A 72,089-nucleotide genomic window follows, 5' to 3' on the forward strand; every position below is an offset into this window, starting at 1 on the left:
TACATTCTCGGCCATAATTGACGGCGAGAAATTAAAGTTATGCTTAGATTTAGTTAGAAAAATGTAGAGATCGAAAACCTTGATTTCCATCTCTTCTATTTAAAGTTGTGAGGATTAATAGCTTAAGATTTAGATGCGAGGTAATTAAAAACGAGATGATTTGTAAGTGTTCTTCATTAATTCTTTTTATTTCACATTTACTTTTATGCGGACCTTTTTTGTCTATATGTAGACTCGATAACATGTCGATATCTATATTCTTGATCATAATGATGAAACGTTTATTATAAAAATTGTGCATCTTATTGTTGCTCATTTAATTTAAATTTTTATAATTTATATCCATTAATTGTGCGGGATTTTTAGGACAATATTTGAACACTTTTCACATGGTCCTCATAGGTGATATTTACTTGATCAATGGATTTGTCGCTTTTTTTTTTTTTTTTATAAGCGAAAAAGAGAAATACGATCATAATTATTCAAGCTAAAAAGAAATTACAAAGCACGGAAATGCAAGCTAACCCAAAAAAAAGAAAAAAAAAACTCACTAAAAGGATACAAAGAAGATCCTTGAAAAGAAAGATTTAAAACACTTGAAGCAACATCTCACTAACTAAAATCATCCTCCGCCAATTTAAAACAAACACATTTTTTTTTGGAAAAAAAAAAAAAAGAACAGAAAACGTTCTGCAGCTTACACTTGAACTTCAAAGTAAGTTGACGAGGTTCGTAATTGTTTGATTGTTGGGAACCTTTATGAATCCAACGTGTGTAGAGTTGGGGAATTTAGTCAGAGTCTTCAAGTCATAAGCGATCCAACATTTCGAAGTCTCCTGGTGGTAAAAATATCCCAAACACTTGCAATCCGAAGTACATTTCTTGCCACAATCTTCCACTTTTGTTGTTGCTCCCCTTGTGTACTTGCTCATAAAATGATTAACTCCTTCAACCTTGTAATAATGAAAATCACTTGCCTTACAAGAAGTAACTTTCTTCGCCTCACACTCTTTAGTCCAGCCAAGCAGACCCTTTCCCATAGGGCAAGCAACACATTGATTGTCATCACACAGCCCAAATTTGCCACATCTCTCCGGCAGCTGACACTCAGAAATTTCCCAATCTGAATCCCTGTCGAAAAGTGTGAATGTCTTCTCCGTTGGACCCCAATCAACCCTTTCGTCGTAAGTGTAGATCCTGAGATTTCCATCCATTTCTAGCCGCAGCAACGATATTGTGCTGTTGTATCTTGGTCTAGCCAGCCGGACACCAGCGACTGAAGAATCCAGGGACAGATGATAAGCAAAAGCTTCTTCAGTTTCTGGTTCGGACGTGAATGTTATATTCTCTAAAGAGCCTTCTCGGACAGTAAACCATTCAGATGAAGTGAAGTAGAGAACAGGCCGTGGAGAGTTGCTGCTTTTGTAATACATTGCCAATCTCTTGGGTTCCATCAAAAAGCTGTAAGGGCCGTCGATGTTTTCTTTTTCCGAAGCTCGACTGACGAGCTTGGCGACCCCACCGGCACGAAGAGATTGACCCACCAAGAGAGTATCAGTTGGATAATCAAAACTCTGCCAAATAAACTTACCCTTTGAGTCATGAAGCACCATGTTGCCATTTGATAGCAACTTGAAACCGACAACACCTTTGTTGGCAGTGTTGGTTTGCCAAACGACAGTGCCATCCACTTCGGCCAAGACAAGATTTCCATCGGTTCCCAAAGAAAAGGTGGCGTTTTCGCGTACCGGTTTGCCGCGGTTGGCTTCCCAAACCCAACGGAAAAAGGGCTCCTGTCGAGTAAGACCCCAGCGGAGAGCAAGGGTGTAAGCATTGGGTGTTGTGTTATAAAAGCCAAGCTGGAATGGAGCATTGAAGATGCCCAACATTCTGTAATCTCCGCCGTATTCAACTATGAAATCCCCAAAGTCTCCTTCATTGACAAACTGAAAAGTTTCAGAAGGAGGAACTTGAGCATTAGCTATGGAGAAAACGAGTGGTAAGAAGGCGAAGAGGATGATTATTGCTGAAGAAGATGACATTTTTCTTGGCTAGGTGATGAATTTCGAGCTGAGGCAGGTCATTATTTATAATGGCTAAAGAGTGACAAGTTGCATGTTAAATTATTGGAACAGATCCTCTCCTGATCTAAGTTATACTGATTTTTTAAAGATTTTTTGTTATATATTTTTTAGTAGCAGTATATAGATAAGATTTAATTTTTTTATTTTTTTATTTATTAACAACCAATCAATAATTGAATAATTTACTCAGAAAATAATTAGATCACGAGAGAATCTTAATCCTAAATTATTGTACCACGTCTGTCAAACTAATTAAATTGCTTTGATTTGGATGAAAAAATATATAATAATTATTGTACTTACTTTCTTGGAGTAATAAATAATACGCACTAATTAATGTGCGTCATGTGCATGGGGTTAATTAATTTTATTTTTTTTAATATTAATATAATAGATTTTACACCACTGATTTTTGACTTTCTTTACCACATCCTGACTATTCTTATCGAAGTTTCAATATATATATATATATATATATTAATCGGATACCAATACTCATATCAACTATGAATATATATAGCATCCATCATCTCAACATAACAAATTATATTATATATCCTAATCAAACAACCTGTTGTATATATATTGAGTAAATAATAAATAAAAACAGCATCTTGGACGCAAACGTTATCTCATTGGTTAATGTGTTTTTCTGGCCAGAGGTGATTGTGTCCATTCTTGCACGTGCAACAGTACAAGGACGAAGTGAACAGTGAGAGCAGAGATAAGATATTAAGATTTCTTTATTTCTTTAAATAACATCTTATCAATGTTTTTATATTGAATAAATAAACAAATAAATAAAAACATTCTCTTAAGTTAAAGGTGAACATTATCTCATTGATTAAATTGTCTTTGTCTAGGCCCTTATGATTTGTCTTTCGACCTAAATAAAATAATCTAATTAGTCATTCTGACGGTGCTGGTTTTTCTTTTTTTTTTTTTAATACATTGGCAGTTTTATATTATTATAAAAACCTATTAAAACTTAAATTTATATTTTTTTAAAAATACGAGCACTTACCCTAAAGAAGGACCTACAGTCTAATATCCAATAGAATGAGATTTTCTTTTTTTTAATTTAGAATTGCCATAGATTGAAAGTTAGAATAGATAAGAATTAATGAACAATGAAAAACATGGATTTGAATTTAAAAAAAAAAAAGAAGTTTTAAGCATAACATAATTCTAATTTATGACAATGGTCTTCTACTTTTTAAAAAAATATATATATATATATATAATGAAAACTGAAAGTTAATTAGTGTCAAACTACCAGAACGTAACGTGAGGTGAATTTTTCTAATAATGTTATATAGGAAATTATACAAGTCCTTGATCAAAGTAATTTAGGTAGCGTTTGTTTTTTATTTAAAATTTAAATAAATTTAAATTTGATTAAAATTTGAATGGCTCTGAGTATAAATTTCTAAATAATATATTTATTTTTGAATATTTGAATATAAGTAACATCTTATTTACTTTACAAATAAAAATATTTTAAAATTTTTATTTAACAATTATGTCCCTGTAAGTCAAAACTAAAAAAGGGGATTAAGTTTTCTAGTTTAGAAAATAAGTATATTTAATAGAGATATTTTTAGAATTTAATATTTACATCTCATTCATACATTTTTCTATTTAAATAAAAATCACAAAAATTTATTTTTTCTATTCAAATGTAAATATCTAAAAATCAGACATAAATTACAAACAACAAACAATCAAATTTAGAAAAAGATCTAAAATTAATAAAATTTCAAATTTCAAATGTTTAACAAACAAGCTCTTACTCAAAAGATAATTTTAGAATTAAGATGCTTAAGACTTATATTATTTACTCCGAAGCAGCACTCAACAATATGAGATATTTTTTCAATCAACATATATATATTAGTAGTAAGACTAAATATTGATTAATAGAATAAGCTTGCAAGTTTTTGTTCATAGTGCGCTATTATTTAATTTATTGAGGATGAAGAATTAAAGTTGCTAATTTCCATATTATTATTCAATTGTTGTTCATAATGATAACATGTAGCCACATGTACGTGCCAATAAATTATTATTCAATTTTAACCATGAGATACCTTGCAGTTAGGCTTTAACTGCAATTGTAAATTGCATTTTAGTACTACACATATAATTTCTAATTTATGTATTATTTACAGATATCACAAGCATTTGAATTATCATAATGACAACATGCACCGACGTATTGATACGAATAAATTGTTGTTCAACTTCAACCATGATGTACCTTAAAGTTTTTTGCTTTAATACTGCAAATTGCATTTGAATGCTACATTTTTTCAAATTCATACTGTTGACTGGTATCAAGCATAAAAATCATCATGGTAACAACATGTACCATGTGTAGAGCTAATAAAATTTAACACGACCTGATTACCTGACACGAACACGACACGAATAAATAGGTATGGGTCGTTGAATTTAACACGATTATTAAATGGGTTACCTCCGGATCAAAACGATTGTTTTCCTGTCGGCTTAGGGTTAAAATTCTTGACTCATTTACTTGATCAATGACCCAATTATATTTTCTATTTTAAAATAATTTACAGGTTTTTTTTATCAAAATTCAAATATTAAAGATGATTTTCTTTTTTTTTTATTCTTTAAAGGATGAATATAAACACAATGTTTTATTTATAAAATTTTAAATACATTTAGAGTTTCAATAGTGTAAATGTGTAAAATATTGGTAGACATGTATATTTATAATATTTATATATAATATTGTTTACACACACACGCGCGCGCGCGCGCGCGCACACACACACACACACACACACACACACACACACACACACATATATATATATATATATATTGAGAAGATACATATATATAATTAAAACCTCAATTGTGTAAATGTGTAATATTTTGATAAATATGTATATTTTATAATATCGATAAATTATGTGTGTATATATATACGTATGTATGACAATGTGTAAATATTTAATGTAATTTTGTTTAATATATAGATATTAAGCGGGTTATTGGCTAACTCGATTATTTTTTTGTATCGGATTTGGATTTCAATATTTTGACATGATTATTAAATGGATCGAATTTGGGTCGACTTAAATTTAACATGACATAAAATTGACACGACACAAACACGATCCCATGACTCATTTTACCAATTGTGCATGCGAATAAATTATGAGTGCTAGCGACAGTGGCCCATGTGGGCGACTGTCTCAGTCGCTAGTTTTCCTTCTCACCACATGTTCTATTATTTTGATTTTTATATAATTTTAACATAATAAAATATTAATAACTTTAATTTTTATTTTAATATTATTATCTTTATGCTGAGAGAATTTACCTTAATATCCTCATCCTCTCTCTCTCTAAATTTTTTTCTTTTTTTCTCCTGGCCACTGCAACTTCTTCTTCAATTTCTTCATTAATTTCTTTTTTGGCCCGCATAAGTGAGGATAGTGATGGATGAATTAGCAGAAAGGATTTTTCATTAGGTTCACTAGAAATTTAATTCCCGGTTGGGTCAATCACCTTCTTTTAAAAAAATTAAATTTAAAAATATATATTTTAAAAAGTAAATAAGAAAATTACCTTAATCATGTAGATATGACGGTGTACATCCCAAAAAATACCATATCAGATTTTTTTTAAAACTTTTCAAACTTTCAAAAAAATAAAAATGAAAGAAAAGAAGTTGATCAAAAAAATTAACAAGAAGCTGTAGTGGAAACTTGAGAGAGGGAGAGGATGAGGATATTAAAGTTATTTTTTTCTGTATATAAATAATAATATCAAAATTAAATTAAATGTTATCAATATTTTATTATTGATTTAAAATTATACAGCAATCAAAATAATGAAACAGGTGGAGGGCAACTGATGCTAGCACTCCTCATAAATTATTATCCAACTTTAACAGTGAAATAGCCTACAGTTTTTGGCTATATAATACTGCAAATTGCATTTTAATACAATAAATAGGTTAGGTTTTTAATGTAAAGGACTTTGGGTGGATAGAAAAGGGCATCTTGTTGGATGTGATAAATGATTATTCAACTTAAAAAATTAGATTATGTTGTGGATTAGTAAGTCTATCCTATCCCCCACTTTAATTTTCTCATTGATGCATTTACTCCAATTGTGCTCTGCATATGTTATGGTCTTCTCTATCGCACCGCTTAATAGACTAATATTTTTTCAGATGTAAACATTTCGTTATTTTAGTTCTCAAATATTTACTTTGTATACTTCCACAGAGATCCATAATAGATTAATATTTTTTTTAAAAGAAATTAAAATAAGATGTATTGATATTTACAATAATAAGTCAACTGATATTTACAATAATTAAAAAAAATTGATTTCTTTTTTTTTTTAATTTCTTAAAATACAATTTATTCATATTTATTATCAAAAGTTTCCCAAATTCTCGGAACAAGAAAAATCTAATTCAAAGTTCAGATTATTTGGAAGAAAAATAATGTCCATGATTCAAACTATTTTGTTAACTTCCAAGTCAATGAAATCCTCGTACTTCTATCGTAAGATAAAAATCAAGCAAACTTTTCACTGGGCTCGAGATAATCCAAGAATGTAAATGAACATAATAAACAAATTAGAACGGAAGCTAGATATAAATTAATTATTCCTTTTTAACTTTATCTTTATCTTTACACCTATGCCATCTTGTAGTAGCATAAAATATTAAAAGCTAAGCAGCCTATATCCTTATAATGCTTATATTCACCAAAAGCTCAAGAAGGAAAAGAACCTCCACTTGATCCTTTAAGATAATACAGAGCTTGCCAATGAATCATAATTTTCAAAAGCTTTTGCAGTTCCTTTTTGAAGTCAAATTCCCAAGATTTTTTGTTGAGCCCATATTCAGAATTGATACCATGAAGATATAGATATCCAGAAAACACAAGCAAGCATTAAAATGCAGAGAAGAGCAACAATTGCTGTAGCTATACAAGCAATGTAACTCCTGCAAATTTTTTTAACCATATAAAATTTCTTATGTTAATTAACCTAGAATGTTTAATTTGAAGTGTTAACCGTTTGGAACAGAAAATATTTTTCCTATTCACTCCTATCAGTGGTGGGTGGCTGTTGTGACATAAAATTAAGCCGCTTGATTAAGCTTTTCAAAGAACATGTTAATGATAAAGTTTGTTATGTTGGATTGTTTAATCTAGCATTGTTGGATCCTTAATCCAACATTAGGTTTATATGTGAATAATTATGTATTACAGACTGTCATATAAAGTTAAACCCAATTAAAAGTAATCTATTAAGGTTTTTTTGTATTATGAACTTTAATGTATTTAAAAGGGTGTGGGCTTTTAATGTGAAGAGATCAAATAATATTTTAATTTTATGATGGGCAGAATTAAGAATATCTCATGACAATAGAAAAAAGTTGTTTATATATGTGGTCATAATCCCCAAGTACATGGATCTTTCAATTCTTTCTGACATCTCATCATCAAAGAGAGAGTGCAGAGAAACTTAAAGGATTCTCTAGGAGAACGCATAGATCTAAAAGACCAACCACACATCGCTAGAGAGTAATTCAACGTTATGAATTCAGGTACGCTTTCGTATAATTTACTATTGACTCTTAGTGATACAACATGCATGTTTCTAGGCAATTGATGGTTTGCACCAAAAGTTTTATTGTTTTAACAAATGGTATGTTGGGCATAATTTATATACATATTTTACCCTTAATTATATAATTGTTAATTATTTTTATTTGTTATTGAAGGAAATTCTTATAAAGAAGTTAATGGGTCTTACCTTTCCAAAATTATGCAGCGGAATAAACATGTGTTGGATCATGTCACTGGTCGGAAAGAAATCACGAACGAAAATCTTCCTCAAGTCACAGTATATATGCCTTTTACGGATTGTTCAAAGACCTTATTTTAATATTGATAAAGAAGAGAATAAGATGAATCTTCTCTGTATTTTGTTCACCCACAAACACACATTGCTTTTTTGAATGAATGGAAAAAATTTGTCTCTTTACAGCAACAGTTTTGGTGGCATATATCAACAACGGTTGGGAAGTTGAACACAAATAAACTTCCCTATCCCAAACGCATATGGTAACCAACAAGTGGTTACCATGTGTGGGTCGGGTTGGGTCGGCCCATCTTTGGCGCCCACCCGTCCAACATCTCCCACTCACACATGATGGGACAACATCGAAACAGCAGAGCAGTAAACAAAGAAATAATGAACAACCACATATCTCTAATCATACAGGAAAATATACCGTGTGACCATGAACATATCCAAAAACTCATTCGGGGAGTCAAAGACATGTCTCAATTACTAACTCAGGCAAGATATATCTCAATTGCAATTATATCCAAGAGAACTCAACATATGTTCATTGTATCCTAGATTTAATTTACTTTAATACTCAAGCATACTAAATCCCTTGGTATGTCAAAAATTGCTTAATCTCTTTACGTATTCACAATTGTAATATCACAAAAATATTAAACAATTGGTCAACCAGTGAATCACATAAAAGAAAAAATTTTAAATCTTCCCATCACACTCATATCTATCAATCTAAAATAGTCGTTTTCCTAGTCATGTTTCATAGACCGAATCATGTTAAGGTCATAGATAACATGCTAAAGTAGCATACACCAATCTAAAATCTCAAAAACATAGTTGATAGTCATAAGGATACCAGAATTGACTTATAGAAAGTCATATGGAACTTACACAATGAGGAAGAAGGGAGATTCTCTCATTTTCCATTTTGGTCACCAAGTATGCGTGGTATGATACATGCTTTACAGTGAATTTTCCATTTCAGGGCTTATGTCTCATTAATTCAATTCATTGTACATATTTTAATCCAATCGCTCTTCTACAGCGCCTGACCTGAGTTCTTAAAGTGAACACTCTCTTTTAGTGTCAAAATAAGATCTCACATTCGGCTTCAATCAGATCTCTATGATGGTGGGGTACATCATAGTCGGTTAACGAGAAAATATTGTACACGACCTCATCTTGACTCAAGTCAAGGTGACAAAATTTGTAGAATATTCTTTGTTCTTTGGCCCTTAGACAAAACATATTGTCTCATTATTCTATTTGTCTCATCTCAGCTTGCTCCCAGAGCAACTGAGGTGACCGCTCGTGTAAGAAAGTCGGTCATTGACTTAACGTCATACTCTCATATATGTGTAATTATGCCTTTCAAAATAATTCATGTAATAAAAATATTTACAAAATAAAAATATCTTTACCATCGAGATTATAATATATGTAGCCCCAACGATCTAGCATGAGAGGCGAATACATTCCTCGTTACAGCTTTTATAAGTGGATCAAATACCTGCTATATGTAGATATATATTGTATGGCTACTTCTTTCTTTGCCAAAATGTATCTTATAAAATTGTATTTAGTCTCAATGTGTTTTGACTTGTTGTGGTATTTGGCGTCCTTAGAGAATGAGATAGCAGCCTGACTATCACAATAGATAGTTACTAGACTAGTAGCGCAAATATTAATCTCTAAGTCCTCCACAAATCTCTTAAGCCACACAACTTCTTGCACTGCTGCGGAACATGCACTATATTCGGCTTCCATTGTCGATAAAGTTATGCATATTTGTTTCTTGCTACTCCATGTAATTACTCCTCTATTTAGTAAGAATGCAAATCCGGAAGTCGATTTGCACTCATCCAGATCGCCACCCCAGTCGACATCTGAATATCCAACAATCCGCAAACCACCTCATTGATAGAATAAAGAATAATATGCAGTGCCATTGAGATATGCCAAAATCTTCTTGATCGCACTCCAATACTTATGTCCAGGATTCGACTGGTATTTACTCACCCGTCTTACAACATAATTGATATCAGGCATTGTACTCATTATGGCATACATGAGATTTCCAATGGCATTTGTATAAGGAATTCTAGTCATTCTTTCCTTTTCTTGAGGAGTCTTGGGATACATATCGAGACTAAGAGATTGCCCTTTAGCTATTGGGGTATCCATTGACTTACAATCAGCCATATTGAATCTTTCAAGAGTCTTTTTAATGTAAGGTTCTTGTGACAGTGCCAGAAGTTTCCTTGAACGATCTTTGAAAATTTTGACTCCTAAGATATAAGCTATTTCGCCTATATTTTTTAGATCAAAATTTGAGTATAGTCAATCTTTAACAGTTTTGACAAACTCTTTACTATTCGCAGCTAACAGTATATCGTCCACATACAAAGACAATATCGCAAAATCATCTTTAGACCCCTCAACATATACACAATGGTCTTCCTCAACCATCCTAAAACCATAAGAAACTACGGTTTGATGAAATTTAAGGTTCCATTGTCTAGAAGATTGTTAACGCCATAGATAGATCTTTTGAACTTGTATACTTTGTGCTCTTGGCCTTTAACAACAAAACCTTGTGATTGTTCCATATAAATTTCTTCCTCTAGTTCTCCATTGAGAAATGCAATTTTTTACATCCATTTGATGTAAGTCAAGGTCTAGATGTGCAACGATAGCCAAGATTAATTGTATAGAATCAAACCTTACTACAGGAGAAAATGTCTCTTCATAGTCTACACCTCATGTTGGGTATAGCTGGGTTAAGACATATTTATAATTTTCAGCAGTCAGGACAATGAATAGATTTCTTTTCCAATCTATATAGTTCTCTCCAGTGAGTTTGTTTTGACTCAGAATAATAGTAAGTGGGCTCAGGGAAGACATTTTCTAAAAAATAAAACATCCATGCATAAATAATTTGAAATAATATTCACAATAAATGACAAAAATGCATAAAACCATAAATGCATTTTAATTTATTGTAACGATAATCTAGTTCCGCTTTGACAAGCTATCCGGTGGGGAAGTCATGTCTATACTTACTAGACCCAATTACCCATTGGATTATTTACTTTCATGTAGAGACATGATAAATAATTATCGTTATCCTTTTGGGCCTAAATTTGTTAACAGAGCTTCGTTGGGAAGGTTAATAACAAATTTTAGTTGAGTGTATAACCATTGTTTCAATCTAGATATTTTTCATTTCAATAGTCACCGTTGGGGTGAACAATCGATTGAAAAATATTTCAATTTTATCTTTGAAGAAGTTCATCAAATAAAATATCTAATATATATACCCTCCGAATGGAGCATCACCATATCATGAAGTCGAGGTATATATATAATTTTATTATTGAACTAACAATGGAGCCCGTGGGAAAATTATCTTAAATTTTCCCTCTCCCACTCAATATTTTAAAATTGGTTTTTCCCTTTTAAAACATACATATTGTTAATTGCATGCTTCCTATAATATTATCTAGATAATATCAAATATTATTAAGCATATGCAAATTTCAAACAATATAATGAAATTTATTATTAATGAATGACATGTATCATTATGCATAGAGTGGCACTACCTATTCTATATGACATGTTATCATGGCATGTTATCATTCAAAACATAACATATAGAAAAACAATTAAATAATCTTAATTCATGGCTTTCCTAATAATGAAAAATACATTAACCCTAAGCCTAATCTTCATTGGGCTTCTTTGTCAATGTCCATCTTCCATAATCTTGTCTTTGTTAATAGACTAGAAAAAATTAGGCTTTTAAATTTATAATTGGTCCAATTTTAATTTTGAAAAAAAAATAAATAAATAATTAAAAAAAAATTTTATTAAAATAAAACTTTTGGACCAAAAAATAAATTTAATGTGTTCAATTTTATCTATGCATTTTAATCCATTAAGCCCAAATTTAAATTGGGCCTAAAACTAGGATTCTTTAAGCCCAAAACTGTTTTTGGATTTAAACGCAAAAAATTAAAACATTTCTGCCCGAAAGAAAACTTATGAAACCATAAGGACCTCCATGATAAAAACCATGAAACCCTAAAATCATATTTTTCTTTCTTTCATCTTCCCCAGCCGACATCTCCACAAAGGGTAGCGACTGTTCACGCATCTCCGACGCTGATTTGCTGCCGCCGTCACACCGGAAAACATCAACCGACGCGCGCGCAACTGGAAGCCCTTACTCACGCTGCTGGTTGCACGCTGCAGCTGCTGGTCGCGTGCTCCAGCTGCCAGCCACTGCGCACACAGCGCGCTTGCCGCGCGCATGCGGCAACGGCTGGGCGTGCAGCGCGCGCTGCTGCCCACGTGGGCCGCGCGTGCTGCTGTTGCTCGTGGCTGCTGGCAGCATGCTTCTGAAATATCCGGCCTCCGTTTCCTCCGATCTGACATCCGTGATTATTTTCCGTTGATTTACAAATTTCCTAGGCCAATTTTTGGCTTACAAAAATTCTATAACAGAAAAAAAATCAAAAGGGAAACATGATGATAAAAAATCACCCCTCTTGTTACAGATCCAAAGAAAAATACAACGAAAAATCTAACCATGAATTAAGACAAACCAAAACATGCTTCATTCATATATTAAACAAATAATATATATCTGAATAAATTGTGCCACTCTAATACATAAATTTCAAGAATGATTTCATACGAAATTCTTATATATTAATATGAGATGGCTCTGATACCAATTGTTGGGGAATAATCAGGTTTTTAAATTTTTATAAAACCTTTTAAAGATCGCTCTCATATAATATATAAGAATTCATATTCTAGAAATCTTACCTTGAAAATCCGAGTTGGCTTTTTCCGCTGAAGTGATTTAGGCTCCTAGATCACGATCCGCCACCACCACTCCTGTTAGATCACGATCCGTCACCACCACGCTTGTTAGATCACGAACTGCCACCAATGATCTTCCAGGTTATGACTCAGGTTCGATCTGCACTTGACGTGTGGGCGCCTTTATCACTACCAAAGCAACTAGCACGAGAAAATTTTTCTCTCAACAATAGAGAGAAAAATCTTATTCTCTGATCTGTATAAAGTGGCTTCTCTTTTTCTTTTTAGAAAATAAGCCTTATATATCTCCCTTTAGTGAAAATCCTAGGCTCCAAATAATGCCCTAAATAAAACTCACGTTATTTTCTTTTTCAATAGGGGACCCACCTTGTAAAATAACATAAGGCCCCTTATACAAAAGCTAATTAAATGGAGCCTCCCACTAAATGATGTATTTAGGCTTTTGACCCAAATAGCTAGTTATCTTACTTATTAGTCCAGTAGTGGTGCAGTCAATTAAATGAGCTAACCCGGGGATCATTTGGGAACATACAATAGTGGCTACAATAATTAGGCCTGTAATTAAACTAGCCCAATTATTTAATTCCAAATCTACTCCACTAAAAGATTGGAACTGACTTCCATAATTGTATGCTCGAATAATAATTCGTCACAAGCCACATTGATTTCTTTATTGCACAATCCTTTGTACCACATCGTTAATTAAATTGATATCTCAACGGTCCAATCAATTTAATAACATCTTATTCCTTGATCCTTACTGGTTTTCTCTAATGATCATTTTCAACATACTAAATATGTTGACACACTCTGGCCAAAGAATTCTATGATCAAGTACCGAAAACCTATCAAGAGATGTGTTGTACAAATTCTATATTGTTAATCCATAACTCCAATACTCATAATTGCTCCCACCAAGATACCGGGTAATCTTGACCACAAGGATGTGTCGTGCCCATTGGTAACTCAAATGAAATAACAATCACAATCATGAAATTATAATTAACTCAAGATTAAGATTACAGTAAAATCAACGCCTATGAGATTTAATAAGTCTGACAGTTATTACAAAGTTAATTAAATCTCATATGTGATCCTGTTCAATGTAGTCGTACTACATCAATAAATTCATACATGATTAAGACAAATCATTCAATGAATTTATTACAGTCTATACCTAAATAAAGTGCCCAACTTTATTTATCAACTGCGAACTAAATTTATTTAATCATAAGATAACTTGTATTTATGTCTTCTGTGAATCCACATGGTGATCACATAAATACATATAATATGATTAAATGGACTTTAATACAAATATTAATGCAATTAAGATATTTGAATAAAATACCTCATTTATTTTATTAATCAGAAAAATTGTTTATTACAATTAAATAAACACATATGCTTTTAAAGAGCATATTTTCCCAACAGACATAACCACCAACTTTGTTATCTTGAATCTAATTACATGTGCTCGGATAACAAAAATATGTGGCCTGGAAGAAGAATCACGCCTCGATTAGCGTTTAATGAAAATATGATTAGGGTTTAACAAAACTATGATGAATGTAGAAATGGGTTCATAGAGTAAAAATTTTATTTTATTAACTATATTTTAATGTCCATAATTGTACTTTAATTTAGGGGTATTTTGATCAACAAAGATCATTTTTTAAAATAGGTTTACTAAGTAGTTTGGTGGGTTCAAATAACCCCACCCTAACCTCAATTTAAGCTAGTCATATTTTATTCTCTAATAGTGGCAATTTGAAAACAGTGGCTGGCTGGGTTTGTAATTTGAGGGTCAGGGACGGCGGCGGCTGGTTGGTATTGGGTGTGAGGGAATTTTAGGTTTAGGGTTTGTTTTGTAAATTAGGTTAATGAATTTTTAATTTCATCTGTAATTTTAAAACAAAAAATATAAGGAACTTTTTAATTTAAATTGAAATTAAAAATAATAAATCGGGCCAACTCCATGTTTTGTTGCTTTCTGTTAGATCGGGTTTAGGCAAGCCCAAAAAAGTATGCTAAATCCAGGCCCTAGCCCCGGCCTCTAGCCTAATTTGACTAATTACCCAATTTATTTTCAGTAGAAATGACAATTTTTACTTAAAACTCCATAGTATCTTATAGAAAAGATTGGAGCTTGGTCACGTGTTCGATTGGTGTTATGCTGGAGGTTCAACTTCAGGTGTGGTTGAATCAGAGTCTCGGATATGGCAAAGGCTAGTCCTACACACGGCAAAGGCCAAGATGTGGCCAGGTCATTGTCTAAGTGAAATCATGGCAAGGTCATAAGTTCAATGGGCGTTATGGCAGAGGTGTGGCCAAGTCACAGTCAACCAAACACAAGATGGCAAGTCTATTAGAACAAGATACCGACACAAATACCACTGGGTAAGGCAATGGGATACGATGCTACCGCCTTCCTAACTCTCGCGGATCCCGAGAGACTGAGGGAAATGGTGGATGTTTCGAGCTCGAATCAATTGTGCATATATCTGCTGCTTCCCGCAGGGGAAGGGGGTGGCGCTGGGAAGATTAAAAGATCATGTATCCCACGAAACAATATAATATTTCAGGATCTTTTCCTAATCTAATTTTCCTAACTTCTTGATAAAATCATGACACGTGACAACTATGATATTGTAGTGTTTGAATTCATTTATTTAAAAAATAAATCTAATAGCAAACAAGAATCCCAATTTTGCATTAAGAACTCCTCTTCTTGTATGCTCTTTTCAAACCTAGCTAGCAACTTTTCAACCCCATTGGGATAATTTTTACATTTATTCATCTGATAAATGTAAAAAGAGATATAATTTTACATTTTTTTTAATGGAAAAATCGATGTGATGAAAAAAAAAAGATAAAAAAAGGTGGAAAGTAATTATTTACAATAAGAGAAGCAAAAAATTATATATGTCTGTTACTACCTAATAAGGAGAAAATTTAATAAATAGATAACTCTCAACTATTGAATATCATAGACATCATGTGTCGTAGTCTAATTAAAAAATAAAAAATTAAATTAGGAAAAGAAAAAGAGCTAAGGAAAAGTAGATTAAGAGAGAATAAAATTATAAATATATGCCAGAACCACCTTTTATTCATCTGATCGTGTTATTGTACGTTCAAACAAGCTAGCACAAAAAATGAAAACTAATCGCTGATCGATTAGTCCCATATAAAAATAAAAAATAAAAATAAAAATCATTAATTTATTAGTTTATTAATAAACAAACAAGACAAGACAAGACAATAGCTTCCTCTCGTTTGATGGTATTTACTTGTTGGGAGCCTTTATGAATCCAACATGCGTAGAGTTTGGGAATTTAGTAAGAGTCTTCAAGTCATAAGCAATCCAACATCTCGATGTCTCTTGGTGGTAAAAATATCCCAAGCACTTGCAATCGGAAGTACATTTCCTGCCACAGTCTTCAACTTTAATGGCTGCTCCACTTGTATACTTACTCATATAATGATCGACCCCTTCAACCTTGTGATAATGAAAATCATTTGGCCTACAGGAAGTCACTTTCTTCGGCTCACAATCCTTGCTCCACCCAAGCAAACCCTTCTCCGTAGGGCAAGCAACGCATTGATTTTCATCACAGAGTCCAAATTTGCCGCATCTCTCAGGCAGCTGACACTCGTTCTCCCAAATTGAATCTCTGTCGAAGAGAGTGAACGTTACTTCCGTGGGCCCCCAATCAACCTTGTCGTAATAAGTGTAGATCTTGAGATTTCCATCAATTCCAAGCCGCAGAAACGATATTGTGCTGTCGTATTTTGGTCTAGCCAAAATGTTACCATTGGCTGAAGAATCCAGGGTTTGTACAAAAGCAACCGCTTCATCAGTTTCCGGGCGGGAGTTGAATGTTACATTCTGTAAAGAGACATCTCGGGCGTTAAACCAGTCATATGAAGTGAAGTAGAGAACGGGCTCGGGAGAGTTGCTGCTTTTGTAGTACATTGCTGCTCTTTTGGGCTCCATCACGAAGCTGTAAGGGCCGTCGACGTTTTCTTCAGCGGAGAGTCGGCTGACAAGCTTGGTGACCCCACCGACACGAAGGGATTGGCCCGCCAAGAGAGTATCAGTTGGATAATCAAAACTCTGCCAAATAAATTTACCCTTTGAGTCATAAAGCACCATGTTGCCATTTGAGAGCAACTTAAACCCTACAACACCTTTGTTGGCAGTGTTGGTTTGCCAGACAACGGTGCCGTCGGCTTCGGCCAAGACAAGATTCCCGTCGGTTCCCAAAGAGAAGGTGGCGTTTTCGCGAACCGGTTTGCCCCGGTTGGCTTCCCAAACCCAAAGGAAAAGCGGCTCGTTTCGTTGAAGACCCAAGCGGAGAGCAAGGGTGTAAGCATTTGGGGTTGTGTTGTAAAACGCAAGCTGGAATGGAGAGTTGAAGATGCTTAACATTCTGTAATTTGCGTCGTATTCATTAACGTATGGCCCGAACTCTCCTTCATTCACAAACTTAAATGTTTCAGAAGGAGGAACTTTAGCATTAGCTACGAAGAAAAGGAATGATGAGAGGAGGAACAAGGAGAATGATATTGCTGAGGAAGATGACATCTTCATGGCTTGGTGATGAATATCGAGCTGAGGCAGGTCGTTACTTATTTATAAGAGTAATGATACAGCCACAAACTCTTGTACAAACTTATTTTGTACAAACTGATGTGGCATGATAAGATTGGTTGAATTAAATATCACTTGGCTCACATGATTTGTTTTTATTAATTTATATTTTCATTCAACCAATGAATTAATGCCACGTCAGTTTGTACAAAATAAGTTTGTACAAGAGTTTGTGGCTGTATCATTACTCTATTTATAATGTCTAAAGAGAAACAAGTTGCATCTGTTACAATTTTGTTCCTCTTTCGTAAAAATCCTCGTCAAACTATGCTGCTTGCAGCTACACGGCTTTGCAAATGCAATGCAATGGCAGTCTCCGTCTAGCTGTTATCTATTGGACAAATTTTAGACTACATCAGAATTACTATATTCAATTAGAGTGCTGCTAGACATCTAGAAATGTGAGAGAAGCACGAAAGAATCTGTTTTCTTTATTATTTTTTTATTAATATTTTAATTTTTTTAATTAAAGAAGGGTGAGAGATTTTAGAAGTGAAACGGCAATACATGTTTCTCTCGCCCTTCTAGATACCAAACATTTTTCATTCAATTAATGGAAGAATGATATTTGTAATTTAATAAAATATAACTAATAATTTTATATATTTTTTAAATAAATACATATATATTATACATGTATTAATTAAATATAATATTTTTAATGTAATCTAAAATTTCTCAATCAATTAATACACGTGACTATTATTCTAACACCTGCCCCTTGATTCCCCATCATTAGCACCCTGCTTTGGAACCAAGCAAAATAACATTTTGCCTCATTTTCAAGAATTTATGTTGTATGCAGTAGATTGGCATCTTGATTCAAATCTTAGCTCATTGTTTTTTGAACAAATTTATTATTATTATTAATTTTTTTTAAAAAAAAATTAACTTAGCTCATTAATTGTAAACGAAGCTGAAAATGTCTTTTTTATAAAATAAAAGAAACGTTATGTAGTTGACCTCAATTATTCAGTGGCACCCCTTGACCATTGACCAAAACTAAAGTTGTCCAATGGGCGGAGCTACCAGAGCAGAGGTCATCAGGCACATGCGTGAGCCTGGCAGGGGCCGCATGCGGACCCGACTGGGCCTAGATTTTGACTTGTGGGTCATAAAATTATAACACGGTTTATTTGAACAAGTTTGTTTCAAAGTTTACAACTTAATCTTAATTGAATACTAAATTCTTTAAATAAATTTTAACAAAAAAATATATACTACAAAAATCTTTTAGGATGCGTTTAGCACACTGTATTATATCATTTAATGTAGATGTATTATATTATAATGTATTGTATTAACATTATATTATAATAATATTGTATAATGCTTGGTATTACATTATACTGTATTAATTTTACATTAATATTATTTAAATTTGTTATTAAATAATTATTTTATATTAATATTAATATATAAATATAATATTATATAATAATATAGTAAAATATAATATTCTCAAATAAAATAATATTATAATATATGTTTATATTTTATTTATATAATAAAATAAAAATATAATTAAAATACATTTGCCTCAATTGAGGAAAAATTTAACGCATCCTGAGGTTTCACAATGAGTTTCTAAATTTTGCCAAACACATTCTTGGTAACAAATTAATGTGAAAAGTAATGTAATACCATAAAATGCTATGTTGGAGATAGGGGTGGGCATATTTTAATCGAACCGATCCAAACTGATCCAAATCGACCATTTGGATCGGTTTGGATCGGTTTCATTAGTAAAAAAACTGGTTTCGATTTATTGGATTGTAAACTGACATCACTCGGTTTGGATTTCGGTTTGGAAGGATTCCAAACCGATTCAAACCGATCCAATCCAGAAATATTATATAATTATATTATATTCTAAGTTAAGCAATCTAACTAATTATATTTATCATTTTATGCAGATTTTGACAAATCAAAAGCAATTGGGCCATAAGTTTTGACCGACAAGATGCATAATATTTTAATTGTCAAATGTTGTTCAAGTTTATTTTAATTTTGTGAGTTTTTTTTGAATGAACGGGTTAAGAACTTCTTTATTAGGATGTATTATGTTGTAAACTTGTATGGATGTATCTTTGAATTGTTATGTAGATATCAAAGTAGATTGAATAATATAAAAGAGGTATTAATTTAGATTACGGACACAAAAAAATAACAAATAATTTAGGTAAAATAATATAAAAGAAGTGGGATTTTAGCTAATAAGCTCAAACCGATGATCCAAACCGATCCAGTTGGTTTGGATCAGTTCAGTTTGAAAAACTTTTAGATTGATATCGGTTTGAAAATATTTCAAACCGATCCAAACCGAATTTGCCCACCCCTAGTTGGAGACAAACTCTTTAGTAATTTTTGAAAGTACAAGAACTAACTTGATAATTAACTAAAACTCTAGGGACTAAATATACATTTACCCTTAGAAAAACCTATTTTCTTTTGTATTAAAATTAGAAAGTTAGTGTGTTTTTCTTTATTTAAAAATTATGCCGCTCAATCTATATACTTTTCTTGCAATGATGAGTTTTAGCTATTTGTGTAATAATAGTTATCCCAAAAATTTATTCTAAATTATATCCCAAATGATGTGCTATATGATGTATCATTTTTTGGGTGTTAAATATTTTTGATAATTTATAAGTAAATTAATTGTGTTATTCTATTAACCAATTAATAAATACCATATATAAAAATTATAGGACGTAGCACTATGACAAACCTTAATTTTTTTTCTCTCTTGATTCAAGGGTTCATGGAAGTAGGTTTTAGGCTTTGATATAAATGTGAGGTTCTAGGCATTGTTACGTATGTGGCTTTTTCTGGTCTCTTGTAGGATTGACAAAAAAGTTTGGGCCAGCCTGGCCCACATGAATTGGCTATGGATATGTGCCGAAAAATATGAAACCCGCATAAATTGGGCCTGAATAAAGGCCTAGGAAAAAAGCTCAGGCTTGGCCCGAGTTTTTTAATTTATAAATAAAAATATATCAAATTAAAAAATCAAAATATTATATTAATATTTTTTATTAGTATTTATGATTTATTATGTTGTGTTACTAATATTTCGTTTATTAAACTATTATTCTATTATGTATTGAATAATTATCTTTAATTTAAATGTCTTTTTACTTTATTCAAAATTTATTTTAAAATTATCAAAGGCTCAAGCTCAGCCCATCTAATTTTGGATGGGTTTTTAAAGGGTTTGGATCTATTCTCAATAACTTGGGGGCTGAAAAAGCTCAGCCCAAACCCTTATTTTGCCAACCCTAATTTTGTGGGCGTTTTAGACCTATCAAGTGTTGACCTTAACTTAATTAACTAAGAAATCAATAAACTTTTTGACCATGCATGGAAAAAAGACCGGCCCAAATATTGGCCCGATTGACCCAACCCGAGTTTTCACCTGAATTTAAGAATTTTGAGTCAAGTTCAAGCCTAAATATAAGAGCCCCATTAAAATTCGAGTCAGGATTCAAGCCCGACCTGACTCAACCCAAAATTTAAAATTAAAAAAATAATTTTATTTGTATAACTTTATAAGATATGATTTTAGATTATGTTTATTTTATTATTTATATACTATCTAATTGAGACCTTAAGTAATTTTTATGTTAAGGGAGGTTATCTCCATTTTTTTATTTTAAATTACTTAAATATTAAAAAAATCTTCAAAATTATGGAATTCAAACTTGGACAAAAGCCCGATCCTACCATGACCCGAAATAGACCTGACCCAAAATTTAAATGATCGGGTTTTTTTTTCTTGTCGAGCCTTTTTTTTCTGTGGCCAAAATCGAGCCTGACCCGACACATTGCGTCCTTATTTTTGACACCCTTTTACATTCTTTATAAAACTCACTCTTCAATTGAAATTATTCAAGCAACTAAAAGTAAATTAATTCCTTTTTTATTTTGAATAAAATTTACTTAAGAGTTGTGATATTTGACCCCTAATTATATCTCACATGCTCCCACTAATCACTTTTATGCTAATACATAGTATATCCTATATGAAATGACTTAAAATGGTAAATAGCATTTAAGTACATCTACATGATAATTTCTATTATTGTTTAATTTAGCTAATTAATTTCTTAAACCCTAATTTTTCTTATTTTTTTAACTTTTTTAAAATTATTATCTTTTTTCAAATATTGTATGCTCTACTTTTGTAATCATAAAAGAAATTAATTTATAGTACTCAACAGAGGATGATGAAGAAGTATCAACTCTTTTTTTATGGTTATAACAATAACGGATAAAACTTTTAGAAAGAAAGCAAGAGATTATATTAATTATGGTAGTTTTTTTTTCTTTTTAAAATAGATTTTATAAGTTTTATGTGGTGAGTGCTTGAAAAAAAATTATAATAAGCGGAAATTAAGATCTTGTGGAGTATGTTGAGATATAAAGATTAGTTGAAAATTTTTAATGGAATTAACCAAAAAATAGGGGCTAGTGAGATATAATAAGAGGATCAAATATTACTACTTTTTATTGTAACAAGAGTGTTATAAGGATATTTTTTTCCGGGTGTTAAAAATCTCGACTCCTAAGAGAATTGAAATTTTACCCATTTCAAACAACTTGTCATTAACAAAATCTTCTTTCATTCAATTAGTATTAGCAGTCTAAAAACATTTCAATCTTCCTCGAGAAGAAAAAGGCGGGGGGGCGGGGGGGGGGGGGGGGGGGGGGGGGGGGGGGATGGCGGTATGGTGGTGTGTGGCGCGGACGAAGGAATTCAACCATCAAATTAAGCAAGACGCTAGCCATACATAATAAAAGGAACGGGACGATCAAATAACCTTCACCATGCACATCACTTGAGCTTCAAGTTGATTACCCGCTTCCCATAATTGATAAAACTACATGCTGTTAACCTTTATGAATATAACATGTGTAGTGTTGGGGAATTAGTCAGAGTTTTCAAATTAATCATAAGCATTAATCCAACATTTCAATGACTCACGTTGCTAAAAATACCCCGAACACTTGCAATCCGAAGTGCATATCTTGCCACAATCTTCAACTTTAGTTGTTGTTCCCCTCGTAGGTATACTTGCTCATATAATAATTGATGGTTAACATCTTCAACCTTATAATAAAAAAACCATTGGCTAATTGGCTTAATAACTTGATTATTAAGTCATATTTCTATTTTATCGGAAGTTGAAAATATCTTTGTTCGTCTAACAGAATAAATATTGTCTAGGCAACAAAATCTTTAAACAATACTGTTATAACCATAACTTATGTATACAAATTAATGCCACGCAACAATATTGGTTGGACGCTAACACCAGATTAAAATAATGTAGATGAAATACCTACTAAATAATTAAAAATAAACAAAAAGGAATCAATAAATACAGGCAACACGTTTAAAAATTTAATTTTACAATAGCTTGTTGCATTTTATTTTTTTTTGTGGAGAAGTGCAGATTGTCGAGTGATAGTAAAATAGTTTAGTAAAAATTACAAAATTACAAACCTGTCATGATTGAGAAAAAACCGACAGTTTTATTTTTCCTAAACTTCCTGTCTCATGTTTGTTTAATTTACAGCCAAGCGAAAAAACATATATTGAAAGGACTTTTAATTGTAAAAGGCGTTTGACGGTAAAGGAGTAAATAAATTATTTTCGAGGGTTCTATCACAATTTTGAATAAATTTACAAATGGGATGCAACATTAATTTTACTTGGGATGCTTTTTGCGATTAACATTTGGGATATGTAGTATTATTATTTGAGGTATGCTAATAAGGGATAATGCATATCCCTTTAAATAAAAGTCGACAAATTCAAATTTTATGTCAATTTTCAAGAAAATGACAAGTAATGTGGTGATCTTTAACGTTGTTTCATATTTATTTACATTTATATGAGCAAAATATGCGTCTTGACAAATTAAATTAGAAAAACCTTTAGCCACTCGAGGCCAAGAGCATTGTTACTTTTCATTCGCTCCTTATCATCATTTGTACATATTTTTCAATCACAAAAATATATTCACATGTCATAAAAAAAAAGAATAATACTCTATAACACTCAAATATTTTTTTTAACACTCAAAATATCTTATTTAAGGTCATATTTGATATTGAGATTGGATAATTGTAATTGTTAAAATTATATTGTTAAATTTTTTTATAAACACTACCTATTATGAAGTTAAGTTGAGTTAAATTTCATACTTATGTGATGAAAAATTTATAGTACATTTATTATTGTTGTTAAAATTATTAGTTAAGAATCAAACTTATTATTAAAGTGGCAGCCATTTGTTGCAAAGGTCGGGTCGTCTAAAAAGCACGCGGTAGGCATTTGTGCTTCTCGAATTGCATTTAGCATGAACGATCGTGCGTCCGTGGGCTTTCTTGGTGGAGGATTTCAAGGTTTGGAGAGTTTCTGTTGGGAAGAAAATAAATAGAGTATAAGTTGATGGGCTGAACACCTATTAAATTTGTTACAGTAATTATATTTAAATGATGTATTTCAAATTGATGTTGGATAGTTGTAATTTAAAAATTACAATATTAAAATATTTAATAAACATTAATTGTTATATCTTAGAAGTTTTGTTGATATAATTTTTCACTTGTTGATAAAAAATCTATTATATTTTTGATAATTTTATCAAAATTATTATTTAAAATTTATATTAACTATATATTATTAATTTTTATTTTATAATTATAATTTTTTTATAATAATTATAACTTAAAAATTACAATACCTTTTATAAAAAAATAAAAAAATAAAAAAACTACGACATTTCAATATCATAGGATACTAAAACTGCACCAAAATAACACCAAACCCGATATATTGATACAGCTCATCTGGATTTCCCGCAAGCGAAGGAAATCCTGACGATAGCCTCCAAAAGTTTCATTCATTTTCGGCGGCTTTGAACGATCTACTAAAGTTGCAACAATTAATTTCTAGTAAAGCTGGCCATGCATATCTGTAAATTACAAAAGTCAAACATAAAATGGTTAAATTTTGTCCTGTCCAATTTAATTAAATCCACATATTTTACTGTTCCCCAAATTTAAATTAAAATAAAACCAAAGTACCTTTGGTAACAAAATCTATTAAATCCAACAAGGTTGACCACGTCGACAAATAATAAAATATAACAGAACCCACATCATTGAAATTTACACAAAGAAATGACTAAAGTAATCGTTATATGTCTAATTTAAGATTTATTCTCAGCTATGTCAAATAATCTTCACACCAGCAACAATATAAAAGTAAAGAAAAAAATAATATTTTAATGATTTATAGGAAGAAACCAAGTAGATACTTTAAGTAATTTTTCTTAGAACGTGGGGACCGACAAATTGCATGTGTTTCTTTATGAATGCCCCATTTGACTGCTTTAATTTGTTCTGGATCCCATATATGCTGACCGGCCTCTAATAACTTCATACATTGTCGGCGGCTTTGAACGATATCAAGATAAATTGCAATGGATAAGATACAGACCAAAAGACAGAAAAAAGAATTGCAATGGATAAGATACAGACCAAAAGACAGAAAAAAGAAATAACAATAATTTGCAAAGTAAGAAGAATTTTGCAGCAAGAAATTTTTTTTATCTTATTAAGGTAAGAAATAAAATAAAGGATTAAAAAACATAAATTTTAATACATTATACATGTGTTTTGTTAATTTTTTAACTTATTTTTTTATTTTATTAAGGTAAAAATTATCTTTATAAGTATTAACGTTATTTGTTCGACAAAATGCCCCCCCACCCAACTTTTTTCTCATTAAGCGTTGCTCTCACTGCTAGGTGATGAATATCGAGCTTAAATATTAGGCGACATTAATTTAGCAGAAATTAAGGTGGTGTAGGTACTCAATAATGAGAAAGGCGCAATAATATTGATATTTTATGGAGTTCACCCAACCAATAAACCCCATCTTAATCTCACAAAAGTAAAATTTTAGTGTAATTCTATGTTTAATTCAAAATTTTAAAAATATTCATTAAAGTATTTCAACTTTTATCTGCATTTATTTGGTGTTGAGGTGTTGTTGAAGTTAATTCTCTATCAGTACTTAATAATAAAGGATGCTTTGCCACAGAACAAAAGGGCACAATGTTTATATTTTGTGCCAATTTGATAGGAAATCATGTTTGATTAGACCATTTTTAACATTCTCACAAAATAATATATGAACGCAAAACATGGTCATCAACAAAGAAAAGTATTGAACACAGGTCTTCGTACGTTGTCTATATCCTATAAGTGAAGGCAGCTCTAAGTTAGGGATTTGACCAATGGTTTTTCGATGGTTTCATTTAATTAGTCACTAAGCTTTAAATTATGAGAGTGAGAGGAAACGAAAAAAAATTATTTAAAGTTTACCCACAGTGGACGTACCTTTCGACAAAGCTAAGGCTAGGAGGTGTCATGATAATTAATCAATTCATGTAATTGTATCTTGTTCGTATTTTATTTAATTCGTGTCATGTTAAATTTAAGCAAACACAAATATCACCCATTTATAAATTATGTCAATACAGCAGAACATAATTACAGTCTGTTTATTAATTTTGTTAATCGTGTTGACCAATTTAACATATTAATTAAAAAAATTTAAAAAATTTAAAAATAATAGATACATCAATATTATTATTAAAATAGATTATAAATAAGTTAACATAATATTAATATGACATGAATAAGATTATAGCACAAGTTGGATACGACATAAGTAATTAACTTAGTGTTAGTATATATGTATTAATTTTTTAATAATATTATCATGTATTTATTTGATTTTTGTGCAATAAATTTATGATCGTATTGAGATAATTTAATCTAAATATGACAAAATCATTTATTATGTCATATCATATTAATTTATTTATTAATCATGTCAATATTGTCGATACATATAAAAAAAAAATCATATTGTATCCGTATTATGCAAGCTTGTTGTGATTCATCTTACCGCGTCTAGCCGATTCATCTTACCGCGTCTAGCCTCCAATGAGTTCATTCATTTTCGGCGGCTTTCAACGATCTAATATCGATAAATGCAAGGAATAATACAGACAATGGGAAATGATGATTGATGAAATATGTACGTGGCCCCGAAACGAAAGAGCTTCCATGATTGTGTTCCTATTAAAGTAATTAGTCCCTTCCATCACATGAAAGGTAGCTAGATGAATTGTTGATGTACGTATGAATTTTTAATGGAAGAGATAAAATATCGTTGAGAGAGGATTTAATCATCTAATTAATACTATGTTCACTGCTTATGATTAGTTCATAATTACATAAGCCTTCGAGTTTGCTATATATTCTGCATATAGTTACTCTGTTGATAAATATTTACAACCCGAAACGACGTATTATACAAGAAGTTAGGATTATTCAAAGAAAATTATACAAATGATAAATACAATAATTATGGACACATAATTTTCGAAATTTCAGAATCGTAGTCTTGGAAGTTTATAGAAATCATGCAGACTATTTCCTTAACATAGCTACATAACTATTCATTCTGTCCCGAAAAATTAATTATTCTCCCTAATAATAATTTGGATTGAGGTATATTCTCTTCCTTCCTTTCATTATTTTTATTCATTGGTTCAACACTGTCACGTAATCTGCACGTGCATGAAGTAATAAAAAAAACCTTGGGTTGAACCAGAAAATTATTCTTCTGGAAACTTTAAATTGTGATATCAACATTCAGCGTCCAGAAGAAATGGCTGAAATATGATATAATATAATACTTTTTTGGATCAAGATCTTCCTTCAGTTTTTTTTTCTTTTAATCTCTCATGGTCATTTAGATTTAGTAAAAAAATTGATTTAATCATAAATAAAATAATAAAAATTGATTAAATTATTAATATCAAAATTCTAAATTTAATATTGTCCATTTATTTCGATAAGACAGACCTAAAAAGGGGTGTTTGTCCTCTCACGTCTTATTTCAATCTTTACCCAAAGCAAAGAGAAGCAGTCAAACCATCGATCGCGAACGAGTAAATTAATAGTTTAGCATGCAACTTGTCTCCCTTTAGCCGTTATAAATAACGACGTGCCTCAGCACGATAATCATCTTCAATTAAGCAAACAAAATGTCATCTTCTTCAGCAATATTCTCCCTCTTGTTCTACTTCTCACTCATTTTCTCCATTTCTAGTGCCCAAGTTCCTGCCAACGAAACATTTAAGTTTGTGAATGAAGGAGAATTTGGTCCATACATTAATGAATACGATGCAAATTACAGAATGATAAGTATCTTCAACTCTCCATTCCAGGTTGGCTTTTACAACACAACACCAAATGCTTACACCCTTGCTCTCCGCTTGGGCGTGCAGCGAAGCGAACCAAATTACCGCTGGGTCTGGGAAGCAAACCGGGGCAAACCGGTTCGCGAAAACGCCACCTTTTCTTTGGGAACCGATGGAAACCTTGTCTTGGCTGAGGCGGACGGCACTGTCGTCTGGCAATCCAACACAGCCAACAAAGGTGTTGTAGGGTTCAAGTTGCTTCCAAATGGCAACATGGTGCTTCATGACTCAAAGGGCAACTTTATCTGGCAGAGTTTTGATTACCCGACTGATACTCTCTTGGTGGGCCAGTCTCTTCGCGTCGCTGGGGTCACCAAGCTCGTAAGCAGACTTTCCATTAAAGAAAACGTCGACGGCCCTTACAGCTTTGCAATGGAGTCTAATAGATTCCCACTTTATTATAAAAGCAGCAATGCTCCCCGGCCTGTTGTTTACTTCATTTTCCCTGGCCAATTTAGTGGCTTAAAGAATGTAACGTTCAATGCTGCCCCGGAAACTGATGAAGCTTTAGCTTATCAACTGACTCTAGATTCTTCATCCGGGGGCGGTCCCCTTTCGGCTAGGCCAAAATACAACGCCACAATATCGTTCCTCCGGCTAGGAGTAGATGGAAACCTCAAGATCTACACTTACTACGACAAGGTTGATTCGCAGCCAACAGAAATCACATTCACTCTCTTCGATAGAGACTCGATTTTTGAAACGGAGTGCCAGCTGCCGGAGAGATGCGGCAAATTGGGGGTGTGTGACGACAACCAATGCGTTGCTTGCCCGACAGAAAGGGGTTTGCTTGGGTGGAGCCAGGAGTGTGAGGCAAAGAAAGTGACATCTTGTAGGCCAAATGACTTTCATTATTATAAAGTCGACGGGGTTGATCATTATATGAGCAAGTACACAACTGGAACGGCCATTAAAGTTGAAGATTGTGGCAAGAAATGCACTTCGGATTGCAAGTGCTTGGGATATTTTTATCACCAGGAGAAATCGAGATGTTGGATTGCTTATGACTTGAAGACTTTGACTAAATTCCCCAACTCTACACATGTTGGATTCATCAAGGTTCCCAACATGTAATAATTATCAATATTGTACTGCTTGTTTTAAAAATAATAGATTTCGAGGAATAATTCAAGGTTAACACGAAGTTGTTAACTTGTTTGCCAATGAAATAAATAAAAGAATGATTGATGTATTGTTACTGAGGGTATAGACTTGTCTACTTCCAAGAGATTTTTTTTAACTATATTGTCATCCAATTGATCTAAACTTTGGATAAATCTTCCGTTTTTAAATGCACTAAAGTCATTGACGAAATTTTTACTCATTTCTCTTATTATAAGAAGATTAAATTATCACTTTTAGTAATTAAATTGACACATTCTTCTCAACAAACGGTGTTAATCAAAGTCAAAATAAATAATAATATCCATTAATCTAAAGACGGAGATTATAAATTTTGTCGTACAAATACCGACGTACAATTGAAGCTTCTGATGGAAATTTTTCATAACAAAATGGGCCAACTTCTAGGGATCTGTCTGTGTAGCTTAATTGTCCATGTATATCTTAATAGCTGAAATTGAGGTTGGGCGATTAAGTTGTGTCTTATATTAGTTAATGACAGAAATAATTTAAATTTATAAGTAGTATAGAATCCTTCACCTAATAGATAATTTTTTAAGTTAGATATCTTAACATCCGATGTCTATAGATATCTTCACGTCTGATGTCTAACCCTCAACATGTATAATAGGTTTGTGTATTTTTAAAATGTAGGGGTTTACAAATTACTAAAAAGAAATTTTAAGAGGAAGAGTCCAACTCTTCAAATAAAAGTAGTAAATGGGGTCTAGTAGATCACGTTTTCTTGAGGAAATGTTTAATGTGAGTGGTGTCCTCAACACCCTGGAAATTCGAAGTCTATAAGTATACTTTCAACATAAGTACAAGAACTCATCAACTAATTACTAATAAAAAAACAATTAATTAAGATGCTTGATCATCACTAGATTATAATTATGCCTCTTAAAGCATCTTATATGCCACCAATATAAGGATAAAGATCTTCTTCTGATTTGAGCTCTCATGAGTTTTTAAAAATCTTGTGTCATGTGTTGTTAAGTGATAATGTATAGATATTATTTAACTTCTTTATTTTCTTTATTTATTAACTACCAATCACTCACATATATTTTTACTCAGAAGGAGATCAGATAATTAGAGAATCATAATTTCTAATATAAAACCAATTAATTAAGATGTTGAATCATCACTAGATTGCAATTATGCCTCTAGAAGCATCTTTCATTGGCATATATATACGCTAATAAATGAAGACGCACGCACCCCACTAAACAGAAGGCCACAATGCTCATATCTAATGACAACTTATCAGCAAAAAGATAAATTTTAGAATACATCTAATGTACCATGTCAGCTATACAATAAGTAAATAATGTCATGTTATGTGTGTATTTATTTTGTAAACTATCATGCAAGTGATGGTTGTATTAAATTTAATTACACATGTCATGCATGCATCAATTAGTTGTAATACGTATGAGTTATTCTAGAATTTCTTCAGTAAAAGATGTGTGATTAGGCCATTTTTAACATTCTTTCAAAAGATTTATGTATGCAACAAATAAAATATGTCAAAATTAAACAAAACTAAAGTAGTATTGAAAGCAGCTCGTCATACGTTTTCTATTTCCCGCAGTGGCGAAGGCCTCCAAATCCAATTATTTCCTTCATTTTCGGTGGCTTTGAAGTTTGAACGGCATCTATAATTGCATTGCATTGGATAAAGACAGGCAATCGGCCACGAGTAAATTAAAGATGCATGTATGATTGTCTTCTCCTCTGCTCCACCAGTGGACGGATGCAGCGTAGAACCAGCTGGATCCAGCTGGTTTTTGAAAATTTTTTGATGATTATCTTAGAGAAAAAAAATTATTTATTTATTATTTAAAAAAATGCTTCTTTTAAAATATAAAATTATGAAAGTATCCCAGTTAATTTTAAAAGATTTCAGGTTACCTCTTGTATAAACGTCTAATTCTAAATAATTTAATTGACTATTAAAATATTATGAAATTAAATAAAGGCAAAAGACAATAGATATTAAAACAAAATTAAAAAAAAAAAGATTCACTTTACTCTTTTCGTTTTTCTTGATTATTTTGGGTGCTTTGAATCAAAAGTACTTTCTTTATTTATTTTGTTTGTCACGGCAGAGATAAAATAGTTGATCAGAGCAGCGCATGTGTGTCAGGGCATGGAATGTAATTACATCCCAGTCCTCATAAATCAAAAGGACTTACTTTCAATTATTTAGTCTTTCAAAATTAATCTCTAAATTGTGAGTCTTAACTAATTCTAATTTTAGTCCTAGCATCTTTTATGTAGGTTCAAAATTCTTAATTTTATCATGTATTCAAGTTGCTTTCAAATGTCAACATGGTGCTTCATGACTCAAAGGGAAACTTTATTTGACAGAGTTTTGATTATCCGATGGATACTCTCTTGAAATCTCAAGATCTACCCTTGCGATGAAAGTGCTGATTGGGGTCCAACGCAAACGACATTCACATTCTTTGACAGAGATTCAGATTGGGACATTACAGAGTGTCAGCTGCCGGAGGGATACTGGGAACCGCCAACTTATGCGTGGATGGGCTCACATTTTTCCTTAAAGCCGGAGGATTGGGGGGCTCCAATTGCTATGATCGTTATCTAGAAAATGGGCGGCTCTCTGAGAATTTGGAAGCCAATAATTTCCAATTCTGTTTGAGCTACCATCCCATTGTTTTGTAATTTCTGTGTCTAATGTAAAGTTTCTTTTTTATATTTTAATTTCAATTTGACTTTGTCAATTATCAATCAATGCTTTCGTTTGACTTTCTGGCGCCACGTACATTTGCCTGCCCACTGCCCAGTTTTATCTTATGCTTTGTGGGGGCAAAAAAAAAAAGTTTCCATCTCATCAGCTTCCATAGATTAAGATAAATATTTTATTCGTTATCGTAAATCACACATTGTTTCGAGTCAAATGGTATTTTGAGCCAGTTGAATTCAATGTCTGCAAATATGAATCAGTGTGTAGCGTGCCCTACTGAGAATGGTCTGCTTGGCCGGAACAAAGAGTGCGAGGCGAAGAAAGTTGCTTCTTGTAAGCCAAATGATTTTCATTATTTATACGGTTGAAGGAGTCAATCATTTTATGAGCAAAGTATACAAGGGAACAATGTACTTCGGATTGCAAGTGTTCGGGAAAATTTTATCACCAGGAGACTTCGAAATGTTGGGTTAGGATTTGAAGACTCCGACTGCAATTTTACAGTATCAATTAAAAATAGTACTAACTTTTTACCTAACATTATAACAACATATGATTTTACTGTCATTTTGTTACTACGGCAATGGATTCTTCGATTCAAATATCAATACTCTGTAATCATTTTATGTGAAGCAGATGGTTACCCATTGTATATAAGTATTTGCCTTTTTTTTTTGTTGTTTTTTGGTAGCTCGATTTTCGGCCTTATTTTTCGGATTGGAGCGATTGTAAAGCTTGTTTTAGTACGATAATAGATTTTGTGTCCAATGTTAACATGAAATGAATGGAGAGTGTTAATTTGTTTGTCAATAAAACAATTAAAGGAATGAATGAAGTCACTGGGGCAGAGCTTTAATTATCTACTTTGACCGACTCTCCCAAATCCAATTCGTACTGAGGGTCGACCTTTCTGTTCTTCGAACAAAATTTTGGACCAAATTGTCACCGGATCGATGTAGACTCTCAATGAATCTATGGTTCTGCTGTATTCTCCACTTGCTTACTTTATAAAAGTCGTATCCGTAGTGTGCTAGGGTGGGTAAACAAAATCTAATCTAATGTACTCGATTCAACTCAATCCAACTCAATATAAATTTATTGAGTTGGGTGAGTTAATATGGGTTAATTGGGTCAAATTTTTATAAACCCAATTAATAATTGGGTTGAGTTACATTAGACATGATAAATTTTTTTAATCCAACCCAACCCAAACCATTTAAATAATAATAATGAAAATATGTTAATTCTTAACTGCAAAACCGTAAAGCCTAATCGGCTAACCTACATTTTAACCTCTCTTTTTTTCTTAATTACATGAGACTATTACTCATATTACATAATACTATAACTGATATTTACAAATTAATTTATTGTTGAGATTAGTTTACATCAATTCTAATGAAGCATTGCTCAGATTTTTAACCCTCATAAATATTTGAGAGATGTCTACTTACCTCACACTTGGTAAAGGAGAAGATTACATTCACTCAATTATACATAATTAACGAAGGACTTACCCCTACAATGTATTTGTGGGGGGTTTGAACTGCTTTTATAAAAGAGACTTTGGCCGGGTGGTCAGGGCTGCTACTCTTCAAATGTGGGGCAGCATTTTAACCTCTTTTTATTTTTTTTTATAAAAGAGACTATTTTATTCTCATATCTACTGCCTAGATTATAATTCAAAAACTAAAATCACCCTCTTAAATCTCAATTCTCAATTAAAATAATGTATTTCTTTCATTTATTCATTCTTAATTGTAATTTTAACTTGCAATATTGAATTGGTTTATTTATTTTCATAGAATATGCATGTCTAGAAGTTCATTGTCAAAGGTTTCTTAATTTTAAGATGGTAGACTTTAGTTTTCTTTATCAAACACTAGACGATAAATGAAAATTTCATATTATAATATTTTATATTTGATTTTAATAAGTTTCATTTCAAATTTCATATCTTTTTCTTTATTTTAGTTTTTAATTTTTAATTTTACCTTCAATCCAATCAACTCGACCCAACTCAATCTGATAAATTAAGAGTTGAATTGGATTAGGTTGAACATATTTATTCAGTTGAATTGGATTGATTTTATTTCAACCCATTCAATAATGGGTTGGTTGGATTTTGACAAGCCTTATTGTTAGAGTGCAATTTATGCACTAGTTTTGCATTGTTTACTTCCTTTAATATCGATGTTTTGCATTTAATAATAGTGATTTACTTGTGTTTGATTTTTGTAGGTGCAATTCTATTGATTGATGCTAAAATTGAGCTACAAGATGATGTTTAAGGATAATTGTTTTCCTGGAGAAATTATGAGCTTCAGAAGAACTTTATTGATAAGGCGTGAGCGCGTGTTGTCATCTAAGGACTTGCAGTTTTTATTTTAACGTGTTTTTATCTTTTTGGTTATTTTTGTAATTTTAAATTTAATATTTAGATAATATTTTAGATATTAATATTTTATTTTTGGAAAAACCCTTGGAAAAACAAGGGGAGAAGGAGATTTTTGAAGGGGGAAGAAAAAGAAACCCTAAATCTAAATTTTTATCGTCTCTCTATGAAAAACTAAACTTATTATTCTGGTTGAAGGTTAATAAAGGTTTGATTCATCATTACTATGATATCTTTCTTATGCTTTAATTGTTTTATTACTTTTTGGGTATTTGTTTATTCTCTAAATGTTAAAGTGCAATTTATGCACTAGTTTTGCATTATTTACTTCCCTTAATATCAATGTTTTGCACTTAATAATAGTGATTTACTTGTGTTTTACTATTGTAGGTGAAATTCTATTGATTGATGATAAAATTGAGCTATAAGATGATGTTTAAGGATGATTGTTCTCTGGGAGAAATTATGAGCCTCAAAAGAACTTTGTTGATAAGGCGTGGGAGCGTGCTGTCAATTGCAGACCTGCAGTTTTTAGTTTAACGTGTTTTGTATTTTTGGTTATTTTGTAATTACGAATTTAATATTTCAGATATTAGTATTTTATTTTAAATAGAATTCTAGAGGAGAAGAGAGAGAGAGTATTTAAGGGAGGAATTTATTGTGAAAAAGGGGGATGTGGAGAAAAAGAAAGAAACCCTAGATCTAATTTTTCTCTTATCTCTATGAGGAACTAAACCAAAATCTCACAGTAATAAAACTAATTCAGAGAATAAACAAATACCCAAAAAGTAATAAAATAATTAAAACATAAGAAAGATCTCACAGTAGTGATAAATCAAAGCTTCATTATCTTTCAACCAGAAAAATAAGTTTAGTTCTTCATAAAGAGAAGAGAAAAATTAGATCTAGGGTTTCTTTCTTTTCCTCCAATCCAAAATATCTCCTTTTTTCACAATTGATTCCTCCCTTAAATACTCTCTCTCTCTTCTCCTCTAAAATTCTATTTAAAATAAAATACTAATATCTGAAATATTAAATTCGTAATTACAAAAATAACCAAAAATAGAAAACACGTTAAACTAAAAAATGCAGGTTCGCAGTTGACAGCACGCGCCCACGCCTTATCAACAAAGTTCTTCTGACTCTCTAAATTTCTCCAAGAGAACAATCATCCTTAAACATCATCTTATAGCTCAATTTTATCACCAATCAATAGAATTGCACCTACAAAAGTAAAACACAAGTAAATCACTATTATTAAGTGCAAAACATCGATATTAAGGGAAGTAAACAATGCAAAACTAGTGCATAAATTGCACTCTAACAAATTCCCCCACACCAAGATGATGCTTGTCCTCAAGCATATAAGTCAAGATTAATTCCAAATCTCCACTCAATTCTCATCTCAACTCATCCAAAAACAATTTTAAGCAAGCAAACCTCAAGAAATTAAGTCGATCAACATTCGAGAGACAAGGATTTTAGAGCATAGAATTTCATAAGATAGAATAAGAACATTCAACCACCAAGAAGATCCATTCAAAATTCAAGTGCAACAAGATTTAATAGCCCTCTCAATAACTTCACTCTATGCACTCAAAGTGTTTAGGGTGTCATTTATTCACTCAAATCAAATCAAAGAATGCTATTACCATAAGATTGCTCATATATCACATCTCAATCCACAAAACATGAATAAAATGCAAAAATCTAAGGGTCTTAAAATGGTTGTAATGGGGTTAAATAGGTTAAATGAAAAAGAAAGGTCCATGAAAGAGAAAAAAAAGATCAAAATGAGAAGAATGAACTCATTGAATGAACTTATGATATCAAAATGCTTATTTCTACTCAAGTCACCAAGAATGTAAACTTCTTCTTTTTTTTCGATTTTTCTTTTTTTTCTTTTTTTTTTCTTTTTCCTCTTTTTTTTCTTTTTCCTTTTTTTTGTTTTGTTTTTTTTTTTGAATCAAAACAAAGAAACGAACCTTGCACAATTTAATTCAAGCATAATGCTTGTTGATCTAATTGAGAAACTTTAATACAAGGTAGAAAAAGCAACAAAATATATCCACACAATGAGTCCAAAAATCTCCTTAAATTGAGGCTCAAAAAGAAGAAAAATGGTTAAGTAAATGGAGAGAATTAGATGGGTAATGGTTAAGGCTCAAACAAAGGTAGCAATTAAAGGTCTTCGGGTAGAGAAAAAGGAAAATGCGAGAATAGAAAAATGGTAAATGGTTTGCCCTTATCATTTTAATGCATAAAATCCCGTAACGTGGCTTCAACATGCATAACAAAGCAAGTTCTAGAATAAACAAACTAGGATTGATATTCACATAACAAAAATAATTATAGCAAAGTGGTTGCTCATAGGCTCAAATCTTCACAAAGTTGGTAAATTTGCCATCAAATCATGTACACTCTTCAAATGAATCAACCATCAACAGTGGTGTAGAATGAGAAGAAGGTATGAGTGAGAAATAAAAGGAAAGGTAAAAAGGATAATAAGCGAGAAAGATGTATGTAGTAAAAAGAAAATTGAAAGATAAAATGTGAGTGATGAAAGAATATGATAGAAAAAAATAGATGTAAATAATTTGAGATAGATGGGAAAAGAGTAGTGAGAGAGAAAGGAAAAGAAAATTAATAATATATGAAGAATACTAACTCAAAAATCATTTAAGGATGAGTAGAGTGAAAATAAATGAGTAGAGTGAAAATAATAATTCCAGGCATCAATAATGCAAAAATCCCTCCCCCACACCAAGAACTTACATTGTCCCTAATGTAAGATAATCAAAGCTCACATAAAAATTAAAGCGTAAGGATAAAAGATTAAAGGCAAAAAGAAACTTCCCTGAATTGTGAGCTTTGATCCACATAACGTCTATGGGCTTGGCGGAAATGGTGGGGTAAATCCCACACTCTCGAAGTATGCGGCCAAATTCTGCTCCATCTTGTTCAGCTTGTGCTCTATTTTTTCTAACTGAATGCTCAAAGGTGGTGCAGATGTAGAAGGAATAGTTGGTGGGGCAGCAGTGTCGTCGTCAAACTCATCATCAGAGGTAGCACCACTCCTAGCATAAAGCTTCTTTGGAGGTTGAGTGGGTCCTGGTTCAGTAAACTAAAATCTCCCCTCCTTGAATTCGACAACACCTGTTCTTTCAAACACAGACATATCCAAAAATTCCTCTTTTTCTCTTGTTGAGTCGCGAATGCGAGGCACCCTCCGAGATTGGATTCCGCAAGTGGCAAAACACTCATGCTTTTTCCATGTTTCGATCTTTGTCTTACGGCTTAGCGTGAATCCGAAATTGTGTTCCATGGAACCATAGTGGGAGCGGCAATCTTCGATTTCTTTGCGACGGGTGTCTTTTTAGATGACTTGGAATTAGATGCTTTCCTCTTCGGCATTGTTACAATGATTGCACTCACGGATTTCGATTTACCCGGCTGGAATACAGGTCGTAGGCTGGTTGCGTTGTGATTGCTGCTCGGCTGGAGCTTGCTTGATGGACGCGGGATGGCGCTGATTGTGTTGCGCGCGCGCGCTGGGGCTGCTGGATCTGCGCGCTGCGTGGGCTGTGTTGTGCGCGAGAACTGGGCTGACGCTGGTTCTATGCGCTGCTGGATGAAGGCTGGATCTGTGCGTGCAAGTTGCTGCTTGCTAGACGTGGGATGCTGGTGCTGCGTTGCGTTGCGCGCGCGGGACTGATGCGCTGCGCGATGGTGATGGCTGGAGCTTGCTGCGCGCAGGCTGGTTGCGTTGGTGACGCTGATTCGTGCTGCTGGGGCTGCGTTGTGGGATACTGCGCGCTGCGGGTGGAACTGAATCTGCGCGCGCGAGTTGCTGCTCGTTGGTCGCGGGATGCTGGTGCTGCGTTGCGTTGCGCGCGGCTGCTGCTGATGCGTGGGCTGCGACTGCTGGTTACTGGTTGTTGCGGGTGAGAAAGATAATCAACAGTGAAATTTTTTTTTTTTTTGAATTAGGGATTTGTGAACAGTGATTTGTGATTTTTGTGTTTTTTTTATTTTTTTTAAATAAAAATATATATATATATATATATAAAAGAAAGAAAAGATAGAAAAAATAAATAAATAAATACATTGCTATTTTTTTTTTTTTTAGTGATGAATCACTTTGAAACACTAAAAATTTCAGAAGTACTTTTCTAATAAGCACGTGGGCACGCCTTATCAAAAATTTTCTTCTGACCAAAATAAGCAAACACATTAAATTTTTTTTTTTTTGAGACACTAAAAATTTCAGAAGTACTTTTCTAATAAGTACGTGGGCACGCCTTAAAACTATTTTACTTTAAAAATTTCAGAAGTACTTATTAGTTAAAACGTGGGCACGCCTTATCAAAAATTTTCTTCTGACCAAGATAAGCAAACACATTAAATTTTTTTTTTAAATCTGAATCAAAACTAAAAGAAGATAAAACAAAAACCAAAATAAACAAATCATTTGGGTTGCCTCCCAAAAAGCGCATTTGTTTTATGTATTTGGCTAGACACATTTATGCATCAATCTCCATAATTGGGACTCTCAAGAGCCACATCCTCCACAATATTCACCGAAAAACCTTCATAAAAAGGTTTTAAGCGATGACCGTTAACCTTAAAAACTTTGTCAGAGGTCGGATTTTGAATCTCAACTGCACCATGAGGAAAAACATTAGTAACAATAAAAGGTCCAACCCAGCAATAACGTAATTTACCCAGAAAAAGTTTAAGTTTAGAATGAAAAAGAAGAACTTTTTGACCAACAGAGAACTCGTTTCTCAAAATCATTCTATCATGAAATGTCTTCGTCTTTTTCTTGTAAAAAACTGCCTGCACTATAGGGTTAATAACATCCACAGAAAATACCGAATGTTCCTCACTAGGATATTTCATGGCATCATTCATATTGAATTCTATAACCTCTCTATCAAACTCCATAGTGAGAGTCCCTTTATGTACATCTATTTAAGTCCTAGCAGTCTTAAGAAAATGTCTTCCTAGCAAAATTGGGACAAAATTAGAGGAGTTATCCTCTTCTATATCAAGTACATAAAAATCAGCAGGAAAAACCAACTCATTAACTTGTACTAAGACATCTTCTAATACCCCATCAGGATATGCATTAGACCTATCGGCTAGTTGAATTATCACGCCAGTTTCTTTTAATGGACCAATATTCAAAGATGAATAAATAGAACGAGGCATGACATTAATAGAAGCTCCTAGATCTAACAAAGCCTTTTCAATTCTAACACTACCAATTTTACAAGGGATAGTAAACATACATGGATCCTTGCACTTAGGAGGTAGTTTCTTTTGAAGAACTGCTGAAACATTCTCCCCCATGTGAACTTTTTCATCTCCTCTTAATTTTCTCTTAGAGGTGCATAGTTCCTTAAGGACTTTAGCATATTGAGGTATTTGTTTTATAGCATCTAATAAAGGAATATTTACCTCAACCTTGCGAAATGTCTCAAGGATGTCTTTCTCTTGTTCCTCCTTCTTGGATTTTGCAAACCGGCTTGGAAAAGGAGGAGGTATCACAATAGGTAAAGGTTTCGCTCTGGTGGGTTGCGCATCTTGAGATTTAGGCATCAATTCATTATTCTCAAGCTCATCTTCTACATACTTTGTTACTTTCTTACTAGGCTCTTGCAACTCCGTCCCACTTCTAAGGATGACAGCACTAACGTTTTGCTTTGGATTCACCTCAGATTGTGAAGGCAATCTCCCTAATACTTGAGACTCCAGACGGCTCACTGTAGTCGCCAATTGACTCATTTGGTTCTCCAAGTTCTGAATGCTTGCTGTAGTTGCCTGCTGAAATTGTTGAGTGTTAGTCGCAAGTGATTTAACAATTTCTTCAAGAGATATACCTGACTTGGAGTTTGACTGTGGAGGTGTTGGTTGTCTTGGTGGATACTGTTGTGGGAATCCTGACGGCCTAACTCCATAGCTGAAGTTGGGATGATCCTTCTATCCCGGATTGTATGTTTGTGCATAAGGATCATACCTCCTCTAAGGCATGCCTGGAAATCCTTCAATTGCATTGGCTTGTTCAACGGGTTCTTCTTGAAGTGTAGGACACATATCAGTTGAATGACCTATATTGTAACAAATGCCACAAGTCTTCACCTATTGCACATTACCTACAACAAACTTTTCCACAAGAGAAGTAAGTTTATCTAAACGTTGTTCAACAGAAGAAATATTTACCTCATTCACCTTTCTTGAAATGAGATCTTGCCTACTGCCAAATTGTTGTGCATTGGCAGCCATATTTGATATCAACTCCCTTGCTTGAGTAGGGGTCTTGTTCACCAACACGCCTCCACTAGCAGCATCTATCATACTTCTATCCATCAATGACAGTCCTTCGTAAAAATATTGAATAAGAAGTTGATCAGAAATCTAATGCTGAGGACAACTGGCACACAATTGTTTGAATCGCTCCCAATACTCATACAAAGTCTCCCCAGGAAGTTGTCTGATCCCACAAATATCTTTTCTAATGTTGGCAGCTCTTGAAGCAGGAAAGTACTTCTCAAGGAACTGCTTCTTCAAACCATTCCACGTTGTAATCGATCCAGAAGGCAAGTAGTACAACCAATCTTTAGCTAGCCCATCTACAGAGAACGGAAAAGCACGCAGCTTAATCTGCTCTTCAGTCACGCCTTGTGGTCTCATACTTGAACACACAACATGAAACTCCTTAAGATGTTTATGAGGATCTTCACCTGCAAAACCATGAAACTTGGGTAATAAATGAATAAGACCAGACTTTAATTCAAAATTTACTTCCAAATCTACATATTGGATGCAGAGTGGTTGCTGATTCAAGTCTGGTTCAGCTAACTCTCTAAGAGTTCTTTCTACATGTGCAAGTCTATCCATTACTTGTTCTTCTGAATCGCTAGATGATTCAACTAAATCAGGCACTGTATCTGTTTCAGAAAGCAAAGGCGACGAGGATCGTTGCTTAGCTCGCTTCGTCTGCTGTCTCAGCTGGCGAGCTGTCTTCTCAATTTCAGGATCAAACGAAAGTGTACCTGTACGAGAAGAACGAACCATACACCAAGTGAAACGTAAAAAGGATTAAATAAACGACACCAATCCTCGGCAACGGCGCCAAAATTTGATGGTTGTCGAAGCCAACAAAAATAAATTGCTACTCTAAATAAATTGTGTATAGTGATTGAGCAGGGTCGTGTCCACAGAGATCGGTAATTATTTAAATCCTTTTGAAACGTAAAACGTAAAATGGGGGAATTGTTGACAATAATAAAAATCAAATTAAAATAACAAGAATGTAAATTAAAGTTGTAATTCAAATTGGAGAAAGTTCTGGTTGAAGGAATTAACTCAGCTTGATTCGACTACTGATCATTGATTCAAATATAGATTATTATTACTTATGAATAGACCGGTTATAGCTATTGAGACACTCTAATAGCCAATCTCTCCTTAATTAGTCTATAACCAAGGTACGACCGTTGGATATTTCCCTAATCAATAGACAACCCTAGATACGATCATAGGATTTAATCAATTGACAGCCTGAAAAATCAGAGAGACTCAAATCCTAATCAACACATATGATGATTCATTTAAATTAGATTGTTTATTCTCATAACACAACTCACTGCTATGTTATTTGTCACAAACATTAAAATCTTCATATGATGAATCCTTTAATTGACAATAGATTAAGTTGATAATTAAATAGTGGCCAATTACCTAATTAACAAACATAATCATGAAACTAATTCAGAGAATAAACAAATACCCAAAAAGTAATAAAACAATTAAAACATAAGAAAGATCTCACAGTAGTGATGAATTAAAGCTTCATTATCCTTCAACTAGAAAAATAAGTTTAGTTCTTCATAAAGCGAAGAGAAAAATTAGATCTAGGGTTTCTTTCTTTTCCTTCAATCCAAAATCTCTCCTTTTTTCACAATTGATTCCTCCCTTAAATACTCTCTCTCTCTTCTCCTCTAGAATTCTATTTAAAATAAAATACTAATATCTGAAATATTAAATTCGTAATTACAAAAATAACCAAAAATAGAAAACACGTTAAACTAAAAACTGCAGGTTCGCAGTTGACAGCACGCGCCCACGCCTTATCAACAAAGTTCTTCTGACTCTCTAAATTTCTCCAAGTGAACAATCATCCTTAAACATCATCTTATAGCTCAATTTTATCACCAATCAATAGAATTGCACCTACAAAAGTAAAACACAAGTAAATCACTATTATTAAGTGCAAAACATCGATATTAAGGGAAGTAAACAATGCAAAACTAGTGCATAAATTGCACTCTAACAAAAAGGGGGATTGAGATTGGAGAAAAAGAAAGAAACCCTAGATCTAATTTTTCTCTTCTCTCTATGAAGAACTAAACTTATTTTTCTGGTTGAGGTTAATGAAGCTTTGATTCATCACTACTGTGAGATCTTTCTTATGCTTTAATTGTTTTATTACTTTTTAGGTATTTGTTTATTCTCTGAATTAGTTTCATGATTATGTTTGTTAATTAGGAAATTGGCCACTATTTAATTATCAACTTAATCTATTGTCAATTAAATGATTCATCGTATGAAGAATTTAATGTTTGTGACAAATAACATAACAGAGAGTTGTGTTGTGAGAATAAACAATCTAATTTAAATGAATCATCATATGTGTTGATTAGGATTTGGGTCTCTCTAGTTTTTCAGGCTGTCAATTGATTAAATCCTATGATCGTATCTAGGGTTGTCTATTGATTAGGGAAATATCCAACGGTCGTACCTTGGTTATCGACTAGTTAAGGAGAAATTGGCTATTAGAGGGTCTCAATAGCTATAACCGGTCTATTCATAAGTAATAATAATATATACTTAAATCAATGATCAGTAGTCGAATCAAGCTGAGTTAATTCCTTCAACCAGAGCTTTCTCCAATTTAAATTACAACTTTAATTTGCATTCTTGTTATTTTAATTTGATTTTTATTATTGTCAACAATTCCCTCATTTTACGTTTTACGTTTCAAAATGATTTAAATAATTACCGATCTCTGTGGACATGACCCTGCTCAATCACTATACACAATTTATTTAGAGTAGGAATTTATTTTTGTTGGCTTCGACACCCATCACTAAATTATTGTCATGATTATGTTTGTTAATTAGATAATTGACCACTATTTAATTATCAACTTAATCTATTGTGAATTAAAAGATTCATTGTATGAAGATTTTAATGTTTGTGATAAATAGCATAGCAGTGCGTTGTGTTATGAGAATAAATAATCTAATTTAAATGAATCATCGTATGCGTTTGTTGATTAGGATTTGGGTCTCTCTGGTTTTTCAGGCTGTCAATTGATTAAACTCTATGATCGTGTCTAGAGTTGTCTATTGATTAGGGAAATAACCAATGGTCGTACCTCGGTTATCGACTAGTTAGGGAGAGATTTGCTATTAGAGGGTCTCAGTACCTATAACTGATCTATTCATAAGTAGTAATGATTTATATTTGAATCAATGATTAGTAGTCGAATCAAGCTGAGTTAATTCCTTCAACCAGAGTTTTTCCCAACTTGAATTACAATTTTAATTTGCATTTTTGTTATTTTAATTTGATTTTTATTATTGTCAACAATCCCCCCATTTTGCATTTTACATTTTAAAAGGATTTAAATAATTACCGATCTCTGTGGACACAACCATATTCAATCACTATACACAATTTATTTAGAGTAGGTATTTATTTTTGCTGGCGTTGACAACCATCACTTATTCAACCCAACACACTCCTGCCACCACTACTACTAGTATGGAGACAAACATGAGACAGCAATGAGGATTCTAGTATTCTTCTACTTTCTTACACCAACATATTGATTATTGAGTAAATGTATAACTCTTAATGGGCCGGACCTTATATATGGGTGAGAATAAAGACTTCCTCACGTGCGAAAGCAAAAATACCCATTGATTATGTGTCAACATAAGATATAGTAAGGTCGGATAAATGCTTGTTCAATCCTTATATTTTGAGTTAAATATTTGTTTAGTTTTTATATTTTAAAAAAATCCCTAAATGTTCCTGCTATTAATTATGCTTGCACTCTTGCCATTACCTTTTTTTTATTTTTTACAATAATACCCTTGCAACAATTATGAAGACATTAATAAAAAAAATGTTAATTTTACCAAATTAACCTTAAAAGTGGAATAAAAATTGTTGTAGATTTATTATTATTATTATATTACTTATAGGTTCATTTGAAAAAATAACATTCTTTTCTTTTTATTAATGCCTCCAAAATTGTTGCAACAATATTGCTATAAATAATAATGATAGAGCTACAAACAATTTTGAATGAATAAATGTATACAAATTGATTGAAAAGTGATAATGGTTAATGAAAATAGTTATATAGGTCTATGACAGTTTTATACAATAAATTTTTTCATTCTGAATCAGTGTATACACATTTATATATATATATATATATATAACACTCTATCATTATTTAGTTAAGAAAAAATAAAGATAGTGTAACATAATTAATAGGAGGAAATCTTAGGCCTCCTAGCTAGTAAGACGTCGCTCATGCCCAATCTGTTCATTTTTGTTGGCATGAACAGCAATTGATCCACATTGTAGGGTAAGAACTTGCGAGGAAGTGTAAATGGGCTTTTAACATTCGAAAGATCCAATATAATTTACATTGGTGCCTTTTAGTCACCTTTGGTATGTCAACTTGCATTGATAAGGATCGAATATGATAGGTTATCGTAAACAAAAACTTCATATGTTATTATAAGTAAGATTAAGAAACATTTCAATCAGAGAATCAAACATGGCGCGATAGCCATAATGAACGACACGAACAATAAAACAACCTTGATAACCGAGCATTACTTGAGCTTCCCGTTATTTTACATTTACTTGTTGGGAACCTTTATGAATCCAACATGTGAAGAGTTTGGGAATTTAGTGAGAGTCTTCAAGTCATAAGCAATCCAACATCTCGATGTCTCTTGGTGGTAAAAGTACCCCAAACACTTACAATCCGAAGTGCATTTCTTGCCACATGCTTCGATTTTAGTTGAAGTTCCCCTCGTATACTTGCTCAAATAATGATCAACCCCGTCAACTTTATAATAATGAAAGTCATTTGGCCTACAAGATGTCACCTTCTTTGCCTCACACTCCTTGCTCCACCCGATCAAACCCTTTTCCGTAGGGCAAGCAACACATTGATTGTCATCACACACCCCCAATTTGCCAAACCTCTCCGGCAGCTGGCACTCGGTTTCCCAAATCGAATCTCTATCGACGAGAGTGAATGTTTCTTCCGTTGGCTGCGAATCAACTTTGTCGTAGTAAGTAAAGATCCTGAGATTCCCTTCTATGCTTAACCGGAGGAACGATATTGTGGCGTTGTACTTTGGCCTTGCCAAAATGAGATTGCCACCGGATGAAGAGTCTAGAGTCAGTTGATAAGCAAAAGCTTCATCAGTTTCCGAGGCAGCATTGAACGTTACATTCTTTAAGCTATTAAACTGAACAGGGAAAGTGAAGTAGACAACAGGCCGGGGAGCATTGCTGCTTTTGTAATAGAGTGACAATCTATTAGACTCCATTACAAAGCTGTAAGGGCCGTCAACGTTTTCTTTAACGGAGAGTCTGCTTACGAGCTTGGTGACCCCACCGACTCGAAGAGACTGGCCCACCAATAGAGTATCAGTTGGGTAATCAAAACTCCGCCAGATAAAGTTACCCTTTGAGTCATGAAGCACCACGTTGCCATTTGGAAGCAACTTGAACCCTACAACACCTTTGTTGGCTGTGTTGGATTGCCAGACGACAGTACCGTCCGCCTCGGCCAAGACAAGGTTTCCGTCGCTTCCCAAAGAAAAGGTGGCGTTTTCACGAACTGGTTTGCCCCGGTTTGCTTCCCAGACCCAGCGGTAATTTGGCTCGTTTTGCTGCACGCCCAAACGGAGAGCAAGGGTGTCAGCATTTGGTGCTGTGTTGTAAAGCCAACCTGGAATGGGGAATTGAAGATGCTTATCATTCTGTAATCTGCATCGTATTCATTAATGAATGGGCCAAATTCTCCTTCATTCACAAACTTAAATGTTTCATCGGCAGGAACTTGGGCATTAGCTATGGAGAAAATGACTAACAAGTAGAAGAAGAGGGAGAATATTGCTGAAGAAGATGACATGCTGCTTGCTTAATGGGTGATGAACATCGAGATGTGGTTGGTCTCAATTTATAGCTAGCAACGCATGATAGCCAATGTGCAAATTTGATTACTGTTCTTTGCTTGTTGGTAATGAGTTCATCCAATTAAATTTGACAGCTTTGATTTGGATCCAAAAGAATTATATTTTTTAACATTGTCAATGCACCGACAAAATTTGATATATAAGATGGGTTTTATTTAGAATTGAAGTTTTAGTAGCTTAGCTATACAACTATTGTTGAAGAATTTTTTTAATATAAAATAAAAATTAATAGTATATAATAAATATATTTTTTAAATAATAATTTTGATAAAATTATTAAAGATATAATAAATTTTCATCATATAAGTGAAAAATCATATCAATATAGTTTTCAAGTTACAGCAGTTAATATTTATTAAATATTTTAGTATTGTAACTTTTAAGATACAGCTACCCAACCTCAATCCAAAACAGGATCATGATCATTTACCACTTGTAGCCATAAAGGCTTCGCCTTGTTATTTCCTCATTAGCTACTCAAATTATAATTTAAGCACTCTCATAATTTGAGTTTTCTTGAAGTATTAAAATTTTTTTGTCATATATTTTAAGTGATAATAAATAAATAAAATTTAATTTTTTGTCTCAACAATCGCCACTTAAATTTCTACTCAGTAAAAGATCATATTAGTATAATTGAGTCCCCAGCATTATTGTCTTATTGATATAAAATAATAATAATACTTCAATCCTCATCTTCATTAACTTTTACAGGGATTCAAATCGAAAATATGTTCATCACCTACTAAAAGAAAATCTGTCTGGTTGACTCATAAGTTTTGACCATTTTTAAATTTTATTTAAGAGTTAGCTTAATTATGTCCCTAACCTTAATTAGGTAAAGATCAGTTTCTGTTAAATATTGGATCCGATGACAAACACATGTTAAGTTCTGGATTACCTACTCCATCCAATAACAGTTAATAGGTGTGAAAGTTTAGGCTACTGCAAGAGCATTGTTTTTTCTTTTTCATTCACAAATTTCATTTGTGTTTGAATATTTTGACATATAATTGGTTGAAAGAACACATAGTAACAAGTGAATAAAAAATCACATTGTTGAATATTAAGTAGTGTGATCTTTTACAAAAATAATAATTATCGGAGACCTTAATAAATTAAAATTATGTGAATATTAGCTTTGTGTAAAAATATTAAAGTATTCCTAACATTTGGGAAAAGAGATATAAAAAACTCTAACGTTTTAAAAAAGACATATAAATCTCTTTTTTGCCAATAATTATGTTTTTTTAATGGAAAAAATGTTAATATTGTACAGTTACCACAAAATATATAAAAAATGACTGTTAACTCCCCAATATTTAGGGAAACGGACATAAAATTTCCTAATGTTTTTTTAAAAAAAGACATATAACTCCATTTCCATTAATAAATTTTGTTTATTTTAATTGAGAAAAGGTAATAATAGTAGCAGTAGTTGTAGTAGTAGTAGAAATAATAATAATAAAAATGATAAAATTAATAAAATTTAACAATATTATTATTAATATAAAAATGACATTAATAAATAACAATAATTATGATGATGAGGATGATGATAATAATATTAAGGGTAATGATATAGCTACAAACTCTTGTACAAACTTAATTTGTACAAACTGATGTGATGTTAATTCATTGGTTAAATTAAATATCCCTTGGCCCACATGATTTATTTCTATTATTTTATATTTTCATTCAACTAATGAATTAATGCTACATCAGTTTGTACGAGATAAGTTTGTACAAGAATTTGTAATTATATCATCACTCAAATATTAATATTACTCTTTTCTTAACTAAAATAAATGAAATTTATTAATGGAAAGGTGGTTATATTTCTTTTTTTAAATATTTCATTTTCCCAAACGTTGGGGGTTAACCATCATTTTCCATGTATTTTGTTGTAAATGTATAATATTATCATTTTTTTGTTAAAATAAATGGAATTATTAATGGAAAAGCTCTTACATTTCTTTTTTAAAACGGTAGGTTTTTTTATGTCCCCTCATCAAACGTTGGGGACCTAACAATTCTTTTCCCTTTACTTAAATAAGATGATATTGGATAAGAGAAATGACAGATATCTTAAATTTTAATGATGTGTCATTCATTAAGTGATTGATAATTCATTACAAGATTAAGTAAATTTGTATTATCTCATCAAACATTTGATGAATGTCTCATCATTTGGATTTTTTTTTTTGGGATAAAAAATTTTGAATGTGTAATATTACTCTATTGGATAATTGAATTAGTTATAGTAATCACTAGATTATAATTGGAGACAATATAGATACTTCAAAAGGTAATGATAAATATCTAAAAAAATTTTTATTCTAAATTTTATGTCAATTGATGTGTCATTCGTTGAGTAGTTGGTGATTTTTTAAAGAATTGAGTAATAGTACATATTTTAAGTGAATTAATTATATTATTTCATTAATCAATTAATAAACGTCACATAATTTAAAATAATTTTTTAAAATAAAAAATTATCTTATAACTGTGCTGTTGGAGTATCTCTCAATGACATGTGCTACAGCAATTAAACGGTGCAGCCACTAGACAAAAGGTCGAAATTAATGTTCAAAATATAATATTTGCTGATTTTCCAGAAAATGATGTGTGATTCGGCCACCGTTATTAACAATATTTAAATGCAAAACAAGAATCTTGACAAATTAATTAAAAGTATTGGTTACAACTAGCTCTTGAGAAATTTTCTTTGTCCCGAAAGCAAAGCAATATTAATAAAGTCAATAGTGATAATCGGGATGTGTCCTCAAATGAAGAACGCGCTACGTAATGTCCTCGATAGTAATAATTGTCTTGTTTATTGCTATTTATAGATCGTTCAAATCCGCCAAGCTAGAAATATCAAGAACATGCTGCGTAATGTCCTCAAATGAACTCATTCTAGCTTGGCGGATTTGAACGATCTATAAATAGCAATAAACAAGACAATTATTGAGATACAAAACGATGTGCTCACTAAATTGGCAAATAAAGTTTGACACGGAGGAGCCAACAAAGTTGACATTTTTATTTTTTAAGCTGAATTGTTGACTTTCCCATTCATCATGGGGATTTAGCAATTTTTCACCCGAAATGTGGCGAAATTTGAAAAAAACTTGGTAAGTTTAAATTTCACTTATAATTAGCATCATCTAATTGTTGGAAAAGAATCGAGCAAAACAACAAGAGGTCACCTGGAACAGCAACCTTAGAACAATGAACGCGTTGTCCCAAAGGCCAATAATTTCCACTCTTAAGAGGTGATTTCTCAGACAAGAACAAGGTGGATTGATCTCCAGGATAATGGATCAAGCACGCGCATGTACGACTCCCCCATCCCTATGAGGACTCTCCCTGTGCATGAGTTTTTGGGTGCGGGAGGTTTTTAAAATGAAACCTTCTCTTTAGACTTGGTCTCATGTGATTGGGCCTCTTACCTCTTTAAAGTTGTTTTCTGTATACATAAATCAACTTGTGTGCTCTCTTTCCTTAAACTTTCGAATATTGGTATTTTAAAATACCAAACACAAATATCCAACACTAACATGTAAGTCTACAAAATCTTTGATCGGATAATCCACATTTGATTATATGTACGCGATGCATCAATGGCTGCAGTAAAGAGGAGCGGCAAATATATCCATAAAGGTTGTTGACTTCCCACAATATACTGATATAGTCTATACATAGAAGATCGCAACGAGTCGAGAATTGGGAAATTGATAAAGACAATTGCGAAGGATCTTCATCTTATTAGCATTTTCCAGATACAACAACAAACAATGATGGCCCTTTTTTATGAAGCTTCCATGTGTCAAAGAGAAAACGTGATTTCATCACCTTTCAGTTTTTCATTAACACTAAAAAGAGAGAAAGAAGGAAAAAAATAAAAGAAAGACAAGGCGACGCTAATATGTGTTTCATTCTCTTTTTTTTTTTAAATTTTTTTAATATAGATATACTAGCAAAACTTGAACTTCGGACCTGAATTTTAGAGAGAGACCACTTCTTATCACAGAACTATACCTTAACCTTGACCTTAAGAAATAGGAAAAATCTCAAATTGATTTGTACTTTTGTAGTTCCTATCTAACTAAACACAGAATGATTAAATTATATGCTTAAATAATCGCATTTTCTTCTGCTAACTATTGTTTTATCCCTTCCCCCCCCCCCCCCCCCCCCCCCAAAAAAGAAGAAGCATAAGAAGGGTAGAAAGTAATACAAAGCATTAATCAGAGAACAATCTACGCAAACACTTCACTCATTCATTCATTATTTTATATATGGACAAACAACAGTTATTATTGTGGTGGCATTGAAAGCCCACATATCTATCTGTTGTTATTTCGATCACAGAGCTAATCCACTTATTTGATACTTAATTGCGGGGCAACCTTGATGAATCCAACATGTGTAGAGTTGGGGAATTTGGTAAGAGTCTTCAAGTCAAAAGCAATCCAACATTTCGATGTCTCCTGATGGTAAAAATACCCCACACATCTACAATCCGTGCTACATCTGTTGCCACAATCTTCAACTCTGATGGGTCCAGTTCCATTATTATATTTGCTAATATAATGATCAACCCCTTCAACTTTATAATAATGGAAAGCCGCTATCCGACAAAAATTCACTAGCGTCGGTGCACACTCTTTACTCCAGCCAAGCAAGCCCTTCTCTCTAGGACAAGCAACACATTGATTGTCATCACACAGTCCAAATTTACCACATCTCTCAGGAAGCTGACACTCAGTTTCCCAAATTGAATCTCTATCAAAGAGAGTGAATGTTTCTTCCGTTGGCTGCGAATCAACCTTGTCGTAATAAGTAAAGATCCTGAGATTCCCATCTACTCCTAGCCGAAGAAACGATATAGTGGCGTTGTACTTTGGCCTTGCCAAAATAAGACTGCCCCCGGATGAAGAATCTAGAGTCAGTTGATAAGCGAAAGCTTCATCAGTTTCCGGGGCAGAATTGAACGTTACATTCTTTAAGCCACTAAACTGAACAGGGAAAGTGAAGTAAACAACAGGCCGGGGAGCATTGCTGCTTTTGTAATAGAGTAACAATCTATCAGACTCCATTACAAAGCTGTAAGGGCCGTCAACGTTTTCTTTAATGGAAAGTCTGCTCACGAGCTTGGTGACCCCACCGACGCGAAGAGACTGGCCCACCAATAGAGTATCAGTCGGATAATCAAAACTCTGCCAGATAAAGTTACCCTTTGAGTCATGAAGCACCATGTTTCCATTCGGGAGCAACTTGAACCCCACAACACCTTTGTTGGAAGTGTTGGATTGCCATACGACGGTGCCATTTGCTTCGGCCAAGACAAGATTCCCGTCGGTCCCCAAAGAAAAGGTGGCGTTTTCGCGAACCGGTTTGCCGCGGTTTGCTTCCCAAACCCAACGGTAAAGCGGCTCGTTCCTTTGGATACCCCACCGGAGGGCTAGGGTGTAAGCATTTGGTGTTGTGTTGTAAAAGCCTAGCTGGAACGGAGAATTGAAGATGCGGATCATTCTGTAATCCGCATCATATTCATTAATGAATGGACCAAATTCTCCTTCATTCACGAACTTAAACCTTTCATTGGCAGGAACCTGTGCATTAGCAATGGAGAAAATGAGTGAACAGAGGAAGAAGAGGGAGAATATTGCTGAAGAAGATGACATTTTGGTAGTTTAATTAAATGTTATGCGATGAAGTTTGTGTTAAGGCTAGGCTCTATTTATAATAACGGGTTGAGGCACTTCATCAAATTAGACTGTTTTGTCACAATCAATAGATTTTTAAATAGTTTTATTTAAATCACTGTTGAATTTAAATCTTATGTAAAAGATTAAAAAAAAACTGATGAAGTTATTTGCACCCTAAATATTATTTTTAACACTATATTATTCTATAAATTCATACATTATTTATAAAAATTAAATTTTACTTTGTTTATTTTTTACAATTTTAAAATATATTTCCTTACACTATTTAATTTTTTTAAACTTTATTTACTGAAAATACTAATAAAACCATATAACTACTAATTTTAAGAGATCTAACATATACTTACAAGAATATGACTAGATCAAGTTGTAAATAAATATTTTATTATTAATTTTTTATTTATTTATGTTCCTTATTGAAATTTGCACCCAAAATAACTTATAATGATAACATGATAATATTTCAGTAAATAATACTAAAAAAAGATAGAAGATAAAAAGGAAGAAGAAGAAGACAAAAAAGAGGGGCCAAGGCAAATTAAAAAAAAAATGTTCTTTACCTTTTACGGGTCGACCGGTGCGAGCAGGGATTAGTCGGGTTGTGATACGAGTTTAAATGTGTCTCCTATAGTTAGGACCTATTCAGGATCATCTCGTGGTTCAGACAAAAAAAAAGGTTCTTCTATAATACGTTTGTTTCATTTTATTTTTTAAAAAGAAAAATATCACATATACTTTGTGGTCAAAATTTCTATCAAAATTAATTTCTTCATTGTTCATCTAAATATTAATTAAGGTGTTAGAAATAAAAGTTTTAGGGTTTAAAGTATGAGAATTATAAATTGAATAATGAGTATATTATATAGGTATTCAAAGTAATTATATAATATTAGCTTATAATAAATTGTGTTTAATAGTAATTCAAATGATGGGTGTTTTTGTAATATATATTTTTATTAAAATTAAAATTTTTACGAGTATTAGAGTGAAAGTATTCTCACCCTTTAAATTTTATCCATCCCTTTCGTTTTACAAAGAAATGTGTATTAAAAAAAATAAACTACTTGGATTTGGATCCAAAATAGGTTATATTAATATGTCATTTGAATCAGTTGGAAAGGGATTGCTCTATCTTAATTAAGGTCCTCAGTTCGAAATTTAGAAATACAAGTGCGTTAAATATTTGTTGGGAGAGTTTTACTGTTCTAATAGTTCTACTCGGCACGAATCTGAATTAGTTGGAGGCCACTGTAATCTTTGAATACTAAATAATTTAAAATACCAAAAAATATGTCATTTTAAGTGTAGCAGTGTCTTTCTCACCGACTTATTTTGATATCAGAATTCAACACGGAAATAGGTACTGTATGGGGTTGAGCCACAACTTTTGACTTATAACCATTTGGTAATTTAAATCTGTGGATGATTTTGTTTAAATCAGCTCCCACTGATTACGTGCGGGTAAACAATTACATGAACAAGTTTCCATGATCTATACATGTATGATAAATCCGTTAACAAGCTAAACGTAATGCCCCCAATTGATTATTTTGCTTGATGCTTTTGTCCCTTGATTTTACTGTCAGTGAATTGTTTGTAGCTTTAAAATTACCGTTGTAAAATTTATTGTAAAACATTCATAGTTGTGGCTTTTCAAGTTAAATTTAATTTTTCATCTAATGGTTGTTTGATAAAAAAAAAATTATAATTTTATTTCTTTTCTCAAAAATATTATTTAAACATCATAATTACCAAACACAATCGACTTTTATTTACAGTTAAAATTTTGTCTTTCACATCGATCGGCCATGGCTAAGCAACTACTCAAAAACACCTTAACACGAAAGAAATCATAAATTAGCTAGCTTGCTTTACTTGATATCAAGATGATAATTCAATTACATAGGACGTCTAATCACTGGGTTATAACGTTTCAATTGAAGCAGCTTCAACGGCATCTATAAGCTAATCAAGGATGATCCAAAAAATTTAAGGATTGTGAGAGCTGGCTATCTTTAACAAACTTCATAATGGATTTGTACATGCAAAGAAAGAATCTTGACAGATTAAATTATTGATAATTCAATTAAGTAAGGCGTCTAATCACTATATTAATTAATTACAAAGAAGCATGCATCTTCAATTGGACTATGCTAATAAACGATGATCCATTATACATCTTATTCGTTAATAAATTTTTCTAGAAATGGCCAGTTTGATTTGGCCATCTTTAACAAAACAAACCGGATTGACTTAATTCAAAACAAGACAATTGACAAATTAAATTAAATTAAATTAAATTATTGATTACAACTCTTGAGACGTTTTCCGTATCCCGCAAGCAAAGCCACTCTAGTCAATAAATAGAGAAAACTTAAGCAGAATTATCTCACTAGTTTACAATTAATGTCGAAGTAGTGAGACAATCTACTAATATACTATCATACGGCAGAGTAATAGATTCAAAATAAGGTCGCTGAACATAATTTAGCACACTCACAGCAACAGTAATAAACCCCCACCAATGGATATTATTACCGTGTGTGAATATATATTGCGCTAAACGTAACATAGAATCATCAATGTGCCTCACTTTGAGATTTATTAAATTTAATATTAAAAAAATCAGGGAAACTTATTACTCGACCATGTGATAAAATAATAGTGAGCTATCACATCACGTTAACTGGGTCGGTGGAACAGTTCCACACAACTTTCTCCCCAATAAATAATACAAATTGATTGGAATGTGAAGGAGATCGAGTAGGTGCCACGCAAGGCCGATAATTATTTGTGTCTTTATCAAAAGCAATGAATCAAGACAAAATAAATTGATCATGTAAATAGAGCAGTGCTAGCGTCAGTCGCTCCCAAGGCGACTAACGCAGTCGCTGCTTCTAAGGGGATAAGTGTCCTTTCTCTTTTTTTGTACTTTATTAAATACTTTTATTATACAATCATCTTTTATATATTTATTTAATCTTTTTCTTAAGAAAATAAAAAACATATAGAGTCATTACTATACATTAAATTTATTAAATAAATTGTACAAGTAAAAATAATTTTTCACTCTAAGTCACTAAATTACTTAACAAAAATATTGATATTTATAATAAAAAAATTATTTGAATATACTAAATTAATTATACGAAATAATTTGAATATCTAAATTAAAATTTAAGTTCAAAATAAGTTAAATTCACTCCACTGATAATTAAGAGGACAGTCATCTCAAATTATTTGTAAATATCATAATAAAAGAGAGGGGTTAAAATAAGAATTGAAAAATAATAATGGTGCATTGGTGTTTCATTTTAAATCTTATCTCAGAAAAATAAAATTTGAAATGAAAAAAATTATGTAAAGTTGTTATTGTCATGTTAAACAAATGTTGCAATCGATTTAAATTCTTAAATAAATATTATTTTTTCAAAAAAATTGAAAGAAATCATAATATAATATTTAAGCATAAAAAATAAAGATTATTTTCAGGGCAAAAGACTTTTTTCATTAAAATTATATGGGTAAAAATAAAATTATAACTGTTACAAGGACTATAATTGATAATCCGTGCTACAAGTAAAAACTAAAACAATAATTTGTATAAAAAAAAGACAAACAATAACAAAAGCAATTAATAAAGTACAAAAAAGACAAGGGACACTTGTCCCCCTTAGAAGCAGCGACTGCGTCAGTCGCTCCCAAAGGCGACTGACGCTAGCACTGCTCATGTAAATATTCGATCGATAAAATCTTTTGTATGTTTCTGTCGACGTCAATGTAGAATCCGTACAAAAGTTGACACTTTCCCTGTTCAGTTTAGTGGCTTGAAGAATGTAACGTTCAATTCTGCCCCGGAAACTGATGAAGCTTTCGCTTATCAACTGACTCTAGATTCTTCATCCGGGGCCAGTCTTATTTTGGCAAGGCCAAAGTACAACGCCACTATATCGTTCCTCCGGCTAGGAGTAGATGGAAACCTCAAGATCTACACTTACTACGACAAGGTTGATTCGCAGCCAACAGAAATCACATTCACTCTGTTCGATAGAGACTCGATTTTTGAAACGGAGTGCCAGCTGCCGGAGAGATGCGGCAAATTGGGGGTGTGTGACGACAACCAATGCGTTGCTTGCCCCACAGAAAAGGGTTTGCTTGGGTGGAGCCAGGAGTGTGAGGCAAAGAAAGTGACATCTTGTAGGCCAAATGACTTTCATTATTATAAAGTCGACGGGGTTGGTCATTATATGAGCAAGTACACAACTGGAACGGGCATTAAAGTTGAAGATTGTGGCAAGAAATGCACTTCGGATTGCAAGTGCTTGGGATATTTTTATCACCAGGATAAATCGAGATGTTGGATTGCTTATGACTTGAAGACTCTGACTAAATTCCCCAACTCTACACACGTTGGATTCATCAAGGTTCCCAACATGTAATAATTATCAAGATTGTACTGCTTGTTTTAAAAATAAGAGATTTGGAGTAATGTAATAAAAAAAAAAGAGATTTGGAGTAATAATTCAAGGTTAACATGAAGTTGTTAACTTGTTTGCCAATGAAATAAATAAAAGAAAGATTGATGTACTCTTACGGTCTTACCGAGGGTGGAGACTTGTCTCCTTCAAATAAATTTTTTTAACTATATTGTCATCATATTGATCTAAACTCAAAATAAATCTCCCGTTTTTAAATGCACCAAGTCATTAATGAATTTTTTACTCACTTCTCTTATTATGAAAAGATTAAAATATCAGTTCTAATAATAAAATACTTCTGAGACATTCTTATGAACAAACTGTGTTAATAATTAAAAACATATCAATTAATCTAATACAAAGATTAAAAATTTTATAAAGATTAAAAATTTTATCATACAAATATCTATGTAGCATTAAAGTGTCTGATGGAAAATTTTCATGACAAAATGGGCTAACGTACTAGGGATTTGTCTTTATACTTATTTGTCCATGTCCATCTTAATAGCTGGAACCGAGGTTCGGTAATTTCATTTGAAGGGAGATTGTTGAATTGTGCCTTATATTAGTTATTTAAAGAACTCAATTAAATTTATAGGTAAGATAGGTCATTTCACTTAATTTACTGGAGTTAGATATCTTAAGATTTTATGTCCAACCCACAACATGTATAATAAGTTTGTGTATTTTTAACGTGTACTGATTTACAAATTTCTAAAAGGAAATTTTAAGAGGAATAGTCCAACCCTTCAAACAAAAGTAGTAAATGGGGTCTAATAGATCACGTTTTCTTGAGGAAATGTTTAATGAGTGGTGTCCTTGACGCCCTGGAAATTCGATGTCTATAAATATAATCCTTTCAACATAAATACAAGAACTCATCAACTAATCAATAATAAAAGAACCAATTAATTAAGATGCTTAATCATCATTAGATCATAATTATGCCTCTTGAAGCATCTTATATGCCACCAATATAAACCCAATTAATTAAGATATTTAATCATCACTAGATTGCAATTATGCCTCTTTTTTTTAATACTGATTATACATCATATTAATATATTACATAAGTATTTACAATTATTATTAGAGTATATATTATATTAATATTTACAATTAGATATATAACTGACACTTATATTATTACATTAATTTTATAAAGTACATACCTAAATATATGATCATCACATACGAATAATGTCTCTACTTCATTAATATTTCGTAAAGTAAAAATATTTACAAATTAACTCTATATAATTTTTTATTTAATTAAGATAAATTAAGATTATGAAGATTCAAATTACTATCCTCATAATTTTACTTAATTTTGAGAGTAATAGTTCAGCCACTCAGTAGCGCAATTACGCCTCTTCAATCATCTTTTATTGGCAGATAGATACGCTAATAAATGAAGACGGACGCACCCCACCAAACAGAAGGCCACAATGAATGCTCATATTTAATGACAACTTGTCCGCAAAAGGTGTGTGATTAGGCCATTTTTAACATTCTTTCAAAAGATTTACGTAGGCAACAAATAAAATACGTCAAAATTAAAGAAAACAAAAGTAGTATTGAAAGCGGCTCGTTATACGTTTTCTATTACCCGCAGTGGCAAAAGCCTCCAAATCCAATTATTTCATTCACTTTCGGCGGCTTTGAACGACGTCTATAATTGCATTGCATGGGGTAAAGACAGGCAATCGGCCACGAGTCAAGTAACGATGCATGTATCATTGTTCTCTCCTTTGTTCCACCAGTGGACGGATGCAGCGTAGGACCAGCTGGATCCAGCTGGTTTTTGAAAATTTTATGATGATTATCTTTAGAGAAAAAAAATTGATTTATTTATTATTTAAAAAACTGCTTTTATTGAAATATAAAATTATGAAAGTGTCTCAATTAATTTTAAAAGATTTTATGTTACCGTTTGTGTAAATGTCTAATTCTAAATAATTTAATTGACTATTAAAATATTATGAAATTAAATAAAGGCAAAAGACAATAGATATTAAAACAAAATTTTAAAAAAAATTCACTTTACTCTTTTCGTTTTTCTTCATTATTTTGGGTGCTTTGAATCGAAAGTACTTTCTTTATTTATTTTGTTTGTCACGGCAGTAATAAAATAATTGATCAGAGCAATGCATGTGTGTCAGCGCATGGAATGTAATTACATCCCAGTCCTCATAAATCAAAAGGACTTACTTTCAATTATTTAGTCTTTCAAAATTAATTTCTAAATTGTGAGTCTAATTAATTCTAATTTTAGTTATTCCTATCATCTTTTATGTAGGTTCAAAATTCTTAATTTTATCATATATTCAAGTTGCTTTCAAATGTCAACATGGTGCTTCATGACTCAAAAGGGAAACTTTATTTGACAGAGTTTTGATTATCCGATGGGTACTCTCTTGAAATCTCAAGATCTACCCTTGCGATGAAAGTGCTGATTGGGGTCCAACGCAAACGATATTCACATTCTTTGACAGAGATTCAGATTGGGACATTACAAAGTGTCAGCTGCCGGAGGGATGTGGTAATTTGGGAGTGTGTGATCAATCAGCGTGTAGCGTGCCCTACAGAAAAGGGTCTGCTTGGCCGGAACAAAGAGTGCTAGGCGAAGAAAGTTGCTTCTTGTAAGCCAAATGATTTTCATTATTTAGACGGTTGAAGGAGTCAAATCATTTTATGAGCAAAGTATACAAGGGAACAATGTACTTCGGATTGCAAGTGTTCGGGAAAATTTTATCACCAGGAGACTTCGAAATGTTGGATTATGATTTGAAGACTCCGACTGCACTTTTATAGTATTAATTGAAAATAGTTCTAATTTTTTTACCTAACATTATAACAACATATGATTTTATTGTCATTTTGTTACTACGGCTATGAATTCTTCGATTCAAATATCAATACTCTGTAATTATTTTATGGGAAGAAGTTGGTTACCCATTGTATATAAGTATTTGCCTTTTTTTGTTGTTTTTTGGTAGCTCGATTTTCGGCCTTATTTTTCTGATTGGAGCGATTGCGAAGCTTGTTTTAGTAGGATATTAGATTTTGTGTCCAATGTTAACATGAAATGAATAGAGAGTGTTAATTTGTTTGTCAATAAAACAATTAAAGGAATGAACGAAGTCACTGGGGCAGAGCTTTAATTATCTACTTTGGCTGACTCTCCCAAATCCAATTCGTACCGAGGGTCGACCTGTCTGTTCTTCGAACAAAATTTATTATTAGAACTACTTTATATCAATTCTAATAAAATATTGTTCAAATTTTTAACCTTCATAAATATTCGAGAGATGTCTACTTGTCTCACACTTGGTAAGGGAGAAAACTACATTCACTCGATTATACATAGTTAACAAAAGAATTATCCCTACAATACATTTGTGGGGATTTGAACTGCTTTCATAAAAGAGACTTTGGCCGAGTGGTCAGGGCTGTTACCCTCCAAATGTGAGGGCAACATTTTAACCTCTTTTTATTATTTTATAAAAGAGATTATTTTGTTCTCGTATCTACTGCCATAGATTATAATTCAAAAACTAAAATCACCCTCTTAAATCTCAATTCTCAATTAAAATAATGTATTTCTTTCATTTATTCATTCTTAATTGTAATTTGAACTTGTAATATTGAATTGGTTTATTTATTTTCATAGAATACGCATGTCTAGAAGTTCATTGTCAAAAGTTTCTTAATTTTAAGATGGCAGGCTTTAGTTTTCTTTATCAAACACTAGACGATAAATGAAAATTTCATATTATAATAGATTTATATTTGATTTTAATAAGTTTCATTTCAAATTTTATATCTTTTTCTTTATTTTAGTTTTAAATTTTTAATTTTACCTTCAATCCAATCAACTCGACCCAACCTAATATGATAAATTAAGAATTGAATTAGATTATGTTGAACATATTTATTTAATTGGACTGGATTGATTTTATTTCAACTCATTCAATAATGAGTTAGGTTGGATTTTGACAAGCCTTATCCAACCCAACACACTCCCACAACCACTACTATTAATATGGAGACAAACATGAGAGAGCAATGAGAATTCTAGTATTCTTCCTACTTTCTTACACCAACATATTGATTATTGAGTAAATGTATAACTATTAATGGGCCGGACCTTATATATGGGTGAGAATAATGACTTCCTCAAGTGCAAAAGTAAAAATACCTATCGATTATGTGTCAGCATAAGATATAGTAAGGTCAGGTAAATATTTGTTTAATCTTTATATTTTGAGTTAAATACTTGTTTAGTTTTTATATTTTAAAAAATATCCCTAAATATTCCTTTTATTAATTATACTTGCACTCTTACCATTCCCTTTTTTAACTTTTTACAATAATACCCTTGCAACAATTATGAAGACATTAATTAAAAAAATGTTAATTTTTCCAAATTAACCTTAAAAGTGAAATAAAAATTATTGTAGATTTGTTATTATTATTCTTATATTACTTCTAGGTTCATTTGAAAAAATAACATTCTTTTCTTTTTATTAATGCCTCCAAAATTGTTGCGACAATATTACTGTAAATAATAATGATAGAGCTACAAACAATTTTGAATGAATAAATGTATACAAATTGATGTGGAATGTGTACAAATTGATTGAAAAGTAATGATGGTTAATGAAAATAGTTATAGAGGTCTATGACGGTTTTATACAACAAATTTTTTCATTCTAAATCAGTGTATACACATTTATTTTTATAATATATATATAACTCTATCATTATTTAGTTAAGAAAAATAAAGATACTGTAACATAATTAACAGGAGGAAATCTTGGGCCTCCTAGCTAGTAAGACATCACTCATGCCCAATCTGTTCATTTTTGTAGGCATGAACTGTAACAAACTTCATAATGGATTTGTACCTGCAAAGCAAGAATCTTGACAGATTAAATTATTGATAATTCAATTAAGTAAGGCGTCTAATCACTATATTAATTAATTACAAAGAAGCATGCATCTTCAATTGGACTATGCTAATAAACGATGATCCATTATACATCTTATTCGTTAATAAATTTTTCTAGAAATGGCCAGTTTGATTTGGCCATCTTTAACGAAACAAACCGGATTGACTTAATTCAAAACAAGACAATTGACAAATTAAATTTAATTAAATGATTGATTACAACTCTTGAGACGTTTTCCGTATCCCGCAAGCAAAGCCACTCTAGTCAATGAATGGAGAAAAATTTAAGCAGAGTTGTCTCACTAGTTTGTAATTAAAGCCGAAATAGTGAGACAATCTATTAATATTCTATCATACGGCAGAGTAATGGATTCAAAATAAAGTCACTGAACATAACTTAACACACTCATAATAACAGTAATAAACCTCACCAAGGGATATTATTATCGTATGTGAGTATATGTTGCGTTAAACGTAACATAGAGGACTTCCCAAACAAAATCATCAATGTGCCTCACTTTGAGATTTATTAAATTTAATATTTAAAAAAACAGGGACTTATTACTCGTTTTAAGTAAGGGACTTATTACTCGACCATGTGATAAAATAACAGTGAGCTATCACATCACGTTAACTGGGTCGGTGGAACAGTTCCACAGAAATTTCTCCCCAATAAATAATACAAATTGATTGGAATGTGAAGAAGATCGAAAAGGGGCCACGCAAAGGCCTATAATTATTTGTCTTTATCAAAAGCAATAGATCAAGACAAAATAATTTGATCATGTAAATATTCGATCGATAAAATCTTTTGTGTCTTTCTGTCAGACGTCAACGCAGCACCCGTACAAATGTTGACATTTATGAGTTGTGTCCCCTCTTCTTGTACGTGTAAGGGACTACATAAAGGATAAATTAAGAAATTAAAAATAAAAAAAAAGGTAATGAAACTCTATATAAAAATTGATAATAAACTTGCTAAATTACCGACTCTAGATTAGGGATGGCAATTTTTCTTAATGGGATAAGATTTTATGGGATTTTATCCTATTTAAAATATAATTAGGATATATTTTTATCTTATAAAAAAATTGGAACGGAAGTGAGATATTTTTTTATTTCAATTACATATACGAGACGAGAGTGAGATTGACAAATTTCGTCTCATTATCGATTAAGAATGAAATTTTTTCCAATTGGAATAGGATCCTGCAGGATCCCATCTCTTTTGGGATGAGATTGAGACATATTTTTGTTCAAAAAAAAATATAGGAACGAGACTGGGACATTTTTTCATCCTATTTGTATATACGGAATGGGTCTGAGATTGGTAAATCCCATCCCATCCCGTCCCATTGTCAACCCTACTCTAGATTAGCAGAATCTAGGGTTTTCAATCTTGTTTTGAAACGCACGGCTACATTTATTTGGGTTTGTTTAATTATTAGTACCTAATCAAGTGAATTAATTGAAAGGTCATTTGATGCTGCAGTTAATTATGGTTTATTAGCGGAAACTTCCCTTCAATTCAAAGAGGCATCATTAGCTTATTATATTATGGTGTGTTAAATTTATAACACATTATTATGGTTAGTGTAATATGGACTATATATCACATGTTAATATTTTTTATTGTTGGCCTTAAGAATTCATGAGCCCAAATTTTAGTGATACCAAATAATTAGATTGATTTCTTAACCCAAGTCTTCTTGTTGCTACTTGCTAGCTTTATTGTGAGGCCGAAGAAATGTTTCCAAAAATGTTGGCAAAACCGATATTTTGGTCCTGATTTGCTACATATATATAATTTATTTTGAAATCCAAGAGCTTGGGATGGGCCTGAGTTTTTTCGAACCATTGGGCCAGGCTCAAGCCCGATCAAAGCTCGAGCTCTTGTGCTATCCTAAATTCCTAATAACTGTCTATGTATTATGTAAGAGTAGAGCTATTGGCACCCCTACATTTTTCTTACAAAACCCCACTTTAAATAAAAGTATAATTAAAGACAATTGAAAATTAAACACATATAGATTTTTTTTTCCAACAAATTACTTAATTCATAATCAATCATTTTTTTTAAAAAAAAATTCTATATGTTACTTCCTATTTAACTAAAATAAATTGTACAAATTTAGAATAATCTATTGTTCTCTTTTGATTTCTTATTGATTAAATATTTTTATACTTAAAATTACTTTGAAATTATAATTTAAAATATGTGTTATTTCAACCAATGATTAACACTAAAAAACTTATACCCATATAACTTTTTAATTTGTGTGTAGATTAATTATAAAATTGAAAATAATTAAAAAATAGCACAATAATACTTTGAGTTTTAACAATAAAACAAATCAAATGAAAATTAAGAACTTAAAAAAGTGTGTCTAAAAAAAGGGCATTTTTAAAAATAAAATGAAAATAAATAAAAAGGGGGTTTTATGAGGAGATGAGAAGGGTGCCAATAGTCCAACTCATTATGTAATTAGTGAACATTACACCAACAGCCCTTGTTTGTGGGTGCGGCTAGACTATTAGTTGGAGGAGTCATCACCACCCTTGTGTTAATAAATTGACAAATTTATTTGAATAGAAACGAGCCCAGACATACAGAATAGTGCTTTTAACACCCCTATAACATCTTGATAAAACCCCTTTCCTACTAAATTAACAAACAAACACAAATATAATTAATCCCAAATATTTTCTCTCCTCTTTTATGCTCAAGTGTGTCATATATATTTTTTTTCCCGAGTCATTTCTGTAAATTCTTTAGATTCATTGTCAATTCATTTTCATGATTTTTTCAATCCATAACTCTGTCATCTATTCAAATTTAAAATTTTCTTTTTTTTTTCTTTTCTTTATTTTCTCAGATTAATTATTTTTAATATTAGGGAAACTGTTATTTTTTAATTTTGTAGAGAGAAAAAATTTGGAGATATAGAAATAACAAAACTTCAAAGAATTATTTATATAAAAAATAAGATAAATAGACTATAAAAAAATTTAAGAGTGAGCAAATTGTTGGAAATAACATAAAACTGTTAAAAATTAAAACATGTGTAAATGAAGGGTGATAATTTAGAAAGAAATGATTTTTTTTTATATTAAATAGAGCATAATTGAAAGGGGGTTTTAAAAGGATAATCGATCGGGCTGTTATAAGCTTCTCTCCCTGTCTACGTGTGTGTGTGTGTGTGTGTGTGTGTGTGTGTGTGTGTGTGTGTGTGTGTGTGTGTGTGTGTGTGTGTGTGTGTGTGTGTGTGTGTGTGTGTGTGTGTGTGTGTGTGTGTGTGTGTGTGTGTGTGTGTGTGTGTGTGTGTGTCTGTGTGTGTGTGTCTGTGCGCGCGCGCGCGCGCGTGTGCGCGCGCGATAATACTATGATAAACATAAATTGGTATTTAAAAACTATAGAAAAAATACTTATAAAAATAACATGAAACTTGTAAATCAATATTGAACTTTCATTTTAAAAAAAAAAGTTTATTCGTTTGATTAATTAAACAAAAAAAAGTCACTTATCAATTTTAAAAAAATAATTGTATTGAAAACAATTAGAATACATTTTATTGAGCTAGTTTAACCATAAATTTTATATTCATTCTAAGACATTCATAATTTTTTTTTTTCATTTTTTGTCATAGTATTGTTAACTGCACTGGTTAATTAAGTAAAATTATTTTTCTTGAGGTGGATCAAGTCAAAACAAAATAAAAAAGATATTCTTATATTACTAGACATATATGATATATCAATACAATTAGATCTAATTTTTTTTTTTGTTTTATACATATTTCATGTATTTTTAACCTTTGCTTCTTACTTGTACTTAAAAATCATTTGAAGTTGCTATTGAGGAGATTTAGAAGGATGCGATATCACCCTAACTTACAAATAGCTTCGAAAAACAAAAAAGGTATACTTTTTAAAATTTAATTTTGAGAACAAGTTTTATCCTTTATAAAATTTCACATATATCATTACATATGTTACATATACCACAACTGTTATTATTCAAATTTAGAAACAAAATCAATATATAAGGTAATCATTATTATAATGAGTTCTTATTTTATGTTTGTAAGTTTTTATCTTCTTAATGATTTGTATATTAACTTACTTATTTTACCTTCCATTTATAAGTTTTATGTTTCGTTTATATAATTTATATTTTATTTTATACTTAATGTTGATTTATACGTTTTATGTTATATTTGTAAGTTTTTGTTTTATTTACCAATAATACTCCAATTTATCACTCTTATGTTAATTTAATTGTTTTATCTTCCATTTATAAGTCTTATATTTTGTTTATTTGATTTGTATTTGATTTGACACTTATTGTTGATTTACAAGTTTTATGTTATATTTTTTATTTTTGTTTTGTTATCAATAATAGTATAATACACCGATTTACCGCTCCTATGTTAATTTATTTTTTTTACATTTTATTTACAAGTCTTCTGTTCTATTTACACAAGTTATATTTTATTTTACACTTAATGTTAGTTTAAACGTTTTAGGTTACATTTGTAAGTTTTATTTTGTTTACTAATAATACCCCAATTCCTATGTTAATTTATTTATTTTACCCTCTATTTACAAGTATTATTATTTTTATATTATTTATGTTTTATTTTACACTTAATGTTGATTTATAGGTTTTGTGTTACATTTGTAAATTTTTGTTTTGTTTACTAATAATACACTAATTTATTATTCCTATGTTAATTTACTTCTTTTACCTTCCATTTATAAGTCTTATGTTTCATTTACTTAATTTGTATTTTATTTGATACTTATTGTTGATTTACAAGTTTTACGTTATATTCGTAAGTTTTTGTTTTGTTACCATTGATACACCGATTTACCACTCTTATGTTAACTTACTTTTTTTATATTCTATTTACAAGTCTTATATTCTATTTACATAATTTATGTTTTATTTTACACTTAATGTTGTTTTACAGGTTTTATATTAAATTTACATGTTTTATGTTTCATTTACATTATTCATATATGAATACAGTATTGATCAGGGCCGGCTTTAGAGTATGTGGGGCCTTAGGCAAAAATTTTTTGTAGGGCCTTTTTTTATTTTGTAATTTCAATACTCAAAGAAATATAAAAGACTAAAAACTTTATTTGACTTTAACTCTTGAATTTTAATAGTAATAAAAAAGATCTTAAAAATTTTCAAAAACCAAACCTAAAAAAATAAGTAAGAAGATATCTTTTTTACTTCCATTAAAATTATTACAAAAATAAACAAACAAGTAAATAAAAATAATATTTTTTTCAAATAGAATATTTTTCTATTTAGACTAGCAGAAAATTGAGATGATGAATTGATTATCAAATAATAGATATGCACTTTGTATTTTAAGAAACTAATTTTTTCTTTTTAAAATGAATCAATGAATGTAATAATTCTCTTTGTAAAAAAAAAAGAGAGAGCAATAAATCTATTTATCGATTGATTTTTTATACTACAAGGTATTAAAAGGAATATTAAAAGTCAAAAATTTTAATTTTTTTAGGAAAGTTAAAAGGTAAAAAATGTAAATTTTTTTTAGAAAAACTAATAATGAATGAATTAATGACTAAACAATTTTATTAATTATATCTTTTGAACATTAAGGTTACCAAATATTGATTTTCTATAAATAAATAAAAAATAATTCTTAGTTATGGTATAACTGTTAATTATAAAGATGTCTAATAGGGTTTTCTACAATACATAATTTTTTTTAAAAAAGATATTTATTAATTAAAGAACTATTAAGAAATACTAAAAAAAATGAGGCCTTAAAAAATATAAGACCTTAGGCAATCATCTTGCTCGCCTATACTTAAAGCCACCCCTGGTATTGATGCCATGATCAAAATCACGGCACTATAGAATGACCCATAAATGGATCCATTCAATTAATGAGATTGATAAGAATAATAAAAGAGATTCACCATTGTAGTATCGTTCATATTATCCTATACTTTTACAATTATTTAAAGGGGAAATGCCATCAACACCCAAGGTTTGTTTAAACGGTCATATAAACTCCCTTAGTTTTATAAATGATCACACATATTCCTTTTTGACTGGTATACCCTTCATTACAACAACCCCATTAATTGACTTTATAAACTTCTATAATAAATATAAATTATAATAATACAATATTTAAAATAAGATAAAATTTATAAATTATTTTGAATATTAAGAAAGTTATTTAACATTATTAATATGTCATATTCTTTTACAAATAAAATCTATTTGATATATTAATAAAATTAAAATAATTATACCTAACATTCTTAGCTATTTATTAATTGTATATGATTTTATTTACAATATCTTTTTTAATTATGTCTATATTTGTATAAATCTTAAAGTCAATTTTTTTATTAATAGATATTAGCTAGTATCAATAAAATTCGTCGAGACAGACTAACAATAACTTAATATTAAAAATAATTTTCATTCTATACGTTATTTTATTAAGTATACTTATTGTAATATTCTTTTTGTAGTATATGATGTTTATTTATAATTTTTATCTTATTACTATATTTATTTTTATTTGGATTATTAAATCAAAGGATATAATGAAACTAAGGGATTCTATATGACCATTTAAGCAAACCTTGGGGATATAGGTAGTGTTTTCCCTTATTTAAAAATTATTAAAGTGTATTTATTAAGAACATTAATAATGTTATATAGAAAAGTTAAAACCTAGTTTGATATAGAATTGAAATTTTCCATTTCCAATTACTTAACATTCATAGGCACTTAAAAAAAAGGTGGGAGCTAAAAAAAGGTTTAAACACCATGGACTCAAAACCCTACTTGAAATGTTGATTGATCCAAGACTTGCAAGTCTCAATAATTCGCATAAAACTTTTTGATACATTAATTTTTTATACGATTTTAATTTACTTGTTTTACCATCTATTTATAAGTTTTGTGTTTCGTTTACTTAATTTATATTTTATTTGACACTTATTATTGATTTACAAGTTGTATGTTATATTTGTAAATTTTTGTTTTGTTACCATTGATACACCATTTACTACTCTTATGTTAATTTACTTATTTGTCTTCTATTTGTGAGTATTATGTTTTATTTACATAATTTATATTTTATTTTACACTTGATGTTCATTTATAAGTTTTATGTTAAATTTACATGTCTTATGTTTTATTTATATAATTTATGTTTGAATACAGTATTGTTGCTGTGATGTTGATCACTCAGCATAGAATGACTCGTAAAAAGATCCGTTCAATTAATAAGATCATTAAGAAGAATAAAAGAGATTTAACTTTGCAGTATCTTCACATTATTCTATAGTTATACAATTATTCAAATATTATTAAAATGTATTTGTTAATGTTATATAGAAAGATAAAACCTAATTTGTTAAAGAATTCGCCATGTCAGATTAGTTAACATTTGTAGGCACTTAAAAAAGAGTGGGAGATAGAAAAAGGTTTAAATACCATGGACGGCAAAATCCTACTTAAAATGTTGATTGACCCAAAACTTTCAAGTCCCAATAATTCGTATAAAACTTTTTGATACATTAATTTTTTTATATAATTTTAACCAATCTCAAATCTGTCAAGGATTTGGATTATAAAGGTAGATTGCCTTTTTTCACCTAGGAATATTTTTATATATTACCCCTTTCACTACCAAAAAGTAATATTAGTCTAACCATTGATTTCATTATAGGTCTATCAGACCATGATGTTGAGATTTTTCTTCTTTAAAATAATGTAGGGATAATTATTAGAAGGTGAAGACCAATAACAATTAGCTATATATCATCATTCGTTTTCAATTATTGTCATAGGTAATCTCCCTATGGGGGACTACTTATGCGCAACCCCTTCAATTTCGAGTAAATAAATTTAGCCATGCAATAGAGTTGCTTCTCTCTTAGGGAAAACTGTTGCTAATAACTTAATACTAAACTTTTGTTAATAGGTTAATACTAACTAACCTTTCAAACGAATAATAATAACTCAATACCTAACTTTTTTTTTTAATTTTTTGAAGTTTATTAAAGAATTTTGGGCTTTATTTCAAATAAGATTTTATTAAATCATTTAGAAAGAGTAGATTAATTAAGATATAAAAAATGACCAAAAACCCCTATTATTTGAAGTTGATGACATTAAGGTGGCGTTTGTTTTTTAACTTAATGATTTAAAGTGACTTAACTTAATTAATTAAGTTAATTAGATGTGTTTATTCTTATAACTTAATGAGACTTTTTAGATAATTTTGACTTAATAAAATAAGCCATTTTTTTGGCTTTTTACTTAATGGAGAAATCTCAATTAAGTCAATTACTTGTTAATGTAAAAAATATCCCAGCTTTATAATTTATTTTTCATGTCTATTCCAAAACTCACCCATAGACATTTACCCCACATAAAAATATCCTTGTTTTTTCTTTCTTACATTATATACGATAAAATTTAAAATTTATGATATTTTATATATTAAAATTCTAAAATAATAATGTATTCACTTGAATATAGTTTTACTTATAAATTTTAAAATATTGTGGTATTTAATATATTATTTATTTGACATTCAAATTTAACAAGGATACAAATGTAAAAATACATATTTTCAGCTTTTTAAGTTGAAAAAAACAAACAACTTAATACTTATTTTTCAAGACTTAGACAAAAAAACAAACATATTATTTAGATTCAGACATTCAGATCTATTCAAAATTCAGACTAATTCAGGTTTATTCAGATTTCAAACAAAAAAACAAACGCCACCTAAGAGAAGATTCAAAGAGTTTTAAATATATGGGGAAACAACAATTAATTTTGTAAAACAAGAAGGGAGCTTTTTCACTTTTCCCTAAAACTATATATATATATATATATATATATAAGTATAGAGAAAGAATTAGATTTTTTTTAATAAAGAATTTCTATCATATATATACACACACACATATAATACAAAGTCAAAAAAGAAAAAGAATTTCGACCATTCTTCTTTTGTAGTGTTTTTAGTCTATTTGACTTGATGGGCACATCATCTTTTTGCTTTTATTTGTATGGTTCACTCATTAATAATGTTGAAGGAAAGAATCAAATTAAAGAAAGCACTGTTCAAGTTTAAGAAAATAATCTCCAATCAATGAAACAATCAATCTCCATAAATCTCTAAGACTATGATTCTAGATAATTCTAGAATCACAAGATTTGTTACTTAAAATTATTTTAATCTAGTTTCCTTATTTATTCTCTTGTAAGTTGTAAGTTGTAAGTTGTAATGCTATCCTTGTACTATCAGTTTAAAGTTAAATGCATATTTTCTTTTCGTGCACTCTAACAAATAAAAAGAAAGAAGAAGAAAGCCCCGGCCGGGGGGGGGGGGGCGGGGGGGGGGATTGCGGAAAAACACAGAAACTTAAGATTGCTAGGATGGAATGATTCCAAATATTTTCCCATTATCAATGCTCTAATCAAACCCATCTCACTGATTAATGCTCTTTCGACACCCAAAAAAAAAAAGGAAAGAAATGTAGATCCAGACCCATATGAAATTAATGTGAAAGACAAAAGTCTACAACAAGATCCAACAATAGATTTGAGCAGGAAATTAAGCATAATGTTCCTCAGCTACTGAATCGAAATAATTTGATCCTTGGCAATTTGCTAACGGACCCCATATTAACCAACTTGTTCAAAATTTAATTGGAGAATATTATTTTAAGTGTATGTTTGGTAAGAGTACATTCCTGCAATGGGAGATGATTGCTTTGTTTGGTTACACACATATTTGTTTTAATTTGGTAGAAGAGCGTCTAAAATGTAAAATTAATTTGTTTCAATTTAAAAAAAAAATAGAAAAAAGTCATCCAGTTATCCAACTACAAATAAATGGCCACAAAGCCTGCCAAGTATAATTCCAGTTTACAAGAAATTGCATGCATTGAAAAATAAATTGACATATTAAAATGAATTTCTCAAAGAGGCTGCTAGGCTTTGATTTTATTCAATCGCCTGTGTGCATTTTTCTGTTGAAAATTCCAAAAGTAAGGAAGGGAAAAGGAAACCAGAAGAGAAAAAACAAAAACATCACTAACGTTCGTACAATTGGATATTGTTTAGAATCATTCTGCATTATCAACAGTGATGATTGTGCTTGTAATTATTGAGATTATTCTATCAAGAAATTGTTATAGTTACAAGACGTTCCCAAACAAATCATTTACAATACAATACGTGGCTATGATTTTGCTATGAAAAGCTTTAGTGTTTGGACATTTAAAATGTTTAATTGTAACCAAGCTGTGAGATGATCATTCTGTATACCATATATAATATGAAATAAAAACCTTGAGGGTCAACAAACTCATCAATAATATAACTGTACATATGTATATAAACGCCTAATCCTCCACCTGTAAGAGTCAAAATCAAACCGTCTAATAATAACACTAGGAGTAATTTCATTTCATGAATGAATTATGAACAGCTTTGGATCAGTGGAAGGCAACAAAATCCCGCAAAAT

The 72,089-nt window shown here is 31.3% G+C and overlaps 4 protein-coding genes, 1 non-coding gene and 1 pseudogene across 5 annotated transcripts; 2 read left to right on the plus strand and 4 right to left on the minus strand.

The window, feature by feature from the left end:
* Positions 1 to 471: 471 nt before the first annotated feature.
* LOC102630184 (epidermis-specific secreted glycoprotein EP1-like) lies at positions 472 to 2,094 on the minus strand. The gene has a single exon (XM_052438205.1). The coding sequence runs from the start codon at positions 2,040 to 2,042 to the stop codon at positions 711 to 713; it is 1,332 nt and encodes a 443-aa protein (XP_052294165.1). The 5' UTR covers positions 2,043 to 2,094; the 3' UTR covers positions 472 to 710.
* Positions 2,095 to 15,915: 13,821 nt separating this feature from the next.
* Positions 15,916 to 17,453, minus strand: LOC102619802 (epidermis-specific secreted glycoprotein EP1-like). Its single transcript, XM_006477673.3, has one exon. It carries the CDS (start codon positions 17,404 to 17,406, stop codon positions 16,099 to 16,101), a length of 1,308 nt encoding a protein of 435 aa, XP_006477736.2. The 5' UTR covers positions 17,407 to 17,453; the 3' UTR covers positions 15,916 to 16,098.
* Positions 17,454 to 27,576: 10,123 nt separating this feature from the next.
* Positions 27,577 to 56,580, plus strand: LOC102620079 (epidermis-specific secreted glycoprotein EP1-like). The gene is made up of 2 exons (XM_052437943.1): positions 27,577 to 28,880; positions 56,522 to 56,580. Exons 1-2 carry the CDS (start codon positions 27,606 to 27,608, stop codon positions 56,534 to 56,536), a joined length of 1,290 nt encoding a protein of 429 aa, XP_052293903.1. The 5' UTR covers positions 27,577 to 27,605; the 3' UTR covers positions 56,537 to 56,580.
* On the plus strand, positions 40,473 to 40,579 carry LOC127901600 (small nucleolar RNA R71). The gene has a single exon (XR_008053844.1). It is a non-coding gene; the product is annotated as a small nucleolar RNA R71 (small nucleolar RNA).
* On the minus strand, positions 44,926 to 46,326 carry LOC102627948 (EP1-like glycoprotein 3; annotated as a pseudogene).
* LOC102620359 (epidermis-specific secreted glycoprotein EP1-like) lies at positions 50,626 to 52,090 on the minus strand. Its single transcript, XM_006477675.4, has one exon. The coding sequence runs from the start codon at positions 52,050 to 52,052 to the stop codon at positions 50,748 to 50,750; it is 1,305 nt and encodes a 434-aa protein (XP_006477738.2). The 5' UTR covers positions 52,053 to 52,090; the 3' UTR covers positions 50,626 to 50,747.
* Positions 56,581 to 72,089: the final 15,509 nt, after the last annotated feature.

Source organism: Citrus sinensis, chromosome 3 (genome assembly GCF_022201045.2).
Source record: "Citrus sinensis cultivar Valencia sweet orange chromosome 3, DVS_A1.0, whole genome shotgun sequence".
NCBI classification, from domain to species: Eukaryota; Viridiplantae; Streptophyta; class Magnoliopsida; order Sapindales; family Rutaceae; genus Citrus; species Citrus sinensis.

What these genes read in the sequence shown, in the direction of transcription:
- LOC102630184 (XM_052438205.1), bottom strand. Translation starts at nt 2,042, where the DNA reads ATGTCATCTTCTTCAGCAATAATCATCCTCTTCGCCTTCTTACCACTC.
- LOC102619802 (XM_006477673.3), bottom strand. Translation starts at nt 17,406, where the DNA reads ATGAAGATGTCATCTTCCTCAGCAATATCATTCTCCTTGTTCCTCCTC.
- LOC102620079 (XM_052437943.1), top strand. Translation starts at nt 27,606, where the DNA reads ATGTCATCTTCTTCAGCAATATTCTCCCTCTTGTTCTACTTCTCACTC.
- LOC102620359 (XM_006477675.4), bottom strand. Translation starts at nt 52,052, where the DNA reads ATGTCATCTTCTTCAGCAATATTCTCCCTCTTCTTCCTCTGTTCACTC.